This window comes from Ptychodera flava, chromosome 6, assembly GCF_041260155.1.
Source record: "Ptychodera flava strain L36383 chromosome 6, AS_Pfla_20210202, whole genome shotgun sequence".
In the NCBI taxonomy this organism is placed as follows: domain Eukaryota; kingdom Metazoa; phylum Hemichordata; class Enteropneusta; family Ptychoderidae; genus Ptychodera; species Ptychodera flava.
In genome coordinates, this window is record NC_091933.1 from 17,622,907 (window position 1) to 17,694,995 (window position 72,089).

The window sequence follows — 72,089 nt, forward strand, 5'->3', positions numbered from 1 at the left end:
TGTTCCAATTTGCCACAGTTACCATGGAAAGAGAAAATGTAACCAATCACAGATTTTAAGCGGGTTGCCGCTTTTTAAAAACAGCGCCCTTACATGAGCACTTTGAATACCAATGAACGCCCCTTTGATCATATATTGGCATATTTAGATTAGACGTGACTGTATACCTTTAAAGCTTGGGTGTTTACATGCTATAAGAAGAATAAAAATGCAAGGATGGAGGTTACTAACGAAAATTGCGACCAATTTATGCGTTAAAGTGTGGTTTGCATGTCGCCTGTTTGTTGTGAATAGGCCTAGTGCACACCGGCAGAACAGGCGCATCTCGTTTCTTCTATAATGATGGCTTCTATTAGCGGGATAAAGAAACTGAACTCAGCATTATTGCCAAGTTCTACTCACTGAAATAAACCAAAGGGGAGTTGTCGACTCAAACGGTCATATTGAGTTAGCCGGGATGTACTTTTACAGTAAAATTTCTGTTGTTGTTTTTAATTTATGTTTTACTACCAATTTAGTCAAATTTTACACGTTTATAGATCTTGGGAAGGTCAGCAAACATTTTAAGAACTAGATCGTGTAAACGTTTTACTTGTACACAACGAAATGTTGATTAATACATTACAGGTTACCATGCTGTATAGTCATTGTAAGTGTCGTAAAGTTTGTCTCTTATCTACTCTACGAAAGCGAATTTCGCAGAAGAGGACGTTTGAATACGTGCTTCCATATCTACATTACGTTCGATGATGCATTGAAGTAATTACTTTGCGAGGCTGATCTAGTACTGTCGCAATAATTATTATTGTTATCATTAAACACTTCTTTGAAGCGCACTACACATACGTCTCAGCGCGCTGTACATGACTGAAGGAACAAAAATACATGACTAAAATGAGAGCAAAATTGATTTTAAAAAGTCACAAATATCACAAAGAAATTTGGAAAGGAAGTAAAAACAGCGTAAAATGAGCAAAATGGCTAAAAATCGCAGTTGATAAAACTCAATAAAAAGGTAAGTCTTCAAAGCACGTTTAAAACATTCAACATTTTTTGCAGAGCGAATCTCTGATGGCAATACATTCCAAAGGAAAGGAGCATGATCAGAAAAAGGCCCTATGGCCATAAAACGCAACTAATTGAACGTGCAAAGTTGGAAAGCAGTACGAAACAAGTTTAACCTTATGTTCTGCAAACGATGTAACTGTCTTGAAGGGTTCCGATTATTTCACAAAACGAAAAACGTCAATTATTTCCTCCGTACCATTTTAGAATCTATGAAGTGTGAAAAACTGTTAATGTTTAATATACTCGCGATGAACCCGGCTATATAGCCCTAAGTGGTATGGTCCATTGTTGAATAATATCACCGAATGGCACGGTCACCGCCACCCCTTCTTAAACAAACACGGTACAAACTTTGTGAAATTACCATTTTGGAGTTATTACCTTACATCGTAAATAGTGTTCCCCGAGTGCTGTTTTAGTCCAAATTGCCTAAATCGAGTGTACCGTATCAGGACTAACGCCACAAGCAACCAATCGATACAGACGTTGATTTATGAGCAAAGATCTCACATTCTGCTCTTTTCAAACTTCAGGTTCCACGACACAGTTTAGGGGGTGTTCAGATCACTCCAATTGATATTCATTTGCTAATTTTTGAACTCCACAATCTCGTATTTGTGAATTTAGCTAGGCCGAAGGCCTCTATTCCATTGTCCCTTGTCGACAATGAGTCTGCGTCTGTAACGTTGAACAGAGATTTGATGACTATGCGATATATTCAATATCAAACAAACAAATCACACTTCCTTTGAGTTCATACACTAGCAAGGTCATTTCCTAAAGAGAGACCCACGAATGACGGGATGAGGTATTTCTTATGCCGACAAGGCGATTAGTGTAATCAAGAGTCCTAAACAGTCGTCGTCAATACTGAATCATTGGCATCTGCTCCAAAGCCCTAGCAAAACAGAACAATGATCACTAGGCGGTGGTCATCGCATTTATTCAAATAGTATTGAATAGGCGAATCTCCTCTTCTCGCTTTCCCTTGCCAGCTAGTACTGCCGATATTGACATGTGACGTTTATTCAGGTGCAACAACTAGAGCTAGGCGAGCTAATGTCAAGCACCATGTCGCCGTATCGGACGTTTTATAAAAATCGGTTTGGTCTGCAAGTATGCATTGAGCATTGAGGGCATACCAAATACTTAATAGTCGAAGCTCAATATGCATTATAAAGTGATTTTTCAGAATTCAATATAGATGCTGAACTGTTACTACATGACTAAGCAAATGAATAAATTACGGAATATTTGTAAACCCATGCCTCTATACCGGCATGATCGTGTCTGTCAGCCCCTCATTGCTGCTAAACCCCTTCAAACGTTGGCTAACTGATGCTGAGGTTTGTTTCTGATCGCGGTTAATAATCAAGCCCACTGTTTGTTAAGCGGCCAACTGCTTCAGTTAGCTTTATAAAAACCACAGTGGTTGCGCTATAACTGTCCTGTTTTATAGGCCTGATAAGTACATTTTCAGCCGACGATTACTTAGTAGAATGCGCCTTGGCGACAGATATTGGAACGCTAAACTTTTACAATTCTTCTCTGATCTACTACTTGTGGGGGTTCATTTTAAAGCTCTTGGTGTAAGAAACTTATCACCGTCTCAATTTTTCGAAAATCGAAAATTTTATTTTTCTCCTTAGAGTTAACACGGGGATGCCGGCCATTTTGACTTTCAAATATCGGTAAATCTTGGGAAATTTATTTTTCTAGTGCCAAAGTTTGCATGGTGAACCCCCCATCACTTTGTTATTGTTGATTTTGAAAGAGAATGGTTGAAATGTTCCTTGAGGAAAGTTCGACCAAAGTTACAGTATTTCACTTTTGAAGCGCATACTACCTTAAGGTCGCTGGTGACGGCGTTCGAACGGGTTAGTCAACATCATGATGATGGTTTTGAAAGTCAAGAGGGCAAGCTAACGAGAGAACTAAATGTACTATTTACAATCTTGTCGAAGTGTGTTACCTTTGAAGGTCAATAGAATGGTTCCTTTCATACGTTCTGTAGTGTCCTGCCATAAAGGCCATCAGTACCAGATCAGACATTATCCAGAGATTTGTGACCAAAGGTATTTTAACGTCGTGTAAATGTACTACTTTTATGGGTTTTTTTCCGAGAAAGTAAAATGGTGGGGACGACTGTGTGAGCGAAAATTTGCCATTTTGCTACGTATATGCACGATCACTCCATATGTGAAAATGTTCCTCTTTCTCCCACAGCTTCACCCCATTCTGTCCACCAAGAAAACTACCTTCCTTGTTACAAAAGTTAACGAACAAACAAACAAATAAACAACCGAATACTAGCCCCATGACCGCCAATTTTTCGTTTTAACGTTTTTCGCCGCGCTTGTAAGGAAGGGATCCACCCGTCCGCGACTGCACCACCTTCTTGCAGATAAACATCGCCTCTCCACAGAAATCGGCGATGAATATCGATCAAAAGTGAAGCACGTTCAGCTTTGATGCACGTTCAAAGTTCACCACTTCTGTACATGTAGCGTTCAAATCACCGCAAGGTTTTAGTAAATTAACTTTGGTTGCGTCCCTTCGTTTAATGCAACTGCTTGCGCCGCGGTCACTAGTTTCGGTACGACAGGCGCGATTTTAAAGTGGCACTCCCATTTGGTAACATTTTTAAAACACATTTTTTCAATGCCAACGGTCAATATTTGACGTAGCGACAGTGCGCTGATCGCGAGATATCGATAAAAACATGTCATTTCCCGAGCGTATTTTTCACATCCCGAAGTTTTACGATCGTTTCTGATTTTGACCCGAAGTCCCCCGAAGGTTTGTTGTTGTGCTGATTGACAATATTCTGGGGAGTCCATAATAATTTCGAACGACGCAATTAATTTACCTCTCACTGCGAAGACTTTATATACAGCATTATGCTGTATACCTCAAGTAAGTTTTTTTAAACGTCTCCTTAGTTTTTGTCTTTCATTATTCTTAATCAGTTGTATTATATTTTTATCCAATACCAAATAAACATCATTTTTTACGTGTCAAATATTAGCCGCCTCCGATGACTACATTTTGTCGTCTGCCACACAGTACGCCGCGCGTGGTATGCGTCTGTGTGTACCACGCGGCGGCCGCTCGATCGCAGGTAAAACCGCAGGTAACTGTGCTCGTCACCTATGCGAATTCTGGTGGAAACAGCAAACTTGGTTTTCCTTTTTTTTCGCCAAGTCAGTTAGACTCAGCTTTTTTCCCACTGCACTAGGCATGACCGACACGGACGCGAGTAGTACTGTGGCGTACAACAGCGTCAGTGTAGATCTGTACTCCATAGCTTAGTTGACAATGGCACCAGTGCCGAACGCTCGATGTTCAGAAGCTGAATTTAGGTGGGCCACCGGAATTCAAACTTTTACTTTTATGATGACATGTTTTTATCGATATCTCGCGATCCCCGCGCAGTCGCCACGTCAAATATCGACCATTGGCATTAAAAAAATGTGTTTTAAAAATGTTACCAAGTGGGAGTGCCTCTTTAAAATATTTGATATGCACAAGGGATGTTTGGATATGTTGTACATAGCGACAGGACCGTTGTATCGTTCCATGCGCATAGTCGCAGACCGGACGACCCCGAATCAACTTTTTGCTGACACTTTTTTTTGTGAGAAAACATCTTTGGTTCAGCTGACTACATGGACATTCGTACATTGCGTCCAAAAGCATTGTTTTCTGTCGCTAATTATTGTGAAGGATATCCAGCAGCGTCTAGGTATACAGACAAATTCTCTACGCCTTTTCTGCCGTAGCTATATCGGTTCTCGAACGAAACCAAGCCAACATAATATCACCTTTTCAAAAAATACAGGCTTCATAACTACATAAAAAAAACATATTGACATACGCACAAACACGATGTGACGGTAATATTGATGATGTCCAAGTTGGAGGCGAGCATATCATGAATATTACCTTCAAGCGCCGTAATTTATTACACATTTGTGACAGAACCTTTGTGTGTAATATTTCACGGCTGAGTCAAAAGTCGCCGCCTTGAACCGCTCCGTATGTGAATCTGATGGTTAAATAATTTCTGAACGCGACTGAAGGCTGACCTTTCTGGCTATTCTTGACTTTACACACTCTACAATTGCACCAAAATGTCTCCGAAAGAGTCTTTAATGACACTTAGTTATGAAAGTGAGGAGTACACTCATATACTTGGTCAACATGCCATTCTTCACCATTTCTTTCACATTGGAAATAACATCAATGACGTCACGCTTTGCTTCTTCAAAGCACACATAAGTCTTGTAAAAACTCGGAATCTGCTAGTTTGGTCTTATGTTCACCGTTTTTGAACATGTGATACGTACTGGCGGGTGGCATATGACATTTTAAAGTATGTTTATAGGCCTCCCGTCAGCTGTAAATCTGAAATCTTGTTATGCACTTTTTCAAATGAACTTCCGCTATCATGATCTTTATCATTCTTGAAATCTTACATGCAGCTACAAATATTTCTTTTGTGGGTTTCAAGTGTTTTTTTTGTCTAAATGATAACAACTGGGACTGGGTGAAATATAACATTCAATACATTATGACAGGCGGTAGTGTTTATACCTTATCATTAATACTCATCAATAATTCACATTTTAATGATCTACAGCCTGCATCTCTCCTGAAATATTTTGAACGAAGTATTGTCTTAGATAAAATATGCATTAAATAATATCTCTGAGTTTAGCATATGTTACTGTCAAACATGATGTTTAGGGTATACAAATGACAGTGTGAGAAGTGTAAATGAACGATACCATATATTTTGAGTTATCTGATTAATATAAGTTAATACTATTTCTTTATTACTTTTTTCTAAGACTACACCGTTTAAATCTTAAAAAATCCATCACGTATAATGAACATGCATAGTGTTATGAAAGTCACTCTCCCCACCCATGACCTGAGTTTAATTAGTCTAGAACCTTCTGAACGTCATGTGTTTGAGGTTATTCACCTCCATGACCTTTAATTCAATTAGTCATTGTTAGAACTTTCTAGAAGGTCATGTTTACTGCAAGTGAAGATATTTTAAAACGGTGATTAGCATATCAATAGAAATTCTACATTGTTCTGATATCTTCTGGATATCAGCTTTTTAGTATAAATACTGGATGGTACAGATTTTCACTTCGACTTTCGGGATCACTTCAGTGTTTACTTAAAGACGTTTCGGACTTTTCAAGACCTTCACACTCACTGTGAACTCTGCACGATTCGGATCTACACCAAGCCTGCAAACCAAAGGACTTCCTGACCCATCAGTGTGCCTGTCTACACTCAACGCTCTGAACACTTGGAGTTTTGTGCCATCCCAGCTGAGATAAGTAATATTTCGTCTGCATTGTAATTTTTATTGAATTCACCCCCTAAATTTAGTTATTAATTTTAATGAATTTATTTTAAAGAAAATTGCTTCAACGCCTTTTTTTCTTTCGTAACAATAGAACATAAATTACGTACGAATCTACAGCCCTCCTACCCTTGCTAGCACTACATGATTTGCTGTAACGGTGTAGCATCATAGGGGGAGGTCCTTTGGACTTTAGGGTTGTCAAGACCTGATTTGCTGAAATTATACTGTTTAGATGACAGACTTTCTTTATATGGTAATGACAGCGCAATCCTTCCTTTCGATGGAAAATTGTATTGTTCCGATTTGACGTAAAAGTTGCTTGTCAAAAATCGCGACGACGCTGTGCTGTAACCTAGGCATAGCATATATTATACAGACGTACAACATTCTCAGTTAGATCTGGGACACTACTCAGAGTTGCTGAAGCTTGCATCCTCTAGGAAAGGAGAGCTCGGAGTCTGTACATCAACATAAGTAAGTCATCTGTAAAAACTCGCGTAAATGTTTCTCATAGTTGTCTGAGTTTAAAAATTCGCATCATATGTGTTTTTCTGGTGTACACTGTTCTTTTCAATTGTAAAATCTGTTGCGCTATGATCGTACCAGCCCAACTGGTTATTAATCGACACACACATTATCGTTGATTGTTAAACAAAGATTCAAAACTACGAAATCTCAAAAGATTATTCTGTTCGTCATTAAACATAGTACCCTTTGTTAATGTGAGAGATTTACATATCATTATTCTGTAAATGTTATTTTGGGCAGCAATTTGCGTTCTGGTTGTCCCTCCATTTGGAAAGTGTCTAATTTGGACAGTGTTACAATGACGAACATTTCTGCGATGTTACAGTGTTCTCCAAAGTCGCTTCATCAGTTTTTTTATTTAGTGTATGAACATGATCATAAATTAGGGGAATCGAAAACGTTACTCTGGATCATAATTATTGATCTGTATTCTGAAACTTTAGCAAAAAGCAGAGTGATCACATTTATACATCAGAGAAAATATTAATTAGTCTGTAATTATCATTTTTTTCGCTTTTTAGTCTCTTCTCTGCTATTATGAACCGGTGCATTCTTGCTCAAAAGCAAGAACCTTGCGAATTTGAGTCTACTCATCAGCACAGTTATCCTTAACCAACTATTAAACTTTCCAAGACAACAATTAAATTGCGGTCTTGACTTATTCATATCATAGGTACATTTTACCTGCTAAGCTTGCCGACGTATTTGCGATCGAAGTGACTTTATGTCATAAACAAAGGTGCTGACTCGTAGAGTAAAATATATCATAGAGCAGAAACAAACTAAAATTTATCGTTTGCTGTTATATATACAAGGGTAACATTGCACTTAATAAAACAATGAGGCCTGCAATAGCTTCCTACGTTATATAAATGTGGCAATTTACGGGTAACTTGAGCTGTCGTATACTTGAGGGCACTTGTGAGGGCGTCATCACGTGTTAGTCATTCGCGCGACTCTTAATGGTCAACTCGCAGTCATGACGTACCATTCCTGATGGAGGTCAACTGGGTGAAAATTATTTTACGACTCCTAACATACTCGTCTTCTTGTTAAATCGTTTTATTGCTGGTTTACTCCCAGGCCAGTACTTCATTACACGCCCTTGAAAACCTGGTTTTCTTGATTGTGACGCAGATAAGTAAAACCTGCTACAGAGTTAGAGTTCTGACTTGGTCTCCTAACAAATGTTAATTGTCGAACTTCCTCCAAATGAACAAACATACACACAAACAACCAGAAGTTGTGTCAGCAAACTTGAAATGTTGGTGTGAAGCTTTGAGCCCCTGAAGCTAATAAAAAAAAATCTACCTCTGATGATTAGATGAATTGCGATTGGATCGTCCGAATGCATTAAACTCAAATTCTAAGTACCAAATCCAATTTATGTATTAGCCATATGCGCTAAATTTGATGTTTTGCTTTATGCATGCTTCAAAGAACCTACTGATCAAACTATGGTTCTAAACATAATTAAGATATTTTACCCCGAGCATTTCACCTTTTTCTATTTATGGTTAAAATGTTTATTAATTGTACTTTGAATGACAAACCCACGACAAGTTATTATGGTAGTACGCGCCTCGAAAGCGAAAGAATTAAACTTTTGCTGAGACTTTCCTAAAAGTAACTTTCAAACTTTCTGCTACTAAATCAAGAATAAAATTTGGGGGGTCACCCTGCAAAATTTGCTACTAGTGAACTAATTACCTAACATGTACCGATATTTGAAAGTCAAAATGGCCGCCATTCCCGTGTTTACTCTATGGGGAAAAATGTCATGCAGTTGTTTAATTTGTGATCCATTTCACCATTGCGGGACTCTGAATATATATTCATTACTTGCTTCATTTAGTACAATTATCCCTGTTGTGTTATTGTAAATATCCGTAATTGACTCAATGTTGTTTTTCTGAAAGGGCTGTAAGAAGAGTGCACATTACATGTTAGTTGCCAGAGATTCTTTCGTTTTTTTCACTACTTATTTTTTTTCTACTATGTTTATTGATTTGTTAATTTTGGTTTCGATCGATGTATCCCTTTACTGTTTCTCCTGTATGCTATTGTTGGCCCTTTGGAAACCGTTTGTTATGTCGGGTCGAATAACTTACTATGTGTTTTTGCCTTGGTTACGATGGTTGTATTTGAGATAATTTTCTCGCTCGGTTTGTTCAGTTTCTCATACATTTTTGTTTTATTTCTGATTATTAGCTTAGGTTCTTGTAGTTTTTGCCCAACAGTTGTTATACGTGGGCGCATATCTGAAATTTACCCCTAATGAAGTCTTCAAACGTGCTTTTGGGGCGGCCCGGCGCATGTCTCTTGAAAGACATTTTAATGTATAAGTTGCCTTTGTGTAATCTCTCGTAATCTCTCCCTTTTTTGTATATTCGTAAGATTTCCAGAATTGGATCCTGCTTTTGTGTGGTTCTACAATTGTTGATCATTCAAGATCATTGTAAAATGAAATGAATCCTTGCTGCAACTGTATGTTTGTTTCTAGAATACTACCCGTAACACGAAAGTGGAGCGTTTTGACTGTTTGCCACAGTCGTTTCTTTTGTACGCATTGAGTGTATAAAGTATCAATGTTTGGTTGTTTTGACGTTTAGCGCAAAGCTATTGATACACATATTGTAACATTTTACTCCGTGCTTTTCAGTCAGCTGCAGGTAAAGACATAGATAATAATGTTTTATGGCATGTTTAGTTTTGTTCTTGCTATACCGCACTTTCCGAAGTGTGTTGTTTAAGCAATAATGCACCCCCTCCCGGCCCATAATGGACGAAAGCAAACTTTGCGCGACATAATGTACGAGGCAAAGCCGAGTACATTATGGAGTGCAAAGTTTGCTTGAGTCCATTATGGGCCGGGAGGGGTGCATTATTGCTATTATTTTATAGTTTTGGCAATGCCAGTGAATTTGTAGTTGTAGAAAACGAATAAAAAAGGAAATTTAAACTGAGATTGAAGCCAGTGAGCGTCGTCCAGCATGATCGGCCCTGACTGTACATATTACATGCACTCCACACTGCACAGTGCACTGCACTGAACACGCACGTTCAGCACAAAAAATGATCAGCACTTTCACGGTTCATTTTGAATTGAAAAACGATGTATTTTCGAAGGAAATGAAAAGTAACTGCATCCCTACCGTCTATATCAAACTTGAAACATCACCTTTAAATATCATGCCATTCAAAAAGTAGACACGGTGAAATGCCAGAGATGAAGAAAACGGAATGTTCATGCATCGACATCAGCGATCAGCGAGCTGCATTCAATACGATCATTATTATGTCGCTAGAAGTACAGCATTCATTGCAAACGATATCAACAGAGTTCAACATTGTTATTCAAATGTTTATATTTCAATAATAATTGTGTCTATAAATTTAATTTTCGATGGCTTCTTGAGAAGAGCTATTTTAAATTTATTTCGGCGAACGACAGAACTTGACGTAAACGGGTACTTGAAAGGTACAGTCCCATGGTACAGTTGACAAACATACTGGAGGGTTTCTGTACCGTCGCGATATCGAGTACAAGGCAAGGTAAAATCACAGACATGGAGGAAAAAAAACGATGAATTAAAGTTGTCTCTGATTACAGTCAGTGCATCAGAATTAGGTGGCCGAGATGCTAGATCAACGGAGAGTCCACGGTCGTCATGATTGTTGGTAGTAGCTGACCTTGGAACGAGACTTTGAATGGCTCCGTAGTATATCCGTAGACACTTCCGGCCGAGGTTGATGACAGCAAGCTGCCGTTGTTGGCCCGTTTACGGCTAGTTCGAGTAGCCTTTCACGCTTGCATCGTTTACATGGCCACTGACATACATAATATGCCATGTGTCAAACCCAGTATCGTCTAGGAGTTTGCAAACGTACTGAGTTCTGTTTCACCTATACGGCAAGGAAGCGAACCATGTTGTAAACAAACGTAATAGTACAACCTGCGTATCGGACGGGGACTGCATGCTGAGCGCCAGCCAGACAGACGGCAAGTGCGTGCGTGAGGACTCAAAAAATGTGATAAATCGTACAATAAGACATTATTATCAATATTGTGCACCATTATCAAGATTTATAGTTTTGTGAATTTATCCGATATTTTCCCTCCTTTTAAATGCGCAGTCCTTTTTTCGTTTTCAAAAAAAAAAACTTGCTCGCTGTGAGGCCGCAATGCTGAATAATGGAATACATTATCAGTAATAATGCATGGATATGACGTCACAAAATTCACTGGTATTGACAAAGCTATAATATAAATTATGCAATAAAGCGATTAAAGTCATTCAAGTCGTTTCCCACCAACAAAAAATGTCATTATCGCTTTTTAGCACATGCGTGAAAACACTTCCGATCCACTGTTCAATGAAAATTCAGTCATTCGATTTGACCGCCCTTCATATCGTTATAGTCGAGGCGACTGTTGGTGAAAACCTCTCTAGCTGCTGTTTCAAGGCTTTGTACGTGATTGACGGGTCTTCCGTCTTTAGATATTCCAGGAAAGCAAGTTCCATTTTCTACATAGATCCTTTTTACACTGTACCCGGAAAACTTTTTGGCGGTGTCCTGAATCACCACTCTCGACACGTTACCAGTAAATTTGTCGACATCATTTTGTCTGATGTGGTTCACAAGGAGGTTACCTAGATCTTCACTGATGGGTTTCCCTGAGCGATATTCCTACCCTGGCGTGTAGCAAATTTACCTGCAAGCAACATTCTGTCGGAGAATGTGCAAACGTGTTTGTTTGAACTCGTGTCAGGGGCCTAGGTATTGTGAACAGCGTTTTGATAGAAACTGTCATTGTAGCAACTTTTGTCGCCACTCACTGCGCTAACCGTCAAAACAACTAAAACGTTGATACTTTTACACTCACTGCGACTACAATTTATGATTGTTGCAAACTGTCGAAACGCTCCCCTTTGATGTTACGGGTAGTATATCATTCAATTAAAGTCATAAGTCATGTGTGGCAAAACTAAAGGGAGAAAGGCCTCAATTCGTTGATAGTTATACTATTTTGAAATTGTTCACAGCTGAAACCAAATCAAGTTTAGGAATAGCTGCTCTGATTCGTCAGATTGTGTTGTGATATAGAAAATTCACACGACGTCCAATATCACAAGTAAGGAATCTGCAGGTACTTGATTTGTATTGATTTGTTGATTGTGGAAATTGTCTCTAATGTTGGTTGGTTTTTTTTCTAGACGACCTGTTTTATGAAATAGTTTATATATTCCGACATTTTTTGTGATGAGAATGAACGACCATTGATTATTGGGCGCCTGATAAGATTTATTGACGTTGATGGCGCTTCACATATCCATACACTGAGTAAAAAATTGAGCGTGCGTATTTTGTTTTGGGAGGAACCGCATGTTTATACTTTTCATTGTCTTTTTGATTACTGAGGACAATTTATGTGACGGCTTCGTTTACTTTCCTGTCGTAAGTGCACTTCACAACACCTATTTTTGCATAGTTAATCACCTCTTTGTTTCTGCTGTATTAATCGATGTACTCTGTTTCGTTAAATATTATGTTTTCTCCTTCATTTTCGCGATGGTTTCATTGATCATGTCTAAAACTGGGGTCGAATATATGCATGGTCACCCATTCATTCAGTATCTTTCGACATGTCAAACAATATTAGTAGTCTCTCGCATCAAACCAAAATTAATGAAAAATGGCCGATTTTGTCCCTTTAAGGTTCCCCTATTTGTAATCCCTGGTGAATGGAACAATTTATCAACACGCAAAATACTCGAAGCAGTTGAGCTTTCGAGAATGTATTGATGCATTCGCAAAGTAAAATACTGTGAAATACAAAATACAAGGGATGAATATTTTGATAAGGGCAGACTTGCGGTCTGGCTTCCTACTTTGACCAAGGGATGCGAGGAAAGAGATGAGCGAAATAGGTCGGATTTGTCCTCTGCCCAAACTGAAGTAATTGTCTTGTCGCAGACAAGACCGAAGGTCCCATATTTAATGAAGGAAGGAAATAAGAAAGAAAGGAGGTTGTGAATTATGCTTATACAAGCCTGGACGGTAGTGGTTGATGTCCCTTCAAACAATTTGAAGGTACATCGTACTCGTGTCTCTTGAATTGGGGAAGTGGTCCAACCAGTGTGACATAGGGGTAGGTGACGGAAATTAAACACCTGGCATACAAGAGCCCGTTGGGGGGAGGTACTGGGTCAGGCGGTGGAGTCGCAGATGCACGGTGGGAGGGGGATGAAGCAAGACCCAAAACGAAACATGATAAATGGGGTTCGTCGGGAAAAAATGAATCGGGAATCGAGAATCGGGAATCGGGGACTCTGGCCACATGACCTGGAGGTTAGTTGACGCAACTTAGACACCAAGCCTACTGAGAAGCCCGGGGGTAGGTAATGGAGTCGCAGGTATGGCCTGGGGGTTGGGAATGAAGCAGAAACCAGGACGTTTGCTACACAAAAATGTCGACAGTACCGTGAGAATGACTAAAACAAGGGAATTGACAATCAGTACACATGAAGTTAACGGCAACTGCAATTCCAGGCATGTTAAGATTGAATCATAACGCCGTCTTCATCTGATTACAGAAGATAAATAGTAACAACGGAATGGAACTTGTGAGGGAGCTGCGAGTTTGTGAACCACCCTTTCCTTAGAATCAAAGGATGAAAATATATGACAGTTTGATGTTTCGTGGTGGAAAAATCTGATTAATAACCGTATCTCACTCTTAAAATGACAATGTTCTCACTTAGGAGCCAGACTTTCTCATACATAAATTTTACCATTATTATAGTCAGCTGATAGATTTCTTGCCTTATTGTTAAGTGGGCAGACAATTGGAAATTAACACTTAATTATGGGAAATGCTCTGTGATTTATTTTACCACGAAACGGGCTGCCATTACCTTTCCATATAGATTCAACAAGCGCACAACCATAAGTCGTTCACAATGTGTGAAGGATCTCGGTGTCTTCTTGACGAGTAAACTTCACTGGGGCACACATATCAATCACATTGTAACCAAGACGTTCAAAAGGCTAGGAATTGTTAAACGAACATGTAAACATTTTAACAGTACCAATGTGTTGGCAACTTTGTACGTCTCTCTCATCAGAAGCCATCTAGAGTATTGTCCTCAAGTTTGGTCTCCTCACCAAACTACTTGATTGTGAAAATGGAGAGAGTCCAGAAAATTTTTTTAAAACATCTTTCCTACCGATCCTCACAATCATATTCTGATGAAATGTACAAGAACCTTTGTAAAAAATTTCAGCTGCCCACATTATAGAGCATACGGGCATTTTTAGATACTACGTTCCTGTATAAAATTGTAAACTATAATTACAATATATCAGATGTACTTGCACAGATTAATTTTTACACTCCCCCTGTAGCTCTGCGTCGTACACTTCTTTTTAGACCTGCTTCTTATCGTAAGAACATATTAAAATATTCTTTTTTATCATGGAGCCAAAACTTTTTTAATACTATTTTTAATGAAAAAAAATTAGATATTTCTGGTAATTTTATTACTTTTAGACGCAATTGACTGATTTATACATGGTCTAACCTATTTTTACTTGTTTTTATCTTATATTAGTTTATATTTTGTTTCCATTGTCCATTTTTGTCGTGTTAGACTTTCTTGTTTTTCTTTATAAAGTTTCAAGTTGTTTTTCTTTGTCAGTTTTATCTTTTCTCTTTCCTTTATGAAATGAACTTGTAATTGGGGCAACCTACTGGCTCATAAATAAATAAATAAATAAATAAATAAATAAATAAATAAATAAATAAATAAATAAATAAATAAATAAATAAATAAATAAAGAAAATAAATGAATAAATAAATAAATAAATAAATAGTAAGTAAATAAATAAATAAATAAATAAATAAATAAATAAATAAATAAATTGTCATCGTTGATGGTTTCTTATTCCATTGGATTGTTTAAGCCAGTATAACCCTTTACTGGTAGTGCTCAGTCTGATAAAAAGTAATTGCTTTACTGGCTCAAGGTTAATTTCCAACACTGCCAAGAGCACCTCAGCTACTCCATGACCACGCACAAAATCATCATTTTTAAAAATATTCCTGCACTGCTTTGGACACTCTTCCTTATAAAATATGCGACGAAATGTAGCGGTGTATACCCCTTCCCTTCCATCAACTGTGTCAAGGGTATGTGCTGTCAATGGTAGCCTTACTAATCCCTCTCTGTCTCTCTCTCTCTCTCTCTGTCTGTCTGTCTGTCTGTCTGTCTGTCTCTCTCTCTCTCTCTCTCGTATCTCTGTCTCTCTCTCTCTCTCTCTGTCTGTCTGTCTGTCTGTCTGTCTCTCTCTCTCTCTCTCTCGTATTTCTGATAAAAGCAAAATGCCGAGTGGAGAATCAAATGAAGACCAGAAGGAGCAACATAATGAGAATGAACTCTTAGAGTTGACAAATATTGAAGATGAACCTGATCAGTCTTCTACGAGAGGTAGTGCGTACATCTTGCAGTATCCTAGGCTAACTTTTCCCCAGTAATGCTGATTGCAATGAATGAAATTACCAATCTTGTAGGGTGCAAGGCGAATCTCTCGCCCTTAGAATGATACATCTCTCTCTCTCTCTCTCTCTCTCTCTCTCTCTCTCTCTCTCTCTCTCTCTCTCTCTCTCTCTCTCTCTCTCTCTCGTCAGATACAATGGTGAATGCCAACGGTGGACCTACTAGGTACTGGAAGAGGCAATACGAGGCGTATGATCTCTACAAGTTGACAAAGCTGGACAATGAAAAGTTTCTGAAGTTATATGACCAGCATAAAACTGATAAGATCGCAAAAGACCTGAGAGAAATACTAGAAGAATGCTTTTCCCCTACGGATGAAGAATCTCGAGAAATGAAGGTAAGAATTTAATAATGTTCATCGATGCATTAAAATAAATCTCAAATCTTTCACGATATCGTGACTTTCTTTGAATTACGCAACATGAAATATAATGGATTTTATGGCGGAATGGGATTTAGTAGTTGTAATATCAGATAAACTAATACAATGTAATTTATATCATTTTCAATTGAATACACAAGGGAAAATTCTATATATTTTCTCTCAATTATATAACAGTATATGCATAGTACTCCCTATTAGAAAATTATTGGAAGCTATTAGTGTCAGCAAATTTCAGCCGAAATTAAACATGAAGACCACTGTAGCACATGTTTAAATCATACTATGACAAAAAACGTGTTCGAATATGATGTATTTAACGGGCGTACATAGAGGAAAAAGTGAACGAAAACGTCAAAAATGCATTTACTGAACGTAAAAACTATCAGACAAGAAGTTTTGGAAATGAACTGTTTGACTAGAAGGAGAAGAAATAAGCAAACATTATAATCGTAACTTGAATAACGATTTTAATTAAACAGGATAATCTTTGGGCCCTACCATCTGAAAATTAGTTGTGTCCTGCCGCTGGTTGCAAAATAACTCGTGGTTTAGTTCAGTCTGAAACGGAGAACTTAAGACAAAACTACATATGTACAAACATAATTTTATTTTGAAGGACATCAAGGGGGGTACCTAAAAACAAACACTTTTAGCCATCGCGTTTGTGGTTTACGGGAAAGATAAAAAGAGTCCTTCTGAATGCTGTGCGAATTTATGTGAATTCGCGAACAATATATCGCTACCATCATAACAGAAATGTAACCGTCACTGCCAAAATACACTGGCGAGGCTGTTGTTTTTAGTCGATATTTGAAGACACTTGAAAATGTTCAAAAATAACAGCCTTTGACATTCACAAATTTATACAATTTATACATAAAACACTTCTAATTAAGCCGAATCATGCAACAAACTGGGGCATCCCATAGTGCCTTCTTTATCATATCTGGTATGGTCGCGTATTAAAGATCAAGGCATTGCTAGAGGTTGGCGGTCGAACTGCTCTATTCCGATCACCTTACAGAAAAATGGATATGCCGGTGTGTTTGTGCTAGACTAAGTATACTGTCCTTTCGCCAACCAGGTTGATGCAGGTTTGGTCAAAGGTTCAAGACGCCACTAGAATTATTTAATATGTCGCTTTTTGAATTTGTCGTACAGCATAATGGATGTTATGGTTTAGAGTTCTAGTAACTACCGGTAATGTAAAGCTAGTTAGCTGATGCTTGTCTAAGTAGGTATTTCAAGCACACATACACAATTATGACACATATTGAACCCATTGGATCATATTACAAAACAAATGCACTTGTTGATATTTGCAATTCAAAATTGGTTAGGACAACGTTATGACTTCACACCATGATATTTCATGTATTTTCGAAATATTAACCATCAATATTTGACCTTTCAAATATGCATGCAAAAGGCAAAACATGTAAAAAAGGTAGCATAAAGGTACCGTTCTTAGAATTTGGCAAACTCCAATCATTTTTAGAATTGAGTTGATGGAACAGAGTTTGAATGACGTCGTGATTGATTCAGTTTAAAGTAGCTTTCCACATTTACCGGGGTATTTTATGTCGAAATCACGAAAATATTTTTTTTTCCCTGAAAAGTATTCCTGTAATATTGATCTTCAAGTGTGAAGAATATCTTGGTCTGACATTTTCTGTTTCTGGCTGAAATTTTGCGATAAAAATTTACAAGAGAAATAGATGCACGTTTCTGCATTTTAAGCTACCGCTAAGTCTTGATTGGCAAGGGTTAAGCCACAGACAAATAGTATGGACAGACTGGAAACGCGGCATGCCTTTTGTTCCATGGTCGTCTCGGTAGACTATTGGCTTTTCATACTAAAATGAGCTTCAAAGGTGTTAAACTTTTTGGACGTTTTGTTTGTGGTTGATAATTGCACGAGATTATGCGAAAAATACGACGAGATGGCATCATACTTCCAGTCGCGTAGCAACCATAGTTACTTTGTGAGCTCTCAGGCCAGAAACACTGCTTCACGCCAATCAAAACATAACACGCCAGCAGTTTCATAAACATGTCCTTCCTTGACGCATGTGTAAAAGACGGTATGACTGACCGTAAACCATTGAGTAAAACCAGAGAGTATCGATAAAAGACTTTCAAATTTGGTTCAAACACACTCATTATATATTCATAAAAATATGAGAGGAATTTTTAAAACGGTAAAACTCACTTTCCTGAAGCTCAAAACACTCCCGTTTTCGCCAGCACGTCAATTTCGCTCAGCACCACACGACAACAACAACACAAACTTTGCCGAACATACTTTCGCTTAACAGTCGGCGAAAATCCGAAAATTACCGAAGGATGCATGGTCGGCACTCTTCGGAAAAGAGAGGCGAGAGCAACCTGAGGTGAGGCGAACATGGATGGGTTACGTAACCGCTTCACGCCTTAAACAATACCCGTTGCGACTCTGTCCATGTTTCTCTGTGGTTTAGCTAAGCGGCAGCGTCACTGTATTGTCGCATGCACTTGGACAGCGTCCGCTGTGAAATTCCCATTGACACCTACCGTAACTGCGTGTGTCAGGACCATCGTGTGTATGTGTATCGAACAGGCGCAGAACAGTGGACCGTACGTTTTTTCATAGGGGTGGCCGCTCCCAAAAGATGGCAACTTCTGAGTATTAGCGACATCGAGGCCAGACGTGAAATTTTTGACGATTCAATTTCAGGTTTGTACGGATCGCAAATAGCAGCATATATCGAGTGTTACAATCTACAGCATGAGTAATGGCAGGACCTGTAGTCATTATTAAATAAAAGTGATAAAACGTAAATGTCACGTTCGCTTTTCAGAGATCGTTCTCCCATTGACGTTTTTGTGGAGGGACCGTGTTTCAATGATCATCTTGGCAGTCAGTAGTTTTGATCAGAATCCTAAGACAGCAGCATAATCCGAGTTAGACGAGTCGTGTCGGCGAGCCGTATATTTGCAGTTGCTTTTGCCACATACAGAATGTTTTATTTGAGACACTTTGGCACGTTTGAAAACTCACCTGGAGCAGTGGATACTAGTACATGTCTTAATGTTCAACAACTCTTGGAGAAGCTCCGGCCGTCCCGTATACATAAATGGTACGTTCCACTGGAGGCCACATAGCGATGGCGAATACATGAATACCGCGACGTACCCGTACATGTTTAGCATCCAAGGCAGAGACAGAAACAGCATCGTGAAAGGAAGAAAACGAAAGAGGGGTCATCGAAAGTCCAAAACAACCACACCGATGTCCACGAGTGTAAAATATAGCCTGAGAATGTCAGACAAAGGATCATACTACAGCCAATCTTACAGCTAATCCGTCATAATTATGCATAATCCCTTCCTGCATGGGCACTCCTCAAGTTTATTTAGTCATCGGCCACTGTGTACATAAACTCTGAGAGGAAACATCGCTCACGAAAATCACCGTTTTTAGCCTTATTTTAACCACTGACACTGATTTCAGTGAGTGAAAATACTGTTTGGGCTAAAACGTTGATAGCACTATCTTGTTTTTGTGTTTTATCAGTCGAGTAAATTGTTTATGGCCATTCATGACGGAAAAACCGAAGCAATTTACTAAATCGCCCTTTTCTCAGTTCGGCATTTTGTCACTTTGTAGCACGCCCAAAATAGTTTAACTCGAGAACGCGTGAACAGAAGTCCACCAGATTTTCACAGATATTTGTCGAATAGGTTGTCTCTAAAACCGTGTCTCAGGTTTTTAGTGTAGGTCTTTAGAGTCGAGTTAATTTTGATGACGTTACCTCGTACTAACGTATTTAAGCCAACTTGTGTTAATCTTTTGGAGTTTTCCCCATTGAGTTTGTAATTCCAGCATAGCATCAGCCACTCATTTGTGTGCTTCCCTCATGAGTACTTCTTGGCTTACCGGTTTGGGCTCCAGCAATGCTACTGGCAAGTGTAATTCTAGTAGACTTCTCCGTGTTGCGTGTATTACTTTTTCTGCATAAACCTCAACCCTTGCCCTTTAACTATTGCTGATCCACTACACGATAGATACATGTACAGATGGTCGATGTCCAACAGTCATATTATATATGCCTGCATGTATGTACACATAATGCACTAAATTCCCACCCTTTGAAGAGCGGTTAAGTAACGAGCTAAGTCTTTCCAATTTTTTTCTGACCGCGTCCCTTCAACATCCTGTAGAGTTCAAGAAGAAATCGCAAATTTGCTATAATATATAGCACGAAAAATTTAAAAAGTCCATTCAGCTTCTATCAGAATTGCAAAGTTTATGACATTTGCATGACACTTGCATCAAATTTGTTGACATTGTATAGATATTGCTTATACAAACTTACAGGAGAACTGAAAGACGTACTGCATTTAACGTCATGATTGAAATTTGCACATCTAATTAACTACGTAAATTTAGCTTTTAAGTGTAAATTTACACAGAATTTCAACATGTGCATTTTCAGTTGCATTCTGGTTTAATGAGCTAAGACTATTGGCTTGTGCCTCAACGTAACAATTTTTTCTGTTCAATTATTCATTGGATAATGACAGAATAATGCATAGAAACGTTTATCTTCAACTAGTGGCATTTCAGGTGATTTTGTCTTTGACAGCCAGATTCTCCTTCTATTCAAACAAGTAATAATCATGTGTAAAAAATGAAAAAATTGAAAATCTACCAGCCATTCTAAACACACAAAGACTCTTTATTTTCCAATTTGATACTTTCAGGCCGATTACGACTGGAAAGACTTGGACAGGAATGCGCCTCCAAATGAACAGCGTAAAGGAAATATGCGTGGTGATTTCGAACAAACCGTTTTCCATGTCTGTTGTTTAGAAAGCACAAAATCTCTCAATAGGGTGGTAAAGGTTTTTTCAGACGTGTACCCAGAGGTTGTATTGTTTACCTATGAGAAGGAAAAGCATGGTGAGTGAGAGACATTGGACATCTCTCCCCGAGTGTTATCAATGGACAGCACCTGATCTGCAATATATATTCAGCAACCCTTAATTATTTGCAGATCCTCTGAAGCAAAACCCCATCTTAGACTAAAGATATAGGCCTCTAACTGTGTGTTATTCTTAATAATGTCTATTTTGTAGTAAATTAATTTTTGCGTTAATATTGTGCATAATTGTTTTTAGTATAATGTTGTGTTTAATTTATAAATTGCATTTCGTACATCTGCTGCATTTACTGGATTTAATGAATTATTAGAGTCGTGCAAAAATCACAACGCAAAATTGATATCAGATCAGAGATAGAATTGATGCTCAGCTATCAGAAAATTTTACGGAGTCAAAACATACCCCCGCGCTCACGCTTTTCAATTTATTCACAGGACTAGGCTTTTTGCACTTGGCAGTTATGAACAATGATCTTGAGACGGTGAAAATGCTCATCGAAAACGGCGCAAACGTTGACCGGCGAGCAATAGGCAGTTTTTTAAAACACAAAAGCCGAAAAGATAGTCTCTCTGTTAAATGTAGTGATTACTTTGAAAAGGCTGACTATGGTGAATATCCCATTCATTTTGCTGCGTCATTCGGCTATGTCGACATCTATAACTATCTTATCCAGTTAAAGAAGGACGAACAAGTGGATCAAAATACACAAGATTCGCACCGTAATCGTAATACCGCCCTTCACATGGCAGCTATTTATAACAGATTGGTAAGTTTAACACCACTGGAACTTAGTTTCCATGATATTGAACCCCCTGAACGATTCACTATATCAACTTTCTTGTAAACTTTCTCAATGCCAAAGTTCGTGTCCCCATAACATTCATTTCTACACTTTTTACTATAACGTATGCTCAATGATTTTCCCATATGATGGAAATGACATCGAACCTAATTCGACCAATGAACAATAAAAGCAAGAAAGAAACAAATCGTGACGTAAATCTAAAATGCTGATATTTGAATACATTATTTTTATCTTAAAGTATGATATAGATGATGTATCGCCCATCAGCGGCTTTCCCCACAATAGGGTCATACTAGAAGCACAAACTCTAGTATGTGATCTTTTATAGGAAATATGTAAAATTATCATGAACAACAAGACCAGGCCTCTAAATTTATCTCTTAAAAACGAGGATGATCTGACTGTGTTTGAAATTGTCTGTAAAGACGGACGCGGTGAAATTTTCAATGAAATGCTGAAATACAGAAGTAAAACACTTTATGAATTTGGGCCAGTGCAGTGCGTCAGTCACCCTCTTGAAGAAGTCGATAGTATCACAAAAGATGGAAAACTAGGTAAGCATTCTTACTTTATGTCAAATTAACCTTTAACTTAGGTGTTCATCAACCGAAGCGGTTGCAACAGGCAGGAATCTACATGGAGCAATCATTTCCTTATAAACTATCAAGGTGTCAAGTAAGGTATTTCGCGGACAATTTGAACGCCCGAATACCTTGCGGTTGCAGCAGTGTCCTCAATTTGTACAATAAGGGAGCCGTCATTATTTATGGCCTGGGGGGGGGGTCGGAGGAATCTGAGGGGGGTCACTCAAAAAATCGAAAGCTACAAGGGGGGTTGCTCAAAAGTGGAGAACAAGAAAGGGGGGGCTACTCAATTTTGTTGACATGTATTGAAGCATTTAGTGGAGTTACGAATTAATACAACAATAATAGTAAAGATATGTATATTCATACCCGGTATTTGTGTACACACACACACACACACACACACACACACACATAATATATATATATATATATATATATATATATATATATATATATATATATATAAATCATAATACAGGTGGTTTCAAGTAGAAACTAAAATCTCATTACACTATGTGTTTCACGTTATTGTGATCTTCAGACGAGAATGATCAGCTATTCGACGTGGCAAGCCTTATGTTAGAGGCTAGTACTGAGTACATTTTTCAGTATTTCCTTATTAAAGATTGATATACTTGCCTGATCATTAATGAGAAACGTCTGCTTTCTATATTCTACATTGTATAGGTTACCGATAGGGGAAAATGTGTAAAGCAAGCTTATTCTGATGCTATAAAGTTTAAAACCAGTTGAATGCCTTGACAACAAACCCATCTTTTATTGCAAGAAAATAATAATAAATAATAAATGTGAATAAATGTATGTCTGTCGCTATATTTCCGGTTTCAAAAAATATAGTTGAAATCAGTGCACTGAAATATAAGTTTTGGAATACTGTCTCAGATTTATTTTCCTTTGAGTTTTTTATACGAAAAAAATACTCCCCAAGTGCCACCAAATAACACCATTTTAACCTCTATTTTTCAAAAGCTCCAATGGCAGGAGGGGGGACACCCCCTCCTGACCTCCTGACCTCCGCTTATGCGGTCTCTTGTGGTGCTTTCGCACCACATCTTCCCCCTCTTGAAAAAAATCCTACAGAATAACTGCATGTCACCAGAGCACTGGATACAGACCTGTACATCAGCCCCTGCCACAGCAATTGGAACCTCCTTCCGACAAAGACCTATACCAGAGAGAGGGGGGGGGGGTACTCAAACACGTCATGGTTGGCAGGGGGGTACTCGAAATTTTGGAGTTTCGAAACCAATTCCTCCGACCCCCCAGGCCGTAAATAATGACGGCTCCCTAATTGCCTTTGAAGGCTAACGTGTACTACAACATCTTGACTCATACTTCAATTGCTTCTAGTAAGCTTGTTAGGTCCAGTCGTTTTATTCAGAGAACTACTTGGGTGTATGTACAAAGTACGTACCGCTGCCGATGCAACAGCTCTTTTTAACAGTCATGGACTCCTCTTTTATCGATATTGTTGGACACTCTCCCTCCTCTCACAGATACCAAATCAGCCTTGCGATGGATTGTCTTCGGTGACCCAGATGATCATTTGGACCTGATTGAGGATGGCGTGATTTATCACCTGATAAAGGAAAAGTGGGACACATTCGCCAAGGTAACGTACCATCGTGTACATTGACAACCTAGTGACCTGGATGTCAATGTTGACAATATGGATTGTATATGAACTGACATACTGTAAACGCTACCCCTGGACATTCGTGTTGTTAGTCATCTTGCCATTCATAACATCCTCACTTTTTGTATCTTAAAATGTATACGCATTTCGATATGATGAATATGTACAAGCAAAGATATTCTATTAACATCTCATCAGAAACATTTTTAAGGACAAACACCGTTCTTTTTTCAATAAACAACAGAAAGAAGACGCTCAAATGTTTTATTTGTAAAAGTTCCGTAAAAAAGCAAACTGGCGCAATAATTTTGTATCAAATTATTGCCCTTGTTAAGTAAAAAAGAATACGCTATTTATACTTAAACATAAACTAGTATCCTTTTTACCTCATGATAGAAAAAGTTACAGATCCATTTCTTCCTTGCACTTATCCATCTCATCGCGATAAGTACAGCCGTGTACCTACGACCGGATGGTGACTTGTTGCATGGCATGGACGTAAAAAGCATAGTAGGTAATATTTTCAAAAATGCAGAAACTTTTACGGCAAAATTCAAAATTTGAGCATTAGTCACAGAAGACAGCGTCTTTCAAACTATTAACTTTGAAAAAACTCAGAACTGAAAACATGTTTATTATAATATTAAATATTGTCATCAAAGAAATTATACACGTTCGTAATGCATGTTTAATACCATTTTAAGATGGTGATGTCATGTTTATAAACATCCAAAACAGGTTCGATATGTAGCCGAATCGATAGTACTGTTTGCCTGTATAATATACCTGGCCTGGGAATGCTGCAACATCGCAGCTTTGAAGGCAAGGTATTGGAAATTGATGGTGAGTACTAGTAAAGATGGTATAATTTGCTATGAAAATAATACCTATTAAATCACACAAATTTGCAAACTTGTATTAATCGTACATAATATACTCATATTTTTCTACTGCGCACTCGGTACCTTCACATATTTATCCATCAGTTTGTTGAAGACAGTTGAAACTGAAATGTACGTGTCTATACGAGTTATTACCACGATAGCTCTGTAGATATCAGCTGCGATTAGAATCTCATGTCCACATTGCTCGAATACCTCAATTTTCCGCCCACTATTATTGTACGTGTTACAAACTTTCTCATCTCATCAAAACTTAAATGCCAAGTTCCATTTTACTGACTGAAGAACACTTCTCTTACAGCGCTTCATGCCCGAAAGATCCGTATTTCTGCTGTCATGTATCCTATTTCTCCTCTGTTTGCCGTTACGGTTGTTATCACAACGTTACTTAGAAGATCATCTGATGACTGTAGCTATTCCATTGGCTTATAGCTACATGTTGTTTTTCTTTAGGTGAGCCACTATTTATATTGGTTTGACACCATAAAAATATTCGTTAATCAAAATCCTAATATTTTAAAATTGCTTCAGCAATATTACTAGCGAATGACGGTTTCAGAATTACAACACTGTACCATTGATTTATGTAGATTTTCAACAAGCAATATCATGAGTTTGGAATACTGCGGCGAGACATCAATTGATCTTTTTATGTTCAGCTTTAACTTGCGTGTTGAGCCTTTAACAGCCCCTTGCAGTTATTTTTTTCCCGACACTAAACGTTTGTATTAGTCATAAGGGTTTTCCGCTCCCACTGTCCGCAATACTTCCACATTGCCTCATTTCCGTTTCATGCGCGCATATACTTACGCGTATACTTGCACAAATGGATATTTCCCTGGTAGTAAAAGAAAGAAAAAGTTATTGACTAATTCTAAGAGGACCAGCGGAACAAATAATGCTCCCCTACCCATCTTCAAAAGCGACTAGTATTCCCCTGTATTGTTGTTAATAAATCATCGCATAAATTCAATTTTAACGCTGCAGTTATGTTACGTTAACTCCCACTTATACAATTTCAAATACACCGTGTACTTAAGTCGGCTGAGATTAGTAGAGCACGTAAGTAGCTGAATTGTTATGATTCACATTGCAGGGGAACAGAGAGTCTCGGACCATCCGTAGTTACAATCCACCAGATGGCCATCGAAGACGTTTGGCCGTTTATTCTGCTTTGGATTACAATAATCTCCATCCTCTGTCCCGGTTAGTACCTGTGATTTACTTTTTTCTTCCTTGTTGATATGTTGCTCTTTGTCTCGCAATGCCATGTGCCATTATTTCTCGTCACGACACTGTAATGTTTAAATATTGGCTCATTTTTCCCATAGCCATCCTTAGACCATTTTCTGTCATTATCCAGAATAACCATCAGAGGTCACTGTGAAATTTGCAGTGTGCGACATAGAAAATTATGGCCACTATTCCAACGTTAACGCTGTTGAAAAAACATATTCAATTTCCCATTTCTGAAAAAAAGACTAACTTCTTTTTATGTTCACCGATACCACGGACCTCATCGGACGAAAACCAATTAACCGCGGTCTCATTCTGGACTTATAGGTTGATCTTGTTTCATTTACATAAACATTTAGAAAAACAGTGATCGTACATTAATAAGTCGTGAACTTCGCCATGAATCGTTAATGTTCTTTACATTCAACCAAAATATGTAAATGCATGCATACACACAGGAGATACACATAAATACGAGTGGGAACATTGGATTTGGAATAAATGCTTATCGTCTCATTATCTCAGCAAAAAATAAATGTTTTTACCATTTCTACGAACGCAGCTAAAATACATAGAATTGCAAGTCAATTTCTATGACCTACCCATAGGTTCATGATTCACTTCCTGTCTCTTTTGGCTTGCAGTTTTCTTTTTTCCATATAAGGACATGAATGGGATTGAATCATTTGGTACATTCTACGGCAGCTGGATGTATCTGTTTCACATGACCTTCGATGAATTTGAGGTAAGAATGTCATTGCCACACACGCTGTCACAATAATATGCTAAAATGAAAACCAGCGAAAGCTAGTCGAGTGAATCTAATTGTTAAGTTTACAAAAAATACCTTGGTATCAGAACCAGGAAACAATATGACCACAATTTCCCCTTGAAATGATTAAGAAAATGTTGTTCAAAATCCAATTCAGCTCGTAATTCTCTCCAATAACTTCTCAAGGAGCTGCAACCTTGTTCTTGTCGTGATTGGCAAATGTCCTGCAAATGTACAGGGAAAAACCTCGACTATGGAATAATTTCGTCATTAATCGGGGATAAGTAATGTGTATATGGTAGCAAGATGCTATCATCGGCTTTAGCTAGTACATTTTACAAATCCTAGAATGTCGACAATCCCTTGTAATTTTTCTGTTTCCTACTGGTGTAGTCTCTAGCACATACGACGGCGCGGGAATCGCAAGTGTAGCGCCGAAGGCGCGAGCTAGGCATTCCGAGTGCGATGCACGAGGGACTGCTGTCCCCCGCTGCACCCTCAACGACAACAACAGGGAAACCCCTGTTGTATTCGAACGCAGAGGAAATAATTGACAGGTGAAGCGGGTCGTATGTCAGCTGGTCACGTCATGGCCAGCTTGAAATAGTATCGCAACATGGCGACAGCGAAGGAGCTTTACTACGGTAATGCCCTGGAAGACCTCGGATATTCGCTCTGCAAAGACTTTCGATACAAGTTATTGATGGCTATGCTGCCGGAGAAGATGTCTGAATTACTGTCGCCACTGGTAGGCTTAAGGCGGGACATGTTAAAGTTTTTACTGAATTGCATGTAACATTAGTGGATGCACCACGCATCCTAAATATACAGCTGCTGTTCTCAGACACAAGACAAGTCGACACGACATATATGGTCTCACTTGCACTTATGAACTCTAGGCAATTTCTTCCTTTGCCTCCGCCCTGTTCTCGATGTCATATCTCAGGAGTAATAATGGGAACCAAACCGTGCGAGGGAGGACAGTCCCTTGTGTCAGTCCTTGCTTTCGCTTCCGTTCCCCCACCGTCGTATGTGCGAGATACTACACCAATGAGAAACAGAAAAGGCACAAGGGACTGTTGGCAGTCAAATCAAGAAAAGCTATTTACGACCAAAAGGGAGCTTGCCTCTAATGTGAGGCTCACTTCAATTACATACGAATCATTACCCACTTTTGCCATGATATACTAAGGAGAAATGACATACTATAATTGTTAGGATCAAAGGTATGGACAAAATATCCTATAGAATACATTTTTCCCAGGAAAAACATTTAATCAGTTCATGTAATCTTCTGCAAAATTGCAAAATAAAGGAAGACAGACACTAGACAAATGAAGATTCTAAAGATCATGGGATTGTAAGTTCAGAAGCCTGCAACAGTTCTCTCTCCGTTTGGCTTAATGATTCGAAAAAGTTCTAGTAATACTGTAGACATTAAATGTATTCTTTTTTTAATTTTTTGATTTTAGATTCTGATCAGTGGACTAGTAAGTATGTAAATCATCTGACATTTGTGGCGAAGATTTGGCCATTGATGTGTACGGTACGATCTGTACGTCAATTATTGTTAATGCAACTAGCACACACATCATATGAAAGTTTCTGCGGAACGGTTTCCATGCAGCCTATTGACTAGATGTTGGGAGACTTTCAGAAAACGGATTTTTATATAACTGACACAATGACTGCGATGGCAGTCGAAATTGAAAGATCAACATATTATTAATGATCTGAATGATTTAATATGCTTCCGTGTTGCACCAAGTTCAACTTGCCAGATAGACACTATCAAAAGCACCACCAGTTTCATCAATCCAAATAGCGATATCGTATAACGTTTTGCTAACTTCTATATATTCATAATACCATGTGCTGATATCAAAAAAATTAAAAAATACAATAAAAATACAAAAAAAACTCATGGCTTATATTTTAAATACGTAGTCACTTGGCCATCATCATCTCAAATCCGATGATTAAAATGGTTATTGGTTTACGATTACACCAGAAATTTGACGGTGAAGGAAAGCTTTCTACAAGTATCTATTTGAGTTCCATTCATGATCTTTTTCATTCAGGTATTTTAGTTCCATTCCTACAGCTGAACTGTAAGCAAATCATTATTAAATCAAAATTATCGCATGACTTGTCCGCACCAGCCAGCCTTTTATATATGCAATTTCATGCAATCGTCCGTAGAACTATACTTACGAAAAAGTATTAGCTCTAACTATTAATCTGGAGATTTTAAGATACTTTACACTAAATCAACAAAGCAAACAGACATCTTAAATAGATTCACGGCGATTAAGATCTGAGCTAAAAGTCTAATAACTTTGCGGTAATGAAGATTTCTCAAAAATAAGCCGATGGTTAAATGTACTTAAGCTTACTATCAGCATCTGATCAGCATACAATACATCATTTGTAAGCACGTTAAACGAAAATCAAATTGAATATCTAACCACAGAGTAACATATAGACTATCTATCTTTCTCTATGATCTAACATATCTCCAGAAACAGGTATATTTTTATAGAACTTCAGTGTTACTGTACAAAAAAACGAAAAAGATTCTTAAATATTTCTTTGTCCTTTGCACCTGTACTTACTACAACAAACATACATGTACTTACCTTTATCGTACATTTTCCGAATTTTCAGAATGACGAATTAGAACTGAGTAGACGACCTATCATGACGGGAATTTTATTTGCTGTTTTCATGCTTTTTATTCCAATCTTATTCAGAAATATGTTGATCGGTAAGTCAAATTCTGTTCAATCGATTTATTACACAACATGTTTTGATGTATCAGTAACTCGTTCAGTAATAAGTTAAAAGCTTTTACGTAACAGATGAATTCGTTGCATCTGTACACATACAGTTGTAAGTCAGAAATCAGGTTCTTAGAGAGAAATTAATTAATTTAAATAAGTATTTACTAATGTATTTGATCGTTTGCCCAATAGATAGATTGACTAACTAAACATGTGAATAATTGATTGATTGATTGACTGATTAATGTGACATTGGTAAACTGTATGACTACTTTGCATGCCGATACCATGACATGACGTTCGGTATTTCGGTTAAAACATGTACTAATTTTAAATCGCTGTACAGCTAAGATGACGCAATCAAACCATAAAATCGAAGAGCGTGCCGGCAGAGAATGGATCTTACAGGTAAGAGAACTCAGAACTAATTGCCTTTGCTGAATATAACAAAACGTCGCTCGTGAAGTTGCTACTGGAAGTATGATGTGTACGTCTGGAACATAAATTATGACGTACTTAAGACATACAGTGTTTAAACACATTGGTTTACTATCTTCCTAATATTACCTTACATGTAAAATAGTACATGTACTCAGCTTCAAAGCTATTCTATACCGTTACATATGTCCACGGTTAGGTACCTAGCCACAAACCTTCACTGAAGTGTCGTGCATGTGTTCAAAATTTGAAGGACGATGCACCCAGTCAAAAAGCTGCTATGAATTTTTACAAGTTTGACCACGGCCCCTTCACAAAAGAGGTTTAAATTTTCCGTTGAAATGGTTTTTTTGTGTGATTAGGACATATAAAATGATTTTTTTAAACAGAAAGCCAGATTAATCATGGTTTTGGAGCATTCTTGTAGCCAAGCAGAACTAAGAAAGTACCGAAAACATTATGCCACTGCGGCAGAAGATGTCAGGTAATAATGCATTGACTAAACTTTTTTAATTTTGCAAACATAAAGCGTATACTTGAGTAAGTTATACGAAAAGCAAGGTCAAAAACAAATGTTACCATACCTCTTTAAGAAAAACCTCCGATGTTGGTCATAAGTATACCAACTTCGATATCTGAGCTTGTCTACAAGTATGACGTTTGTCAGAATTTGACTAAGCAGTAGATACATATGTATAGTTGAAGCATAAAGATAGTGCTATATTATTTTAAAATGCGATTTAGATCAGAACTGTTAGTTCTGAGTTAAACTACAAACATCTCGCCATTCTTCATCTGTTTCTGGTTGACCTCAGAAGTAACTTTTCAGGTTTGCATCACAGTTTTCAAGCACTGAACTCCAGTTGAACTCTTTCGTTTCCTGGAAAGTTACCGAAGTCAACTTTTCACAAAGGCACACGTCCAAAAGGGTGACAATGAGATAGGATACTATTTACCTAAGTTTGATGATATTGCTTCCCAATATTTAGATTAAGGCCGCTCACTAATCGTGATTGCTGTATACTCACGTGTCGTTCGTTTTTTCCTCACACCGGAAACAAGTCATTGGTATGATATGTAACATATGTTCTGTTTTGAAATACCATGCAAAGTACACAGTTAGCGGAGGAACTGCAGATTAGTAAAAAAGTACAAAATCAAGCAACATTAGGAAGCAATGAAGTAGGCCTGATTTTCGAAACGAATGTAGCATCTTCGAGCAATTGGCTATATTCAAAATAGTCACCGCACAACATTAGACTGAGAATAAATCGCAATAACCTTCTGCCATCATGCATACAACTAGCCTATGATAGTGAAGCTAGTATAGTACCTATGCAACTCACAGATATTCCCTGATATTTTTGATGATCAATAGTGGGACACTAGCATGTGTGAACCGAGATCCGAAAGACAACGGCGATTCCTTAACGATTCTGAGGCCAACTCCCAAGGCACGATTGCAGAAAAAGATTGGCAGCTCTTCCGCACGGGAAAGACTTTCCCTGCAACATTGGAAGGTAAACATTTTAAACACATTTGCACTCTAAAAATATGAAAAGAATCATCTCACGGTTAAGTATAGACTGCCCCCAGTCGCCTAGCTTTCCTCGGCAGCTGAGTTACTAGCTGTGGGCCAAGCCTACCATTAGCGCGTAGGTTTGCTGATGTTCAGTCCTTAAATTTATTATATGTTTTGATACTTATATGCCCACAGACTTGGAGCAAGTGTAGGTTAAGTACACATTTTCAGTGATAGGTCCAAGTTGTGAATTACCCTGTGATATCCCTTAGAGTTTAGCCATTGGGCTTGGAAATCGCCCTAAATCAATACCTGCTTTATTGGAGATAATGTACAAATTTAATGACAACAATAGACATAACGGCATAGTGAAAATGGTTACACAGGGGTAAACGGCATTATGAGAGCTGAATTTACTAGATATAAGAAAAACGATTGAAGTTAATTTTGGAACAGACAGACTGAAAAAAAAAACTTTTGAATTAGTGCATAAGGCATGGTATTTATATGGATATGTGTGCACTAGAGAGTATAATTTCCCTTGTCGTATCGTAAAGTTGGCTTAATTTTATCCAATACATATGTCTTCACAGTCGTACTGTGCTCAGTACCTGATTCTATTTTCACTCAGTTAAACTTTTATGTAGGTTCCCTACGTAACACTCAGGGTCATTGCTGGGTAATTAACAGCTTTTGCGTATTTAATAAACAGGTAGATGTCACCTGTAATATTTTACTTACCCTATGCTCGGACTTATCGCGAGAGTCGCAAGTCGAGAAACCACTGTATATGATACAAGACATTTACTTCGTCTAAGAGTACTTATGTGCCGTTAAATCTTATTGTATAACTTCGCGTCATTTCTCGAATAGTTTTAATGGCACGATTCAACTCATACAAGCCGATCTTCAGGTAATCGCTTAGTATTAAAAGTTATTTTGTAGATGTGCATGGTATCATATCATGGTGTGTACACTGATATATGCCGATTTTGTAGAGACACAAACGTTTCATTTTCCTCTGTCTTCTAGGTGATTCCAAAAGCTAAGTGTAAACAGCCAAAAAGACAGCATGCCGAGACGACAGAGCAAGTAAGGGGTCGCTGGGGCCAATTGGTTGAAAAATTGCCAGGATCTGCTCTAGAAAATGGTATAACCGAAGGGCTTTTTATGGTGGCCAAGAAGTTAGATAAACTGAGTTGTGGAAAAAACAGTAAATAAATGTCGTATCAGATTTATTTTAGTTGCGTCAACAAAGACGATTTGTTGTCCTGACTCAAATAAGAAATGTATCATTCGATATATGGCAAGGTTATTCAGTGAAAAATAGTTAATACCAAGATAAAGCTTTATCCTACAAACGCTGATTTAATCATTGGTCACGAACATGGGCTAAACACAACCGGTAGATTTTGTCCGCCGCTTTAAGTAAAACAACATCGCAATGCTTGGTATTCGTTGTGCAGGGATTATGTCGGGAGTCAGGACAGTTTGTTTGGGAAGACCCTTATCAAGGTATTAGTAGGTCTGAAATGTTTGCATAATGGCACACTTAGCGGCATTTCACTGCACATCAGGCTAAAGAAAATTTACCCGCCACCCCTTGCATGGCTTTGCCGGATACAGCACGATTATATACATGGTCACTGTTGATTACCATTGCATGGTTGTGGTGATTTCAATCGAATATGTATATTTGTGGTCTTTGTGTTATTGTTTCTGTTTGGTATTTCAATATTACTGTCGTTTTCACCGCATTATATTCATATGTAATCATGACCACATGTCATATGTCTTTGGTGTCGTAAAAAGTATAAATATGTGTATATTTTCGACAACTTCATAAACTTTATAAAATCATGCTCGGCTTATAACGCGGTGATCTGGTCTCATTCTTTCAGTAACCCTCAAACTTGAATAGAATCATATTGCTCATCATATCTTGTAACTGAATGAAGGCAGCCGATTAGCAACCATGGTATAGTAGATCAAGGTCATTCAAGTGTATGATGTAGCCGTTGGTAGCCTTTGGTTGACATTAAGGGCTGTAGACCTGACGAGCAATGTGTTTAATCACCAGAAACACATCGGTATTTCGTGATGCCTGGAAACGAAAAGGAATAATAAACAGGCCGTAGTAGCCTGAAGAAGGATCAGGTCACCTTCATGTAGAAAACTTTGTTACTTATGATATCGCTTATATGAAATTCATTTATAAATAATATTTTATACACATGACTTTGGGTCATGACTATAGCAGCCTACTGTCTGTTTTAAATAAATCATAAAAGGGTCTTCGATTTTATTTTCCTCGCATGCCATAACAACGAAATTGATATTACAGATTGCGAAATAATGTAAATTTTATAGGGAGAAGCACAACATTTTTTCCGGCGACTTACATAGCGATAACGTAAACACATTTGTGCTGTCAGTTAAACTAGGCGCAAATAGTAGTTTTGCCAGTGAAGAGGTCCCTTGTATCCACGTTGGTTCTTTTGTTTTGGTAGCATAAAGAGCTTTTACTGTATATCGTAGCACGGAAAACCATCTTCAAAATCAACTTTTAAATCAAACACGATGCCATAAATCTTGAAAATTATTTTATCTCTTAATGATATATTGCGACACTCTTATTGTTTGTGACTTTCGCCGTGATCTATATTTTATTTCTGGCTTTCGGTTTTATATCGGTTTTAGAGTTAAGTACTTTCATATTTGTAGCTCAGTTACCATAATTGCACAACAGTCCGATGTGAATATCCCACATTACAATTGACAGGAAAGGACGTCGTGGTTATCATCTTCAGTGTATCATTTGTGAGAACACTTTGGTTTATGGCGAGGCTTTGTAGATACTAGTTGTTTAATATAGTGACAGAAGTCCAGTGTCAAGGATACCTTTTTTAACTTTCGTTGCAAAATTGTTAGCGACCATCGTACGTGTGATGATCTCATTATTCGATGATGATGATAATGAAAATCTGTATACAACTTATGGCCTCGTACTGTTGTATGCGGGCATATGACTGTGTGTCTGCTAGGAATCTTTGCCCACGTGTCTAACAAGACTGTTGATTCGAAATAAAAATTGATTTGCAAAATAAAAATTGATTTGCAAACACAAACAATTCAGCTAAGTGTTGAGCGCTTACATATTACATGAAAAATGTCAAACGATGTAAGTGACATTAACAACAATTTGTGATTACGTAACATATTGTAATAAAATCTATCTTGCTTTTGCACAAGTTAATAAATACTTCCCGACTTGGAAACATACAGCAAATCGAGCTCGATTTTACAAACGAATTCTAACTCGCATTGATCCGTAAATTTGAAATTGTTTATCATGTACATGTACATAGTTAAGAGAATTGTCAAAAATTGATGTTGTAAGGCATTGATTTAGATGGTTTGTTTTCCGATTTACTGTTCGATTTCAGAAGTATTGTGTTCCATGTCCCTTTATTATCGAGGCAGTTTTTATGAAGTTTAACATGACAGATAATACAAGGATGTAAAGCAGTCTACTTACATGTATAGAATAACATCTTTATTGATGCTAATACAGCAACCAATCTCTTGATCTCTGGAATGTGCAAATTTTGCATTGTCACTTTTACTCACCTGGATTCACACTGCAGTACAATTCAAACAAAACATTTTCTGCTTAAATTTTGTTTCCAATAGTTTTTGTTCTGTTAACCTGCACAAGTCGCTAAATATAATAATCAGTATGAAAAGTTCATTCTTGTTGACCCGTTATTGAAACAACGTTATATTATAATATTTTTTAAACTTTAGAAATGAACGCATGCGACAGAAATAAGAACTAAGAGTCTTTTTACTGCAAAGCAACGTACGTTTGTACAACGTATAATGTTGGTTGGTTTGCCATTATAATCGAACACAATATTGAATATGAAATTTTTCTCTTGCCTTCGTGTTTCTCATCTTACTTTGACAGGGAAGCACTGGTGTTGTTTGCAGATTTGGCATATCATGCAGAAGGGTTTGACAAATCCAGAATGCATTAATGAAAGGAAGCTCAAGAGGGCATGGTACATAAAATACACTTCACACACACTCTCTAGAACCGATACTGTATGCCGGGAAATGGAAGCTAAAATTGTCGGTCTTTTATCTTCTCGGCCTCTGTAACTAGCAGGATTTTCAATTGCATTCACCTAACATGTGTCAGCCTTTACAAGTATTTAGTATCAGACCTCCAATTTGCCCAAATGTTTGCAAAAGCTGATGTTGGAAAGACGTTGTCAGTACAAATCAAGTTCCAGTCTTAGCTGTTTGAGTTGACCTTGAGCAAAACTGTTTTGACAGAGTACAGATGTCTTTCTAGGACTCAATATATCACTAAAATTTAGTCTTGCTCCAACACGCATACGGAGCAACTTTATTATGCCAAACTAACTATGCCACTTCTTCGAATAGACAAGGTAACATTCGCTTCATCGAATTAAGTGAACGAACCAACACATATTGACAATACATGGTCTCATTTATTTTCGACTTTGTACTCCCTTTACTTTGACTTATATTTTCATGCAATATTTTCTCCCTCCCACTCGATGTATTTCTGTTGTGTGCTTGTTTCATTTATTTATCTTAAGTGCTTCGTCACTTTCAAGTCATGTTGTATTATTCCTTATTATCAGTATATTTGGGCCATGGACTTGACTAGTTTGTAAGAACTATTTCCATGGTCCTCACCAGGGATGTTAAAACATTTTGAGGACAAACACTGTTGTAATTTGCTATTACCATTATTTATTTCTATTCTTTCACTGTACGATGTGTCTTTTAAATTTTCCCCTTGTGAAATAAAACAAACAAACATATGCAATATTAGCCTGTACTTTGTAGACACAACAGGCATTTTTGTTTCCGCAAAATTTACCACAATTTGCAGGAAGCGGTAACGTTCATGTTTTCACGCAGTCTGCTTACAAAACCCTGGTTTCCTCCTTATGGGTAATTTGCAAAAGCTTCCATATGCCCAACCTTCAGATTGATCTTCTTGTAATATGAACTCAGGCTAATAAAGGTATTAAAAAGTAGAAATGTCCGGGACTGTTTACTTATCATATACTGATATTTCAAGCTCATTTGCTAACAATAGGCAAGTATCTATGACGCCGTGTTGGTGGTGGTGATATTAAAAAACAAATGTTGCTAGCTTCAAGTTGAGGGAATCAAACTCAACAACATTTTCTATCAATAATTATCACTGTTACTTAACCTAAAACAAACTATCAGAAGCTTTGTGTATGATTCTATGTGCAGAAACAATGTGCAATTTATTTAATTTTGGGAGCAACCTGCTAGGTTACTCACATGTTTTTCATGTTTTTCAAAAAACCTCCTGTCAATAACTCCAATCTTATACCGGATTTTCATTTTTAACGTGGACTTTTTGCGCTATGCTCGTTTGTTTCCGTTAAGTTACATTCAATTTGAACATTTCAAATCGTACAATCGTTTTTCTTCTACATTAGTTCTAATTGAGTGATCATTTTCTGTGGGTCAATATGTGATTGTCACTCAGTTTTTAGCAAGGCCCTTTATCATCATATTCAGGATAGTGTGCTTCCTCCGGTGATCCTGGAAAAGTGACTGCTACCACTGTAATTAGGTGTGGTAAAGATGTTTTCAGATGTTTCTTACAAATGTTAAAAATACATCATGAGAACGTGCCATGGACAATAATCGGTCCATGGCAACATGGCAGTGTATGTTTTACAATAACGGTTTGTCGTCACATTTCGAAGACCGTAAAAGGCAGTAAAGGCCGAAAATGTTAACCCACAGGTAGTTTTTGTTTTACCAAATGAATGGGTTGTTATAGGTGAAACTATATTAATATAGTGCTTCTGAATCTTAAACTGAAAATGTTGAATGTCCGCATGCAGTAAGTTGTCAGCGTAGGGGTTATCAAATAGCATCGGAAAGAGCGTGCACTTTTGGAAAATTAATGTTTTACTTTGAAATTCACAAATAAATTTCAAAACTAATTAAATGCAACTTTGATATGAAGTGGACGCGCACACCATATAAAGGTGCCATGTGCTACACAACATCCACGGCAATTTTAAGTTGATAACGCACACTTTTATACAGTCACGATTTGTCACGTGAAAGGCCCTCTCCAGCGGTAAAGGCAGCAAAGACAGTGACTATAAGTAAAGCTTCCACCGATAGCTTTCCAGACGAGTTAAATCGTGCTATTTCAGCGTTTTGACTTTAACGGTTTTAGATCATTTGTGTAATACTTTCACTGCATACTAAAAGAGAAAATTAATGCATTATTTATTGTACGATACCTCTAAAATTTATACCAATGAGCTCCTAGTTACAATATCGGCTAAGCATCCATTTGCTTAGCTTGAAGTGTTGTCGCAAAGCAAGGCGGTAAATATGACTTCATACCATCGTCAATTACATTTGCCACTAAGAATATTCATTGTTGTAAATGTATCTTACCTGATCTGATTTAACCTATGGTCTGCGAATTATTAATCGACATCAAAAGTAATTGATCTTACTTGCGTTTATAGTACAATCGTTTGTATTTACAACTTAATAACGACTGTAACAAGCTGTATGTTATTTTGGCAAATGCAAGATTTGCTATCTGCTGCAAAGATACACCGTTACCTTCGACAATTTTCAAAAGAGCCTAGCCATGGTTTTCATTTTTCTTATAGAGTCCTTCGAACTTTTAAGTCTTTGTTAAAATGCAACATGTTATGCCTCACTGGTTTCCACCATCTTGACCTCCTAGTTAGATATGAACTTGGCAAGATAAAGGTTTTACATTTCAACTGCATATTCTTCCGTTGATTCTAAGTACGAAAATTAAATTGAAGTTTTGTAGTTGTTTCATTAATTACAACAGTCACAGGGCGAAATATTGTAGTGTTTATCTCGTTTATCCAAAGAAAATTAAGAAAATAATCACCTAGTCACACTCAATGCGTATAGATCACGCGATATGTTTTAGTACGATTGCCCTTTTGATCAGTGTAGACTGGCACAAAATATACTGAGCAAGTACTTTACAATGATGTCAGGTTACATTATACATCAGGGTATCATAGGTGCCCTTTTTTACAGAAAACGATTCGTTTTCAAGTTCGTTGCAGTGAGTATTTGGTATCCAAACTCGATTCGAAGGTTACCATAGACTCGCTTATTTACAACTTTGCCCTGAGAGTAAACAGACGTAAACAGGTGCGACTACTGAAATGAATACGTTACCCTGGCCGATAGGTCATGGTTGTCAAATCCTTCAACGCTGCCATTACCCGATCTCTACTGTCTTTGCATACACAAACAGGCCAGACTTTAACGAAAACAGTCCGTAAACGAAAGTTCGCGCGAAATGCGTTAAAAAGTTCAACAACTTAAGGTTAACAGTAACGCGACAAATAACGAAATTATTACAGGAAGCGACCGTAGGTGGCGTTTAAACAGCAGCAGGATCATCAGCGCGACGGTAACATTTTTAAACGTTAACAGGATGATAAAAGTATAGAAATCCGATTGGCTTTTTTTCTAAATTATTACTGAGTAAATCCTTTCCAAATGATATGATGCATATTTATACCTACGTAATGATTGTGAAAGAGAATCAATAAAACCGGGCTTATTTTCTCATAAGTTGGCTTCAGTTGTACAGCCAGACCGTCCTCCGTCTGTCCATTGTAGCACAGAGTAACATAAACAGAGTGGCAACACTTGCATGCCTTTTGTTCCATGGTCGTCTCGGTAGACTATTGGCTTTTCATATTAAAATGAGCTTAAAAGGTGTTAAACTTTTTGGAGGCTTGGTTTGTGGTTGATAATTACACGAGATTATGCGAAACATACGACGAGATGGCATCGTACTGCCAGTCGCGTAGCAACCATAGTTACTTTGTGAGCTCTCAGGCCAGAAACACTGCCTCACGCCAATCAAAACATAACACGCCAGCAGTTTCATAAACATGTCCTTTCTTGGCGCACGTGTAAAAGACGGTATGACTGACTGTAAACCATTGAGTAAAACCAGACAGTATCGATAAAAGACTTTCAAATTTGGTTCAAACACACTCATTATACATTCATAAAAATATGAGAGGAATTTTAAAACGGTAAAACCCACTTTCCTGAAGCTCAAAAACACTCCCGTTTTCGCCAGCACATCAATTCCGATCAGCACCACACGACAACAACAACACAAGCTTTGTCGAACATACTTTCGCTTAACAATTGGTGAAAATCCGAAAATTACCGAAGGGTGCATGGTCGGCACTCTTCGGAAAAGAGAGCCAAGAGCTTCGTGAGGCGAGGCAAACATGGATTGCTTACGTAACCGCTTCACGCCTTAAACAATAGCTGTTGCCACTCTGTCAATGATATTACTCTGTGATTGTAGAAACAATACAATTTCATGGAATGTCCTTAGTAAGTCTTTTGCTCATGTTTCCTATGGTATATAAACCGGGGAAGGAGCCATACATGGATTAAGACTTCCATTAAAAGGGCAATCTTCATTTTTAGTCTTTCCACCACACTGGAACATAATGTCCCGGGATGCTACTCTCTTGAAGATGCACTTTAAAATACAGTAAATTATATTTCAATGAATACTAGGTCCTGATATCAAAAGAATGTCAAGCCTCATTTACAGCCATAGCATTGATGTTCACATTGTTCTTCAATCTGTTGAGGTTGCTATAGAGGTCGTTCCGTTCATATTTGCATATAGAGATTACTATTTCGCAATGTATAAAACTTCACGAACACATGATTTATACACGTGATGGTTTTGTTATGTATTAGTTATAGTATACTGTATGAACTATAGCATATTCTTATTCTTGTTGGATTTTTACGATCAGAGAGTGATGGTGTCGTGATGGTTAATTGATTTCAAATCTGTAAGACTGGTTAAGAGTCAAGGTGTCCGTAACTTAAAGAACTCCTTTTTACTTTAGATTGGGGCTATACCATCGTGAACAGATAAAACATTACGTTTCGAAAAGTTTGTAAAAATGGGTGGAAACCTATAGCACGACGGAGAGACATTCGGTTCTCAGAGGCAGTGGGAGAATTTTAGTTTGAACTTTGGCATGATTACTGTAGGCACCACTTCTTTGAAAGAAAGTGCTTGTACTTTATACAGATTTGAGTCATTGTTAATCCCTGGCTTGTTCGATGATTATGTACCGCATTGCAGCGTACAAAATGAGTCGAAAATGACATTGCGTGACAGAGTACTTGATCTGTAATCAATAATCTTATAAGTCGCTTATTCATGAATAAATCATCTAAAACAGCAGCAACAACAAACACATATAGACGAACTTTTTGACACTTTTAGCAAATAAAGAAAACAGGACGTTTTATGAACGTTTTCTTTACATTTGTCGATACAATACTTTTCAATCGACTTGACAAAATCAAGCAATGATGTACCCTCTTCCGGCCCACAATGAACGAAAGCAAACGTAACTTCGCACGATTTAATGTACGTTGCGAAGCCGAATAAATTATGTAGTGCATCTTGGACCACAATACTGGATAATCGGATACACTTTCTGTAATAATCTGAGAGAATGACGTCACAACTTTCGCCGGTATTGACAAAGCTATCATAAAATCTATGATAACGTTTTCGCCATCAATGAGTTTAAAATACTCAGACTGAGACGCAGACTTAAGTACAAATATGAAAATACATCTTTATTATCAAATATATTGATTTTCGTGATCCATGAGATACATTTTTATTTATCAGTTGAGGAGGGAATACTGGAGCCAGAAGCGATTGCCAAATTTAAAGCTAATCGATTCTCAGTCCATCTGGCCTTTTTGACAGTCAATGGTGTAAAATAAAAGGCTTAGCATAGTAGGTGTTCAGAATTATGTATTTACACGGTTAAAATATCCAGTGTTTAGAACCGTTAAGTTTGATAGTATTCATTTTAAAGGTGACGTCTAAGTAAATATTTTTGTGAATCGATATCTTCATGTCCCTGTTGTTACAAAATGTTGTGAATTGCAACAAAATGTGCCAACTGTATACAAAATCGTAAATTAGCCAATAGTTGTTACATTTTTATGAAGGTTGAAGAAGTTATATAGAAAAAGACAATCGCCAGATTTGAAGGGCGGCACATCTGCGTCGATTGTCATCGTCAGTAATACATAATGATAGCGTATGATACTGATATTTAGTTCGTCGGGTGTTATTGAGGGCTAGCGTCATTGCCACAATCTACTGTTGATTCTCTCTTGTTTATTTTTGTCTCCGTTACATCTTGACATTATTTGCAACTACATAGCTGTCGAAGCCAATTGTTAACTTATCGCTCAAACTCTTTAAATAATATGCTGTACAGCAACATGTGCTCTCTTTGGGCGCTAATCCATCGTAAATTGTTCCATTTGTAACCGTAGGCGGTGCTGATTATGATCAAACCATTACGAGTCTGTAGGACTTAACTTTGTCAAGTCCCTGTTACATTCTACTCCACCCATTCGTGCGCCCTCAACGACTGAGCACAGCAAAGCTGAAAATGCTTGTCTTGCAATGTAACTTCCATAAAAAAGCCGCTTTCGAGTTCATTCTTGCGGCCTATCAAGGTGCAGAAGAGAATCGGTACAGACACATTAGCACAATCATGCGCGACGAAGACTGCCTGCCTATTAGAAACCACACCTCATATGGAGTAAAATAGTTACCTTGTTTTATAGCATATTATGTAAATGATGTGAGGACATTGATCTGTATGGTAAAAGAGTTGAACTAAAAACATTTTATCAATAAATGGAACCGATATTATATCGACAGACAGTCGGCATTTCAGTTCAGTTTACGTAGGAGTGAAACAGTTTAGGAAATTGTTCACATATTGTTAGGAGACATAAATAAAATTGTTCTGTTCCGATGACATGGTTTTCGAAAATAGTTATTTTAAATATGCATTTTTCAGGGGTTCAGGTCGGTCAAACACTGGCCACAACATTTCCAGAAAAAATGTATCATACATATCAAAGGGAAATATCATAAAAGACATCCTCGTTCAAACAAAAACCAAATGCCAAGTAACGAATGCGTGATTTTACGGGGTTTTTTTCTTACTTCCGTGTTTACGTAGCTCTAAAAAGTTTAGGGTCGGCAGGTAAAAAATAGGGTAGGTCGGGTTATAGGAACAGCACAGTTTTTTTTGTTCGGCCTTAACAAATATGATATTACCGTATGCAAAATGGTAGTTTTGCGTGTATTTGGTATGGTAGGCGCCTTTTAAAATTATGGTTAGACTGGGCAGCACACAACACAGCCCCTGCTTTTCAAAAGATGGGATTTCAAACTTTAGGGGGTCCGTTGTTTAACGGTTTGTCATTGCTTGCAGCATATGTCGCTCGGTTGATCAAAACAAGCCCAACCCTCGCAAAAACAGCCACAAATCCCCAAAGCCAAACAACCACACGAACATTAAGAAGAGAACATCACGAAAGACATAGTCTGGCAGTTCAGTTTTCTGCTTTATAAAATGATCATTGTGCAAGAAACTCTAAGTGTTTGTCACTTAGTAACAATCACAGGACGTGTGGCCTCTACGTGCAAAATGCGCAAACGAAGGCTACGATGAAAATCTTAGGGACAGCACTAAACCCAGTCAAACGGGACCGCAATCCGCGAATTCCCTGACCTCTTGAAAAGGCTAATCTTCGTGTCAACATCACGCCTTACCCTGTCTAATCCTCAATTGAAACTCGGCCAAGTAAAGTAAATGCACTGTTATTCATTCGCGGGAATAGCTTTACAGTTTTTAGGGGGCACATAGTCTGGCCCCAGTCGTCTGGCTTTTCTCGACAGCATCGCGTTCACCCTATACCGTGAACGTGACAGTCTGCTGAAATTTATTTCTTCAATTTCTTTTGTTTTGCCCGAAGATTTGGAGCAACTCTAAGGGGAACACAAACTTTTCTTGCAGAATTTTGAATCGTGGCCTTATTCTGTTGCAAAACCATGAAGTGAACTTTGTATTTCAACAATACTTCCTTACTGCATTCCTATTTAAAAGCATTGAACCATGTGGTGACGTAAAATGGTACCTTTAAGTTTGTGAAGCACATAGTTAAAGGAAGGTGCATGTTGTATGTGAAAACTCTCAAGTATACCATGGCTTGTTTATTCTGTGTGAACTATTTTGTGTTTTATCCGCATACTCGCCTACCTTTCGGAATATTTAGCCGTCGTCAAACTAAAAATGTACTTACTGTGGCCCTGTCCAGTTTCCTAGTAGGGGGATTAAGTCAATAAGGTTATCGATCACGAGGAGTATAAACTCGGCTGCAGCCTGACTAAAATCATAGATAGTAATCATGGTGTTAAACTTTAAAATGATACAAGTTATCTAACTTCATAGAACATACTATTTTGGATTGTAAGGTTATTCACAAAATACCGGAATTTATGTCCAAGTAGTCGTCTGTAGGATTCACCTGGCAGTCGTGAACGCATTTAATTACATGACCTCACATCTGGCGAATTTCAACCCCCAACCCCGAGTGAAATTAGATAATTACCTCGGCAAATTTCTGTGTTATGTCGCTTCTTATCGAAAATCGCGCCAATGTCGCATTGTAACAAAAAGTTCAGGGTTTGATTGATGTCAAATTTACATTGTTCCTAGTTAAGCCTTAGCTAAAATTTACAGAAACAGTTGCATTCCTCTGTCCTCCCGGGTAATACCTAAACCTCTAAACATCTACAGGCTTGTGGTTAGCTGAAGTTTTAATAGCTATTAAAACAGTTGACCGTGTCTGAGGTTTATATCTTATATGTTTTGTGACACATTAATGATCAAACTCGATATAAATGATTTTAAAGATTCAAATAGGGTATGGAAGAAATAACATGTCGAAGATTTGAGCACGGTAATAGTGATTCAACATTTAGGATAAATGAATGAAAATACCATTTGACTCTTTATCTCATGTTAAATCTTGAAACGTTTGATTTTCAAAAATATTAGAATTTGATTATCTTTTAGAAGCGTTTTGCAATCCCCAATTTGAATTCCAAACAGGTTACTTTACGTTTACAGCCAAAGCACTGTGTATGGTGTCAATATTAGCCCATATTGGCTTCAACGACAGCTTCGCAGTAGCAATTAGACATTGCATAAGGAGATTCTGTAGGTATATAGTCAGGGCCGAATTTACTTACACGAGATAAAGTTTCCTCGATGTAAGATTACTTGTATTGTGTGTATTAGCGTAACGTCTTGTTCGAAATCGCGCCGATCGACGTTGAACTACGCCAAAAATGTGAGACTGAAACATCTTTAGTCGAGAGGGCACTGTTCTCAGTCAAGCCTGAAGTAATATTCAGATATAGGCTGTACCACTGGCTATATTGATAACCTTTGTTAACCTACGATCGAGTAATCTTCGAAAGCTCTGACAATTACATGTCGTAATGACATTGATGTGGCGTGTGGGCTGTTTTATTCAACCTTGCTGATATATTGTTGCTCTAAATCTCCACTCATGGAAATGAGACACCGATGCCAGATGTTGATTGAAGAATTATTAAAAACTCTTCCGGTTAATTCAACGCGAGCTGAAGGTACAAGGGCACGCCCTGTTACCACTCTTTCAGTTGGTCCGGACACTCATAATTTGAAAAGTACGGGACCAAAAAAATTGTGAGTTTGAAAACCAAAACGATAGGTGAAAATCTAAGACAGGATGGGGGAGTCTGCTGTCGATCCTACTTGTATATTGGAGGCATGAAATTATTTCATATTTGTTTGAAAGAATAGATACTTATAATAAAATTTCTATAGGTCATTGTTTGTCAATAGCCCCCTCTTCAGAAATGACTCGTCCGATAAGTGAACATTGCTTTAAATCTTTTTTAGACAACTTCATCAAAATTTGCCAGGTGTATTTTGCAGATGTATTTGCATAGAAAAAGATTTTAGGCTCAAGTCGTTTATGCGAGACTTCTACGAATGGTGCGCTAAGTTCATATGCTCTGCTCAGCAGGTGCTTACTACGATCTTATGGATATAGCTGCGATAATTGTAGCCCACGGACCGTGCGGCAGCTTTTTCTGACGTGTTGACTGTGTAGCGCCGGCCCGTAGGGTTATAATTTTATCCGATAGAAAACGTGGAAATTTTGCACAGCAGATCCGCTATGCACAGAAACGGTCGCTCGGTGGCGAATTTTTCCTTATCCATTGGAAATTTCGCATAGTCTTGCTTCCTGATTATAAGTGATGCCATTTAAGCCCAGAAAGTGGCGACAGTGGATATTTTCGACTGGTAAACGACGGTTTAATAATAGACAGTAGTATCGCCGTTACTGTCTGTGGCGAGATCGAGGCGACGTTCAAGATGGCATCGGATTTGAAGGAAAACTTCGTTCAAGGTCGTTAAACCGTTGTTTTTCAGTCTACGATATACACTGTTGACCATTTCTTAACATTGATGGCATCGCTAATGACTAGGAAGCTATACTAGGTTAATATTTCCAGATTCGCCACCCGCGGGACCGTTTCTGTGCACGGCAGATTTGCTGTACAAAATTTCCACGTTTTCCATGGGATGGAATTGTAGCCCTACGGAACGGCGCTACACAGCGAACACGTCGCAAAAAGCCGGCGCACGGCCCGTTGGCTACAATTATTGCAGTTGTTATGGATAGCATTGTGTGTCTGTAAAGTCTTTAGATCCCCACTCCTCAGTGGACTTACACTTCAAGGGGTTTCGTAAGAATGAGAGGTCGGATTTTTCACCTGGATTTCCCAGTAATATTGATGGAATTCCTTTCAGTGTATCAAAATGAGGTCAAAATTAGGTGAGCAGAAGATTCTTATAAAATCCCAATTTTTGGAAACCCAAGAGTAATCACAAAGTGGTGATGATTACATTTATTCATCAATAAGAAACTTCCCGCGTATACGTCGCTCACAAATGGATGACCACGCTGAACTTCGCTCTCATCTGCTGCCATTGACCGATGCATGCTGGCGCAGAAAGAGGAACTCGAAGGCCGAATTACAAGCTGCCTACATCATATATAACTCAGTCATATGCTGATCTACGACAGAAATGAGTCGTGTTTAGATAGGCATACAGTAAACATCAAGTATCTATCTGCATGCTTATCAAGCATACTTTACATTGTGAAGTATGGCTGGACTCAGACAGAAGATGGCATGTTGATAACATTATTTACACTTGCATGGCAACTACTCTGTTAAACAGAAACGCATATATTTATGAAATATGTAAACAACTGTAACATGTGTCCAAAGGTTTACGGGCGTAGCTACATGATTGACAACTTTGGAGCTACTCACTACCAGAGTCTATTTGTGATGCCTATTTGTCGCATTCCTTTTTTAGTTCCTTTGTTTTTAACTATGTTTACCCATAGGAGATGTTGTCATGCCAATGGCATTGTCTGTCGGTCTATGTCTGTATGTCTACGGGTTATTTGTTTGACATGTCAGGTAATGGGGGAATGGTAAATGAAACGTGCGATTGATATTTTTTGCTTATATTTATATGATAGTAACAATTAAAACATTGAGGGTTTGACAAAATTTATTTGGAAATGGGAGCCTCTCGGAGCAGAATTAGAAACCATTTCAGTTGTATATAAAGAAATTCTTAAGTCTAGATTTATGTTTTGTGCCCTGTTTCCCGCGTCTCTCTATCATACAATAAAATATGGTTTCTGGGCGAGTATTTTGTTGCAAGAATTTCAAGTTCAAAATTGTGACGCAGTTAAACCTTTACCCAACCATTCAAAGTTTGACTAAGTAAAGTAAATTCTTTAATAAACTTTCAAACTTCAAGTCGTGATAGGGTGAGCAGTGAAAGTTACATTACCCGTAGGTATTTCACAAAAAATTGATGTTTTGATATTTCGATTTTCTTAAATCTCTATAGTAATCTGTGTTGCTTACATCATTTATTTCTGTAAACAGTGTCACTTCTTAAGTAGTGAGGACATGACAGTGCTCATCTCTTATCAGACAAACTCTTACAGACAACCGCATGTTGGTATAATAAGCTTTCTGAATTGAAGCTTCATGTGTTATGCGAAACAATGAGCTTACATCAGTTCAGGCGCCTTTGTAAGTTGTAAATATAAAGTATACATCGATTACTCATATGTCCCTATTTTCCGACATGCGTGTATCACTTCAAAGTATTAATTATTGGTGCGTTTACAAAGAATAGAAAAAAAACATTTTGTCATTTCGCAGTCGTACACTTGTCAGACACGAAGGTTGACGCGGACTTAAAAATTCCAGAGTACCACGGAAGGGTCTCTGACCTTTCACTCAATGCAAATCATACCGGTAAATCATGCTTAACGGGGCAGAAAATATTTATCTCATAAACAAGTTTTCTGAGGTTATCCAATGAAATAGCTGTGTTTCAGTGACTGACGATCATTATCAGTTTGTGCTGGTGAACACTATAATGCTGACTGTCAAAGTGTGGGATTGAGAAATAGCAGCAGCTAACTATCTAGGGCCATAGGCAGACAATCGGCTGGGGAGTAAAGCTCGGCCAAATTAATCAATTTGTTGAAAGACCCCCGAGAAAGTTTTCACGAGGGTCTATAATTTAAATTAACAACTATAGCTAGATTTGCATCGAATTATTTTCATAGTTTACCCAATATGTTTAACATATTGATATCTTTCCATGAAAGTTCATTATCATATATGTTGAAAACCTAAGCACTTCTATAATCACCTTATTCAGTTGAATTAAGTTTACGTTAATTGTCAAAAATGTATAAATGGACTAAGGGAAACAAATTTTCATACACTGTAGTTTGCGTCATAGACTACAATATACTGAGGTATACGGTCAAATTCAAAAATAAAGGTTCTTTTATACGAATGCCCTTCTTATACTATATTTTAAAACTGAAGTCAATGCACATCAATTGTTCAGTATTAATTAAATGCATAGATCTAGCTAATTTTATATTGGAAACAATTGTTCATAGTCTGCACCATAGACAACCGTGTACAGTGAAATGACATTTTGGGGTGAAATTCCAATATCAAACTTCTTGTACAAAAATTGCTGCTAATTGATATTCCAGTGAAGTACATTCATATCAATTATCTATAATATATAAATGCAAGGATGTAGCTAGCTTTGCATCAGAAAACTTATTCATAGTTTGCGCCATAGTCAACCGTGCAGTGAAACAACACTGTTAGGTGAAATTCCAAAATCAAATTTCTTGTACACAATTATTCTTCTGATCACTATGTTCTAGCAAAGTAATAGTCATATCAATTGTAAGACATATAAATGCACAGATACATCTATTTTAGTATTGGTGAAAACTTGTTTACAGTTTTAATCATAGAAAACCATGTGCAGTGAAATAAAACTTTTGGTGAAATTGAATTATCAGTCATATGTCTTGTGCACAAATTTGCTTTCAATCACCGTACTCTTGTCAAGTAAACTTATGTTTCACATTTAATATATACAGCACATGCGTTTATAGCCTCTATTAGCCCCACCTTTGTGTGTAATGTGTGTAGTACATACATACACTTTTATCTGTATCTATCTATTTATCAGGCACCCAAAACTTTCTTGCCAACAGAGAGGGGAGGTAAATGTTGGTCAAAATTGTGGGTGGCTGTTAAAAAAATTGACGAAATATTTTCTCCTCACTTGTGTTAATTGTGTTCGTTCCCTAATTTCACCGTGACACTATGTGATTCAAAGCTCCTATAGTCATCGGAACGTTGTGTTCACTGTCGTTCGCAACTTTTACCAACAGCTTAATAACATCTACAATGACAGTTACCATCACATTTGATATAAACAAGATTTTTATCTGCTGTCAATTTCAGATCTTTTCATCCTCTAAGAGACGTTTCGCAAACTTTATAATATCTAGTTTTACATAAACACTAGTTTATCATGTCGTACCTTTCTACAGTAATGGCAACTTCAACAATGGTGAAAGATAGCAGTAATGATGGTAAGATAATCACTGCATTACTCACAATGCGCCCATAATACACTCATTTTAAGGACAACTGGTCGGTGCAGGCTGTATCAAAAACAAAACTAGACGATACCGTCGGGTAGCATACGCTATATATGTAAAGTACCCTAACATGAACTGTTATAGAAACCAGTCTAGACATCAAGTATGCAGAAAACTATATAACACGGCCTGAGTGGCACTCTAGTTGCGATCTTTGTGACCCCAGAGCGTTAAATTTGAGTGTGAGCTCAAAGGGTACAAAATCAAATGATTAAACTTTACACTTCTGTCTTGCAATGCTGCGGAACATATTACCTTACTGATAGATTACAGGCCCTATACTGATCTGCTAAAATGGTATGTCAGTCAGTACTTCAACGTCTCTTAAAACGTTACTTTTACCTGTTGACTGCTTCGCTTTCTTCTTATATACATACAAGGGGATGTTGACGAATACAGTCAAATGAAGTGGGCGCGTCATTCGTTCAATATTCATCTACTAGTACTTCAGTTGACTTTATCACAATTATGGCAGTTGAAATGTAACCGACTGAAGTCCTGTATGCTTAGCAATTTATTGACGACCTGAGCTGCCGAATATGTTGGTCTACTGGTGACGGTCAATCTAGATTTTCACGCTCTCATTTGGATGTCAAAGGGATTGCCATTGTCTCGTACACGAGCTACGTGTACCGATAATACTTGCTCTCACAAATAAATTGTTCGCGTTAAATTGGTCACCTTTACGATTTTTTACGTGTTTTGCCCTGAGTGTCTGAAATAACATGATTTCAAAGACTGAATGCGTAGTTATGCTTGCATTAACTTACACAAGAAAGTAAGCATGGCAAAGTCCCCCGCCGTGTGTAAAATTACAAATATACTATGTTGGCGGGGTTCAGTTTTATGTTGCTGCTTGTCGAAAATCGCACCGATATCATATTGTGACCAAACGTCACACGTTTAAGGACTGATCTCGTAGACAATTTCCTAGGTGAGCCTTATGTAGGTAATACAATATCATACAATGCTGATACTACTGTGGATGTCACGTCATCATTCTATTTGCGTGACACTGTCAGTAGAAACTGCAGGACTAAATGTTGTTAAAGGACAATACAATGACTTTATTGAAACTGTAAAAAATGGTGATAAGATTTACAGACGTAGGAGAGATTACAATTGTTTTTGTCCAAACATGTATAGATTTTCCTGTCGTCTTCAAACGGGTGCATTCGCATTCAAAAGGTACGTAGAGGTATGGTGTGATTTACTGAATAAATTACAACTGTTACCATAGAAAAGCTGTATTTCTTTAAGGTTATGTGGTGTGATTTACTGATTGGCAGGTGCTCACTATGCATCTATGGAAAGCATTGTCTTAAAATCTTCAGAGCCCTGTTCTTCCCGTTGGACTAAAATGGAAGAGTTTTTCGTAAGAATCGGAGGTCGGTGCTTATCTCCGGGCTTCCGAGTAATTTCACGTGGATTCCATTCAGTGTATCGACACAGTCAAAATAGGATAAGCATACACGAGTTACCGTAGCTCATTAATCCCAATTTTTGGAAACCCCGAGTAATAAAAAAGTGGCCACGGTGGTAGTCACTTCCATTCACCTTAACAACGTCTTCTACGTGTGCGTCACTCAGAGGTGGATGACAATGCCGTGTTTGGCTCTTGGTGATCTACTGCGATTGATCAATGCGTGCTGGCGTAAAAAGAGGAACTTGCTTTAGTTTAAAGTTACCTTGATCATATATAAGTCTAACAAAAGTTAAACTTTGACAAAGTAAGACGTACTATCTACAGGCACACAGTAACAATTAGGCATCAATCACATGCTTAGCATTCCATTCTATTTGCGATCAAAACATCTTGTTAATTATGGGTTGACTCAAACAGACGATAAAGATAACACTATTTGCTCTTGCATAGCAACTGAACTACTACATGGAAACACACATATTTATAAAAACTTTAAACTTCACGCCCTCTTCCGTTTCTCATGCACACAAAGGGCGACGGATACAAATGTTCTGCAATCTTTCTCGGACCGTTCATCATACTGTCCAATATTGCTTCCGTTTGGATACTGTGTCGCAACTTTTCAAGCACAAAATCGTGACACAATCCAACTGAGCCAACTTCACATGAATTTAATAGAAAGGCAAAATACTATAACTTGCCAATGTATGTCGATGTCATTTTGAAATATGGTCCAATATTCCTGCCATTTTTCCAGTTTCTTAACTAATGCTGTGATTGTAATCAATATATGCTTTGCGTGATTTGTCGAAGAAATTATAAAACATTGATAAAATGTCACACGTAGGCTTATTAACGATTTTGTGATGTAATCGAATGAGGTCGCCAAGTGAACATACAGTTACAAATATGTCATGATTATTTGATGTGCGATAGCCACTGTGTCAATCAAAGGCATCGTATTATGACTAGCTGAGGGGTCTCTCTTGCGCAGTATTGTGTCACAATGAGAATAATATTCTGCCTATGCGAGTCTTTATAGCAGGAACAATATCTTGCTGTTTTACTCTCAAGAGCTCGCGAAAGCTAAGAGTAGCTGGAAACAGGTCATTAGTATTCCGGTTCCACGCTCTCTGCTAAGCCAATGCATTAATACATTCTTGCTATTGTCTCCTAAGCTTCTTGTTCCGAGCAGATGTAATATACTTCTGCAATAAACAACGACAGTATTTCGAGACAACATTTGTGAGAACTGTTGAGTAGTGCACTGCAAAAGGCGTCCGTAGTCGCCCTTGTGGTTCGTACCTGATGTGTTCTCCATTACATGTAATGTGTAAGATTTCGAGTAATCGGTGATGCTCTGATCGTTCAATAATAAAATAACAATGTCACTTCTCAGTACAGAGAGAATATCAGAATATAACTTATCTTTCTCCAAATAAAACACAGGAAAACCGCGTATTTGGATATTAATATCAGCTGTCTGAATTACCGTTTCTAATTTATCACATGCCGAACCTTAACAGGACAGCAATAGGCTTGTATGCATGTGCTTAGAGATGTCTTTGTCTCTGTCTTAGGCGCATCATTTCAAAGTGAAAAGATCAGAAAGGGTAGGAATAAAAATATTTGGACATTGGCAGTTGTACAGACACGAATTTGCCGCGGACTTTGAGCTGACGAACACCTGTTGGTAATTGCTTACATCATTGGTCTCTCAATCATTATTTGTAAAACACTATATATGTGACTATTCAGCTTTTTACTATATTAAAAAAAATGGTGATTCAAGGTTATGGTTCTTTAATATCATGCAAATGTCACACGAATAGTCTCATATCAACATTTGTTGCCTCGATTCGAGTGGTGTCTGTGGTTGGACATGTACCACTAAATGGCACATGTGACTGCCTCTGCAATCATGCCAGTCGTCCGCTGTCATTCTGGCATGTTACAAAATGCATTTTAGAAAGAACTTCCTCCATAGTCGTTAGTATTCATGACATTTCAATTTGCGCTCTACATGAAATATTTCTTTTGTGTATTCAATCATGAAGTGATGAAAATAGTTTATATTATACCGGATTAATAATCGACACCCAAGTTAACTGTTCAGCAATGATGTTTTTGCTTCTTAAGGAATGCATCGTCCAAAGTTCAGTAACCACTCAAACGAACCATCTGTTTGTCAAGTTCAAAGATCTACACATCTCTCTCTTGTAAATTGCATCACCGTATCTTAATCTGACGTCTCAACCTTTGCAGCTGGTCCTCGGACACAGATATTCGGCCTCTCAAACTTTTATAATTCTTTTCTGATATACCCCTTGTGGGAGTTTATTTTAAAGCTCTTGGTGCAAGAAAACTTTTCACCGGCTTAGTTTTCCGAAATTCGAAAATTTTATTTTTCTCCATAGAGTTAACACAAGGATGGTGGCCATTTTGAATGCTATATATCGGTAAATCTTGGGTTATTTGTTTCTCTAGTACCAAAATTTGCACGCTGAACCCCGATTTTTATTCTTGATTTTGAAAGAGACTGGTTGAAAGATTACTAAAGGAAAGTTTGAGCAAAAGTTTAAGTCTTTTACTTTCGAGGCACATACTGCCTTAAATACGCATCAATGCTCGATGCAGCATAGCAGAGCACATACACCAAGGCTGGGTGCCAGTTACTCGACTTTTTTGCAGTTGCGGCCTTCGAGTAGTTCTTGAATCACAATAAGCAATTGAGGATGAGGGGTCGTAACTTATACCTGTTTGGGCTTGAAGAAGTATGTTTTTGCTTCACATCTTCCACCTCGTAAATTATATCATATGACGCCTTTCTTCTTCAAACGCTCCCACAGGAAATCGACTCGGTATCTACAGTTTGGTCTTAATGTTCACTGTAGTTAAACAGGTGATATTTACGGGCTAGTGGCATCTGATATTTTTAGCATCGATACGTTTTCATCTGCCGTTAATTTGAAATCTTACCGTGTCCTCTTTTTTCAAATGAACTTCCGCCATCATGATATTTATCATTCTTCTAACTTTACCCTGATTGAAAATGCTAATATTATTTCTTCATTACTTCTGCCCAGGTCAACCAATCCCAATAGCAATACCTCTCCCTATTTTTACCGCCCATGGACAAAACATGTTTAAATATAGGCCAAAATCCCTCCCACAGCACGTTGGAAGTGTGTGATTTGCTATAACTATTGAATACATAAATTCCACTCTAGGCATCAAATTTCTTCAGGGGTTTATTTACTTAGACAATACATTCAGGCTTCCACAATTTCCATATATGGTAAATGACAGCCTTTCTTTTAGGGTAAAGAGTGTTGCTTAGCTCTGACGTCATAGTTTCTCTTCGAAACTAATGACGATGTCGTGCTGCGTGCGAGGCATTATCCGTATCGCCTGAGGTTGAGTGCAGACGGTTCTCAGTCAAGCGTTGGGTGCTTTACAGAACAGTTGCAGCATACTATTTTACGAATAGGTGAGTTCAGACACTCTACACTTCGATGTAGTATTAATCATCTGCTAAAGCTACCGTAATATTTGGTTTGAAATTATATCTCTGTTGCATCGTGTGTATGTGTTATCCTATCCAAACGTGACGAAAATATTGTACTATTTCGTATCCATGCCACCAATTATTTATCGACATGTAACTTAAAGTTGTCTGTTCAGCAAGGTTGTAACGTTTTGGTATTTTAAAGGACACTTCCTCCAAAGTTTGTGACGTCAAACGTTACCATCCAATTGTCATGTTGAGAGGTCTACGCACCTTTATTCTGTAAATTTTATCTTAATGACTGCTGTCCGTTCGATTTATTAGCCTTTCCAGGTATAGTATAGAGCAAGTTTATTTCAAAAATATAAACCTACTGTGATGGTATCAGTTTTCCTGTTATTTAAGGTATCGGATGCCTTCGAAAAGCATATGAACACTGTGATACGGCCGATCATTGACAAATCAGTTACCTTCTTCATTTGATTTATTTGATCAGTCATAGTCAGGCCTGTCTGGGAATATTTCATCTCAAATCTTGAGGTCCGTTTGCTTACGATACAACAATTTTCAGTATTAGACAGCGAAGCCACTGCAGTGAACTGCAATAAAACTGCTCACACTAATTAGTTTCAGCTGTAGCCAGCTGGCAAAGTCGACAACATTGTATGTCCCATGCAGACAGTTTGTCTGGGGAAGTTGTAGTTTATTGAGGCAACACTCTTTTATGAGCTCACTGCTATAGCATCAAGTAAAATTGTATGTCTCATGCAGACAGTGTGTCTGGGGAAATTGAAATAAACAAGACTTGTACATGGACCAGTGCATGGTAATGTTACATTGTATCTCAATCTTGAACACAGGGTGCCAATCGTAAAACTGGGCAGTTTCTGTTAATTTATTTTGACTGCCCACATGCAGAGTTAAAGCCGATCTTGTGTCATCTGACTCCGTTAATGTTATCGCTAGCTACAGCTGAAACTAATTAGTGTAAGCAGTTTTATTGTAGTTCACTGCAGTAGCTTCGCTGTCTAATACTGAAAATGGTTGTAAATGTAGAGGTCACGTAGTTTTTTTCAGAGGAAGCAGTTTTACAATGTTACAGGATTTTCCTAATCACTTCATGGGTGTTCAAGTCATTGAAAGGGAATCAGATAAAAATACCTTAGTTCGTAAATGATTGACCGTTGTTTTAAAGTTTTAGCGAAACGCCCAGCGACCTTACAAAGTGATGATCACATATAATCACAAGAACAAAAGATCAAGAACTCCTTAATACTTTGTGGGCCAACCTCTTCTCTCTCAGGACAACTGTCATGACTATAAGCCGATGCATTTTTTCGAAAACTGAGAATCTGAAGAGGTAGAGTCGACCAACACACATCATGTATAAATGTACTGTTAAATTGCATTCAGTAAACATTAAGTATATGAAGTCTGTTACTTTTTTCAATTTGTTTGAAATAAAGGTGGATTCGCATCATACAATATCATTGTGGGTTCTAATGTTAAATAAAAACTGTTATCTTTGAATAGCATTGAAACAGAGACTCGCTAACCGAATGCCCCGTATGGTAAACCTCTGCAGCACCAAACCATTTGCGGCTGCCAAATCCCTTCAAATCCTGCTATAGTACTATCTGCCCAATGCCAAATTTATAGTTATACAAGAACAGGGTCCGGGGCTACGTACGATATAAATGAAGCACGCACATGTGTCATGTTCAACCATTTTAGTTGGCTTTGTCAAAACTATGGGGTTATAATGAAGCTGTTAAAAAGCCTACAGACGTGTCAATTATTACTAATGACCTATAATGAAGATTATATAAAACAGACAGCACACTTCAAAATTGTAGCTTACTCGAAGTAGCCCCTAAAATTGCCGGGTTTTAGTTTTATTCTGCCATGCGCATAAGCGATGATTTCACAGAAGAGAACACCACGCCAGACAATTATTCAACATGAACAACATAGGAACATTTGACGGGACTCAGAAAAAGTCCATTGGGAAAACGTTTTTGTGGCAAAATATGTTATTATGATCGTTATCAACTCCAAGCTGTACTCTATTTCAAAACTCTCCTGATTTATAGAATATTGCGCCAGATTGTCATACAAGCAGAGAGTGGTGGCAATTTTGTTATGTTTACACTGAAAGTTGCCATGTCAACGGTTTCCATGTCAACAGTGTCACGCGAGTGGTGCGGCGTCACTGTTACATCAAGCGCTCACGACTGGTGAGGCGGCAAATCTGAGGGTTTTGTCAGAATTGCGCACTTTGGATTAAACGAATTTATCTTGGTACATTACTAGTTTGACTAATTCTGATAATTATTTTTTTGGAAAAAAAATATTCTAACAAAATAGCAAATAAAACAAATCTACATAACTGTAAATATGTCGAAAAAAGAAGGAAGGAAGAGGGGAAAAAAATGTCAATAAAACCACAGCATCATGTGGATGGGTTCAAGACGCATCATTCTCCTTCAAGTCTCACAAGGCTAGAGAACCTCTTGATAAAATCGTTGGCTTTGGCATCTATTCAGTTCGGACTGTGATGTCTTCGCCAGGTGACTAGGTGCCGTACGTTGTGAGCTCGAATCCGAGCGAAAAACCATTGCATTCAATACAATTTATTTATCCATGAAGTAAGATCGAATTTTCGTTACGTAACTTCAGTCAAAACTAGTAGCTTAATTTCTAAACTTTGTATTTTGCAAAGGAAGTGATAGAGTATATAATTATGCTTGATGTTGCATTATTATCATTTTCAGATTTCTGCATTTGCTAATCTTTTGATATTGGTATTGTTATCAATTTTGTTTTATACACGGAAAGAAATACATTTCTGACAGATTTCTTTGACATATTTAAACTCGAATAAGATGTGTTCTAGGGTTTCCTATTGCCCACAAATATGGCATTTCCCGCCACTTAAGTTAAAGCCCCAATAGCTGCGAATGTGCAAGAAATTGATCTAAAAATATCATGAGTTTTCCAAAACTTTTCTTTGAATAAGACCCACTAAAGACTGAAAAAGTGTATAACACTGTCTTAAGTTTCGAAAGTGGCATGTAAATTCAAACCTTTTAACATCATTTTAGATTTCTCGCCATTTTCAAAAACTTATCGTGTGACAGAGAGAATAAAGATTACAACTTAATGTTGCCCATCGTATGTTGTGCATTCAAGCAAATGGCATCGTGCTTATTTCTTGTATGATCACGATGTGCATGTGCAGGAAATACTACATTTTGTACTTTCCCGTGGGAGCGCCATTTTATGAGTGCGGCCAATTTATTATTTAACTTGTGAAATCGTGTAGGCATGGTCCAAAGAAGTGAGCATTGATACTTTATTACACGTCTTTCAGTTAGAACATTTACACGAACTAACTTCGGTTTGAAAATCATGAAAATAATGCATAAAATTCGCAGCTATTGGGGCTTTAAAAGTCTTGGCTAAAGTCTCAGAAAATTATGTAATAAAGTAATATTTAAAGTAATATTTAAAGCCTAATCACTTCGCTCAATGATATTGCCTATTGTATGAAGGATTGGATAGGATGCGAGCATCGTTGCGGCATATCATGAGCAAAGTAACCTTTTAACACAATGTACAGGGGAGGGAGGGTGGGATAAAAAAAACAAACAAAAACAAACAAACAAACCAAACTTTCCTTCCCGCTACCGTCATGACTTACAAATAGTTCCTTACAGTGTACCACCTACCTCCCTGCGTACTCTGCCCTGGCTGTGTGAGGAATGACACCTTGTGTTCCCTGGGGACTACTTTATACTTTGTTGTATTCATGAATATTTATGAGTTCACACCTGGCGGAATATTTTTGCTATGTGCTTAGGCTTTGAATATGGATCCGAATCAAAAGCGCCCTCTTGTGGCCAGGAACCTGCATACTGATCAGTGTTGAAGTAATTTATATTCTTATACTTCGATGCTCCAGTGCACTAGTGCAAGAGGGATGTAACTGACAGAGTTTTTAACAAACTGAGTCAGAGGGAAATAAAGGTTGAAAAACCTCTAACTCGAAAATTCAATTTGTTTGTAGTTTTGTGGTTTTATGTGTAAAGAGCCATGCCATAGATATATAAAATGTAATAAATGATTGATATAGTTATGCAATAATTTTTATGTAAATTGAAAAAAAAAATGTGGAGTATTTTGAGCGAAAAAGACGTTACTCATGTTTGGTTACGTGCTTAATGCACAGGTCGATTTGCTATTTTCATGAAATATTCCTGAATAGCACCATAATTATTAGATCGTAACTATTGAGATACGTCCTTAGTGCAATGGCTTTAAAGTGCAAAGGTCGTAACTCAAGTTATGCCCCTATTGCAATATCAGTGATATTCATTTTTTGTACTCAATAATGTCACAAAAGAAGCATTTCACATTCCCGACAAAAATATATCAAAAACTCAATTTTGACAAAAACCTAAGTTACGTTACTCTTGCAATTGGCCATATGTATGTGTTTATATATATATAAATATATATATATATATATACTATATGCATATATATATATATATATATATATATATATATATATATATATATATATATATATATATTGACAGATAGATATGAATGATCTCTCTCTCTCTCTCTCTCTCTCTCTCTCTCTCTCTCTCTCTCTCTCTCTCTCTCTCTCTCTCCTGATTACCAGATAACAGAACAATGGTAAATGAACAAAATAAAACGGACCTGTACAAACTGTACGAATTGTTAAGTCTTGAAGGTGACGGAGAGTTGCTGAAACAATATAAACAAAATGGAAACGCAATCCCCAAGGAAGACGTCGAAAGACAACTTAAGCAATATCTTTGTGAAAAAGGAAAGTTAAAAGACGTTGAGGTAATATTTTAAATGATAAAATCGCCTACTACTTAAATATTATATGAGCGTCACCTGAGATTTATGACTACTGCGACTGATAATTGACAGTGCATTGAACAAATAAACAAAAGCTTTGAAGACCTCTATGTGATAAAATTGTAAGAATGAAAAAATAAATATGATGTGATAAATATGATTTGTTTCGAAGGAAGCAGTGATGAAAATTACACGATCCATCTGGTATTACACAGGCTTAAGAAGTTCTGTTTCAAGTGTGTCAAAACAAGTTGATTAATAAAATAAATAGGCGCATTTCATATGAAATCAAATATGCAGACAGCAGTAACCACCGCAATGGCGACATTCTAGACTTGGCTTACGGCATCGTACAACTTGTAATGTCGAAACGTTATGATCGATTTCATTTTTACAAATCAGACAAAACTTACTTGGTAACATAATTTTGCTTGCAAAATCACTGGGTAAGGAAGCCTTCAGTAATTACAGGAGGATGGGACTGGGGAATTCCGCGCACACCTGTACTGTAAAATGTGACCCTCCCCTATCCTCCTGTCTAAAATGTGACACTCCCCCTTGTCCGACATTCTAAAACTTGACCCTCCCCAACCACTGCAGTATTCTCCCCAGGAATAACTGAAACAGTATCAGCTAATTTACATAACAATTGGTTCAATTGTTATGTTAGGGACAAATTACAGAGGGGAGGGCTGGTGTTTTTGGAGGGACAGTCGCAATTTATCACGCAAGAATTTTTGAAGAGATATGGTATTTCATACATTTGAGGGAGGGTCACCATATTTTGTGCAACTATAAGAAGGCAAGATGTGGCTGATTTAGTGCTTCATCCAAAAATATCAAATCATAATACATGGAGTCTATCTGGCAAATTATTGACAATTTACCCCCACAAAACATGCTATATCTGTATATTATATATGTTTGATAATGTATTTAAATGTACATTGCTTGAATAGGGAAGTAAAATGTGCATTTGTGTACAAGAAATTGATTTCTGAATTTCATCTAAAACGTTGGTTCACTATCCATGGTGTCTATGATGAAATTATGAATAGTTTTTTCCAATACAAAAATAGGTAAATCTTTGCATTTGTGTACTCTTGATTATTGATATTAATGTTCTTGATTAGACTAGAGTGGTTACAAGTCTATGGTTGTGCAAGAAATTTGATTTTGGAATTTCACCGAAATGTCGATTCACTATGCATGGCGGTCTATGATGAAACTATGAATAATTTTTTTCAGTACAAAATTAGATAAATCTGTGCACTTATGTATGCTTGATTATTCACATTATTGTTCTTGATTAGACTAGAGTGGTTACAAGTCCATGGTTGTGCAAGAAATTTGATTTTGGAATTTCACTGAAATGTTGATTCACTATGCATGGTGGTCTATGATGAAACTATGAATAATTTTTTTTCAGTACAAAATTAGATAAATCTGTGCATTTATGTATGCTTGATTATTCACATTATTGTTCTTGATTAGACTAGAGTGGTTACAAGTCCATGGTTGTGCAAGAAATTTGATTTTGGAATTTCACCGAAATGTCAATTCACTATGCATGGCGGTCTATGATGAAACTATGAATAATTTTTTTCAGTACAAAATTAGATAAATCTATGCATTTATGTATGCTTGGTTATTCACATTATTGTTCTTGATTAGACTAGAGTGGTTACAAGTCTATGGTTGTGTAAGAAATTTGATTTTGGAATTTCACTGAAATGTCAATTCACTATGCATGGCGGTCTATAATGTGTATGTATTTTGTTGGTGATTTCCTATTCAGGAAATATCACATGGACAATCAAAGTTTTGACCATAAAATCAGCTTCTGTCAAAAGTGACCCTCCCCCCAAGATAGGTTTATAAAAAGTGACCCTCCCCCTTGAACTGTTTTCTAAAAAGTAACCCTCCCCCAATTCCCCCGGCCCACCCCCTGTAATTACTGAAGGCTCCCTAATATGGTTTTAACGAATATCCTGCCTTCGGATCCTTAAAACGTTGAGAGTGCACTATTGTCATGTCGATGCATTATAATACCGGGTGATCTGAAGAAGCAACAACCGCGTTAGCGATCGTCCATCAAGAGGATAAGCAAATTAGGATAACATACGGCCGAAAATGCTGACGGAAGGCCATACTTTTGATATTTATATATCTACCCAGTAAAAATGGCCCTAGGCAAGCCCGCTATCGGGAACACCAAACAAAGAAATTAACGAAGTAGAACACCAGGAGCCGAGACAATAATTCATAATAAAGATAATGAAAGTAAACTTCAAACCACACATTAAATATTATATTCAGAATGAGTTTTTTCAAAATAACACCATGTCTACCAGATAAAATAAGGAATTTCCTCACTAGCTGTCCCGAAGACGACGGATTTTCCATGAAAAGGTACTTTCAAAGTGAACGCTTTAATGTATGTACTGTTAGAAATATTAGAGGAATCTTAAAATATCGAAAGAGTATATCGAAACCCTCTGCATGACTGTACAAAAGTAAACTGTCTGACATCGAACAAATCCGTGACATTTCGCGGCCAAACGATGGATTCGGTATATCGACATACCGGTATTTCGGCAATCAGAGTATCCCTTGAAAATAACGATTACTGTGGAACTAAATGATCCCAAAAACGTGACCGTGGGGCAATTTTATTTGAAGTAGATAAAGATCAATGATGCTATAATCATCATTTTCATGTAGGAAACCCTCCGTGGATGCATTGTACACATGTTAGTCACACCATAGTGATGATGACTACAATGATACGCCAAAATTAACGCATCGTTGCTGATATAGTTGCTACTCTTCGACTCTCTGCCGCCATGTCACCTGCCTTGATCGACATGGTACCGTTTCCTCGGGACAGAGCTACTTTCACGAGCAAGGGCGATTGAAAAATGGTCAAAGTACACTCAGAGGTAGGTGGAGAAGGGCGCCCGACTCATCGCGTCCACGGTATTACTTGGGCCAAAAAAAATAAGTAGTCCTCAAGTAATGACTAAATCAACTTCATTCCTGGAAGTGAGCTAATTTACACCAGAACTTTCACAGTCGTCGCCATATTTCCTTTCCACATTAGGTTAAGCCGGCACCTGAAAATAGCTTCAAGTAAAACCCTCCACAAACAAAATTCAAATAACGACCAAACGAACGCACATGAATCCGTGACAATCCGTGACATTATTCGGCAAACCATTTTTTTCACTCTGAAATCAGAGAATGAAAGTCGAAAAATCGGCAAATTTCATGATTTCAATGGTTCACTTGCCCATTTACATTAAAATTGGACAAAATTTCGATCTTGAATTTGCTCTGTTAGCATTCTATTTCCGAATTAAGGATGACAAGTTCAGCACGGTATCTTTTGCGACCAACCTTATTTGTAATCAATAATGCAAATTGGAATTACGAATTGGGTAAAATACTAAATTTGCTGTCGGTTTTCGAGTAGGAATAGCGATGTTAACCGCTAGTTGTGCAATGGCAACTGCAAATCGAAATTACAAATTAGAAATTGGCACCACGTGACCAACTTAGGGAGCCTCCATATTTTGCAGATGTGTCGGCTGAAATCGGAGAGTTTAGTTTTACGACAAGGCTGGAGTCAGACATTACAAAACACTGTTAGGGGGGTTATTCTACATAAGCTTTTTGTAGAACTATAGCAATAACAACAAAATTGGACGAACAAAATGTAAAACCAACCATGTAGTTAAAAAAAGACAGGAAATGAGTAATGAGTACATAAAACTCAGTTTACGAACTTTCTGTAAATAGAGCTACAGTTTTACAACTAACATGAGCAGTAAAACGGTATGTTCACTTCTGGATATGACACTTTAACCTACGATTAATCGTTTGACTCTGACGAGTTACTTTGAATGTCAAGTTCGTGGATGTCAAAACCTTCTACAGGGAGTAGTAAACTAGACACTTAAAGTGAACCCTCAGAAGCCAATGATTAATTTTAAGCAAACAGTCATAACTAGAAACGTGCATAATCCGCGTAAAAGTGATCATTTGATTCTGCGGGGACTAACTTTAGTGTCATGTTCCCCGTTAAAAACAGTTGACATCAGTGAACTTAACAACGTAACTTGTCAGAACCTAACGATTGAATTTTAGATGAAAAGTGTCACGACTACAGATTATATATCAGATTACTTTTCTTGTTCGTTTTAAAACTGTTTTTCTATTCATCGAATGTTCGTAAACTGTTACAGTTGTATTGATGTAGACACCCGCTGCAGTTATTATCCGCATGGACATCCATGACAGTTGTATCAATACAGAGATTGTGAACTATTAAGATTATACTCATATCGAATGTACATCGATTCATGGTTGTGTATTGCGTATCATTCAATTTTGTTGGTGTTAGCGTTACCATAATTAAAGAAACAGCTTTGTAAAATGCAACTCCCCAAACTGTCTTTTAAATGTCTGACACGCGAACAGTGTTGTAAAACTAGATCCCCTGCTCTCTACCTACCCCCTCCCAATCTAAAATTAGAATCACATGGTGCCAATTTCTAATTTCTATTTCGATTATTCCTAACACTGCACAAATAGAGGTTTCGTCTGTAAAGTCGCTATTCGTACTCGGGGAAAACCAACTACAATTTCGTAATTCCCATTTGCATTATTATTGTTTACAAATAAGGTTGGCTGCAAAAGATACCGCGCTAATCCGTGACATTATTCGGCCAACCATTTTTTCACCCTGAAATCAGAGAATGAAAGTCGAAATAGGGGTAAATTTCGTGATTTCATCGGTACACCATTTACATTAAAATTGGACCGAATTTCGATCTTGAATTTGCTCTGTTAGCATTCTATTTCTGAATTAAGAATGACACGTTCAGCGCGGTATCTTTATCGGCCAACCTTATTTTTAATCAATAAATGCAAATAGAAATTACGAATGGGGTAAAATGCTAAATTGTAGTTGGTTTTCCCGAGTACGAATAGCGACTTTACAGACGAAACCTCTATTTGTGCAATGTTAAAAGCAAATCGAAATTAGAAATTTGCACCACGTGATTCCAACTTAGGGAACTTTCATTTTTGACCGGGGGGGGGGGGGTCGGTAGATAGCAGAGGATTTAGTTTTACAACACTGTTCGGGGGTCAGACATTGAAAAGACAGTTTGGGGAGTTGTATTTTACAAAAGCTGTTTGTTTAACTATGGTAACACCAACAAAATTGAATGATACGTAATACACAACCATGAATCGATGTACATTCGATATGAGTATAATTTTAATAGTTTACAATCTCTGTATTGATACAACTGTCATGGATGTCCATTCGATAATAACTGCAGCGGGTGTCTACATCAATACAACTGTAGCAGTTTACAAACATTCGATTAATAGAAACATAGGGCCAAAGTCCCTGAAGCTACAATAGACATGGATACAAAATTAAGTATTTCCTGACTGTATGAAATTATCTCACTTTAATGGGTCATCCCAGGGACTTGTAAACCAAATGTTAAAGCTGTCTGACCAGCGGTTTTGAAAAAAAACAAGCAACTCAACAGTGACAGAGCTCTGCTGTGTAATATGTAGAGATAACCTTTTGTGACACATGTATTGATGAAGAAGGTGGATATCTTTCATTAACATTGTAAGTGAGTTCTGTTGAATAAGTTGAGACTGTACATACTCAGAGAAAGCACACTGAAGCACATACTCAGAGAAAGCACACTGAAGAGACAAATGTTTGAAACTTAAGAAGTTCAAGGTCATCAAAAGCATTATAAGGAATCATGTAACTTTCATTGCACTGTTTACACAGATTGCACAATTGCTATAAATAGCACATGAGGAATCTTACAGCCAAGCTTTACCATAAAAACCCTATCACTTTGACCACTCTTTTAATTGACCACTCTATTTTTTTCCTCAAAAAGTAATTTTATTTTATCCTTACCAAGTCAACCATAAATGGAAATTAGAACTTTCTCTATCTCTATCTCTATTGACTATTTTGAGCAATTTCTTTTAGATAACATACAGGGCACAATATAAGACGGTTCAGAATATGTCAAAGTTGGGATTCAGGAAAGTTGCCTTTACATGTTTTAATCCTCCAAGATGGTAAGCATTTCACTATGAACTGTCAAAAAAGGTTGAACTTTCTGATAATTCTACATAAAAATTATTTTGGCTTTGATGATTTCCAAATTAATTCAATTATTTAAATCATATTAATTATTTTTTTCTGGGTGAATTGATAGGGTTTATACAGTACAAGAATTACATACAATGCAAGTCAAATTTTGACCAAAAATGACAAAAAAATTCCTTAAAAATACACATTTGCATATTTCATCACAATTTGAACAAATCTAAGTTGGGTTACCCCTAGGGACCTGTATACCAAATAACAAAGCTGTCTGACCAGCGGTTATGAAGAAGAAGATTTTTTATCAAAAACACCTTTTTTGGCATTAATTTCCTATTTTCAACAATATCAAAAAATTAAAAAAAATGGTTTCTCAAAATCATATTTTTAATCTACACAACAAATATCAAATCAGTAAGTACTGCGGTTCTCAAGATATTTGAGTGGACGGACGCCTCACAAACGGACATACATACATACATACAGACTGACGACGGACGCCGGACGGATACCCATCCCAATAGCTTCTATAGACTATAGTCTATAGTAGCTAAAAACAGTTTTAAAACGAACGAGAACAGTAAACTGGTATATACATCTGTAGTTGTGACACTTTTCATCTACAATTCAATCGTTTGATTTGACAAGGTTCCTTGAGTGTCAAGGTCACAGATGTCAACTCCCTTTACGGGGGTAAAGTTAGCCCCCTCAGAATCAAATGATCACTTTTACGCGGATTATACACGTTTCTATAACTGTTTGCTTAAAATTAATCATTGGCTTCTGAGGGGTCACTTTTAGTGTCAAGTTTACTACTCCCTGTAGAGGATTTTGACATCCTCGAACCTAACATTCAAAGTAACTCGTCAGAATCAAACGACCAATCGTAGGCTAAAGTGTCATATCCAGAAGTGAATATACGGTTTACTGTTCGTGTTAGTGTCAAAACAGCTCTATTTACAGAAAATTCGTAAACTACTACAGTTTTACAGACAACGTAACTGCTGCAGTTACATCCATGTACTCATTTCCTCTCTTTTTAAAACTACACAGTTGGTTTAAATTTCGTTCAATTTGTTGTTATTGCTAAAGTTCTACAAAAAGCTTATGTAGAATAACCCCCAACAGTGTTTTGTAACGTCTGACTCCAGCCGTGTCGTAAAACTAAACCCCCTGATTTCCACCGACTCCTCTATAAAATATAGAGGCTCCCTAAGCTGGTCACGTGGTGCCAATTTCTAATTTGTAATTTCGATTTGCAGTTAACATTGCACAACTAGCGGTTAACATCGCCATTCCTACTTGGAAAAACCAACTATTATTGATTACAAGTAAGGTTGGCCGTAAAAGATACCGAGCTAAACGTGTTAGTCTTAATTGAGAAATACAGCGCTAAGAAAACACATCCAAGATCGAAATTTGGTCCAATTTTAATGAAGTGGTCATGTGAACTGGTGAAATAATGAAATTTGGCCATATTTCGAATTCCATTTCTTGATTTCCGGGTGAAAAAATGGTTGGCCGAATAATGTAACGGATTGCGATATATATATATATATATATATATATATATATATATATATATATATATATATATATATATATATTATATATATATATATATATATATATATATATGTATTCTCCTGGGAAATTACAGCTTGATGCGGAAAGTAGAACGTTATAAATAATAACACAAATGACCTTAAGTACAATGCAATAATATCTGTTAGTTAAGTTTCATGCAATCTGCAATCATCAGACAGAAGTGAAAGGATAGCTCTACACTCAAGGGCTAAGAATCCTTTCACTTCTGTCTGAAGATTGCAGGATATGCATGAAACCTAACTAACAGATATTATTACTTTGTAGTTAAAGTAATTTGTATTTTATATATATATATATATATATATATATATATATATATATATATATAATATATATATATATATATATATATATATATATATATATATATATAATAGTGTAATTTTAGCAGGACCTTAGACAGTTTCAAGGTAGGCGTTGTATTTCGTCAGTTTCATGTAGATAGAACCTACACTCATCAGATACTTTAGTCGACTGAACAAGAATGCGGGGTGCAACAGAAAATATGCGTTGTGCTGGACTGAATGTGCAAATGAGCCTGAAACTGAATGGCAGAGAAAAATGATGTATATATATGGCAGTGAAAAATGATGTGTGTATATATATATATATATATATATATATATATATATAATATATATATATATATATATATATATATATATATATATATATATATATATATATATATATATTATATATATATATATATATATATAAACCCCAATTTTGAATTTTGTCATAATGTCAGGCAGATTATTATCCTTAAAGCCACAATTTTCAATCCCAGTTTTTTGCATTAATGGAGTTCTCCTCCCAGTCAAACACCTGGCCACTACGATGTTTGATTTCTATAACATTAATTACACAAACTGATCTCAACCTTTTGTCACCTTTTGCTAATCTTGCAAACAGAGTTTATACAAGCGTTAAATTGACGGTAGGATCAAATCGCCAAAGGTCATTGATTCACCACCACCAACACTCGAATTTCCTAAAAAATCGTCTTCCAATCGCGATAGAATTTGAATATAACCACAGAGTTCGATCACCAGCAACTTCGCGCTGGCCGCTTGACAGAGTGTCTGCGTTTTTGCGGGCGGAAAAAACTAAAACGTGGTATTTTCTGGAGCGTGTGCCCGCGTTTGCCTGTTCGGTGTCCACTAACACAATGAACGCCGCCATAGCTTCGCACCCTTTTAAAGGGATGCTCGTCTTTAAATATCTATATCATACCGTGCTACATATTCATGTGTGATCCCCAGAGCATCAAATTTGGTGGAGTAATTCTTGAGATGTAGCCTAATGTTCATAGTAAAAAGTTATGCAAATGACCGTTTTTGCACACCACACCCACCAAAGTCTAGATCTTCCCATATTGATGCGATGTACGAAATTGCATGTTACGGCTGGAAAAAAAATCTATGTACAGACGTAGACGGACACACACACGCACGTACAGCCACTCGTACACACGACACAAACACAAACACACACACACACACTGATATTATGACTTCTTGGCACGCCGTTTGGGCCTCTGACCCAAGATGTCAAAAAATAATAAAACTATGAGAAAGTACAGTTTCTATCCCGTCGACAATTACCTAAAATTGCTGACCTTTTGCAAATTCATTAATTTGAAGGCGAAAAACTGTAAAGTCAAAACACTGCTCATATATTCTGTTTTAATATTCATCGCTCAGGATATGCGTGGAAAATTTGGTGAAACTATTTTGCATGTCTGTTATCTCAAAAACACAGAAAATCACAAGAAGATTGCAGAAATACTGTTAGAAGTGTACCCTAATCTAATATTTGATATCTGTGAAAAGGAAGGGTGTTGTGGTAAGTACATGTAATGCTTTATTGAAATTACACATCCATGAGTACCCATTGTAATACGGAGAGTAGTTTTAACTCAAACCAAACACATAGCGTCTTAACAGTTTTTGTTGTAATTTCAGTGTAAATCGCGAAGTATGTTGTGTAAAGTGTGACGGTGCATTTTGAACTCATGAGAAAAAAGACTGATGATTTCATTACAATCTCTTCAAAGCCATTATTCCAGATATCCTTCACGTTTCCTTGTTCATAAAACGCATATATAAAAGAATCACCATTTGTGGGAAAATGTTTATGGCACTTAAAAGAGATAATAGTGGCTCACATTTTGTTTTCAGGATTAAGCTGTTTACACTTGGCGATTATGAACAACGATATTGCGACTTTTAAGATGCTCGTCGAGAAAGGCGCAGTACTTGATCAAAAAGTGACAGGTAAATTTTTCCAGCCTGTCAGTAAAGGAGACGATTTGCGTACAAAACATGCAAATTACGTCAGCTGTGGTTACTACGGAGAATGTCCTATTCATTTTGCCGCCTCGCATGGTAATATTGAAATCTACAAGGAAATTGCTAAGCCTCCAGTGGGTCAGGGACACACCGATCCGAATGCAGAAGATCCCTTCCGTAACACTGCTTATCACATGGCAGTTATCCTTAACAGATTGGTGAGTCTCATACTTGCACATTGTCGTTTTACACAGCGAGTCGCGTGAGTCTCTTAAACGATGATCTTTTTAAGACTCTTCAAATATTGTAAATGAATAAAATATGCGTCTCAGATCTTTAACAAGAACTTAATTAGTATCAAATGATATAGCTTCTGAATATGGACCAAAGAACCAAGAAGGTAAAATAATGTGTAAATGAAATAGAGCTCTATCTTTGAATAGTAAATTGTAGTTATCAAATCTTTTTCACTGCCGGGAGTGAATGGAAGAAAAACGTGAAATTCGATAATTTCTTCCACAATATCAACAGGAGATTTGCAGATACATAGAGCAAGAACAGATTAAAGGTAAGGCCTATACAGAGGGAAAAACGAAAACAAACATGCTGAAACTGGCCTGTGAAGAAGGACAAACGGAAATGTTTCGTTCGTTGCTGAAAGAGAGAAGTAAAACACTCTTTGAATTTGGGCCAGTACAGTATGTTAGTCACCCCCTGGAAAACATCGACAGTATCAAATCAAATGGACAACTGGGTAAGCATTCACAAATTCTATTTATTTTACTATGAGGGTGTGTCAATCGATAGAAGTGCTTGAAACAGATATGAAAATATGGTCCGTTGATAACTGTGCAACTTCGAACTGGCAAGATATAACGTAATTTTCTTAAGGATATGCGACAGACCACTTCTGGTCGATGTAGTCCTGTAAGGTCTGTAGAGTGCATAGAGGTTAATGTATACGGCAGGATTTGGACTACCACGTTATTCTATCGTTTGTGCTTTGCTACGAAAAGCCTCACTTTTTATTCAATCAAAGAAGCACAAGCTCGAGTCTTTCAAGCGATAGCTTTTGTGATGTAATCTCTTTTATCGAATCTTAGAAGCCTATTTACTTTCTCTTTCAGATTTAAAATCAACCTTTCAAAGTATTGTCTTCGGAGGTACAGATGGAAATTTGGATATGTTAGAGGAAGGTGTAATTTATCATCTGATAAAAAAGAAGTGGGATATATTTGCCGAGGTAAGTTACCGTTGTCTACATCGACCACTAGACGAACAAGTTGTCAATGTAGACCACATGGAATTAAAATAAAGAAGACATTTCATGTGAATCCGAACCACCAATAAACGTTCATATATATATATATATATATATAATATATATATATATATATATATATATATATATATATATATATATATATATATATATACTGCATGAAAACCCAATAATTTAGATAAATTCACATTAATGAGTTGCCTGTATTATAGTGTAATACACGTGATTCACATGAATCCACATGATACAGGCTTGCTGAATACAAAAAATGGATTCTTGACTGTATTCATCTGTATATGCACTCTTCAGCTAAAATACAGGCAATAATCCATGTTAATACAGTAAGTATTATAGGGTTTTCATACAGGTGTATATATATATATATATCATAATATATATATATATGCTGAATATCTACACATAGAATATTCTGTCAACATTCTAATTCACATTTACAAAGACAAGCGACCTAGCGGCCGATATAGCTCCGCTGTGTTTATGTAGAGAATAACTATTTTTTACACATGTTGATGAGGAAGGTGGAAATCTTTGATAGCTCAATGCAGAGGCCAGAAAAAAGTGGCTAAAATAAGCTGCAAAAATACACAATTGAAGATTTCATCATACTTTGAATATATCACATCGGATCATCCCTAAGATCATGTCAACCAAAGCTATCTAATGAGTAGTTTTTTGAGAATAAAATTTTCTGACCAAAAATGGCAACAATTGCCCCAAAAAATGAAATTGCAGATTTCATCATAATTTTCAAGAGATCAAATTTAGTTCATAACTTCATCTATAGAAACCTGTATACCAAATTTCAAAGCTGTAATAGACCAGTACTTTTTGAGAAACACATTTTTTGACCAAAAATGGGAAAAATTGCCCCAAAAATTCAAATTGCAGATTTCATCATTATTTTTAAATAAATATCATTTCGGATCATCTATAGAAACCTGTATACCAAATTTCAAAGCTATCGGATGAGTAGTTTTGGAAATACACGTTTTGACCAAAAAATGGCAAAAATTGCCCCCAAAATACAAAATTACAGATTTCATCAGAAATTCATTATATGTTACTGAACTCATCTGTAGAAACCTGTATACCAAATTTCAAAGCTATGAGACCAGTAATTTTTGAGAAACACATTTTTTGACCACAAATGGCAAAAATTGCCCCAAAATTGCAAAATTGCAGATGTCATCATAATTTCAACA

At 37.2% G+C, this 72,089-nt stretch overlaps 1 protein-coding gene across 2 annotated transcripts; it reads left to right on the forward strand.

Moving 5' to 3' along the window:
* The first annotated feature begins 6,296 nt into the window (after positions 1–6,296).
* Positions 6,297–33,332, forward strand: LOC139135020 (transient receptor potential cation channel subfamily V member 5-like). 2 transcript variants are annotated; one of them, XM_070702183.1, is made up of 18 exons: positions 6,297–6,931; positions 15,369–15,481; positions 15,679–15,884; positions 20,679–20,877; positions 21,293–21,624; positions 21,992–22,217; positions 23,768–23,883; positions 24,304–24,417; positions 24,646–24,750; positions 25,111–25,262; positions 25,906–26,015; positions 26,690–26,790; positions 28,290–28,307; positions 29,485–29,584; positions 29,947–30,008; positions 30,428–30,522; positions 31,417–31,558; positions 32,593–33,332. In XM_070702183.1, the coding sequence occupies exons 2-18, from the start codon at positions 15,373–15,375 to the stop codon at positions 32,779–32,781; spliced, it is 2,376 nt and encodes a 791-aa protein (XP_070558284.1). In that variant the 5' UTR covers positions 6,297–6,931; positions 15,369–15,372; the 3' UTR covers positions 32,782–33,332. The 2 variants fall into 2 exon arrangements, with proteins under 2 accessions (XP_070558284.1, XP_070558285.1); XM_070702184.1 differs by having other exon boundaries at positions 15,369–15,478.
* The last annotated feature ends 38,757 nt before the right edge of the window (positions 33,333–72,089 follow it).

Excerpts from the sequence above, each read along its gene's own strand:
- LOC139135020 (XM_070702183.1), top strand. The coding sequence starts at position 15,373 with ATGCCGAGTGGAGAATCAAATGAAGACCAGAAGGAGCAACATAATGAG. Across the intron at positions 15,885-20,678 it reads AAGAATCTCGAGAAATGAAG|GCCGATTACGACTGGAAAGA; the intron begins GTAAGAATTTAA and ends TGATACTTTCAG. Across the intron at positions 20,878-21,292 it reads CTATGAGAAGGAAAAGCATG|GACTAGGCTTTTTGCACTTG; the intron begins GTGAGTGAGAGA and ends ATTTATTCACAG.